Raw genomic sequence first — 71,157 nt, forward strand, 5'->3', positions numbered from 1 at the left:
ACTGGAGTCTTATGGATTACTTTTATGCTGCATATATGTGCTTTTCGGAGCTTAACATTTTTGGTCTTAACATGCTAACATGTACCTCTTCACTTGTATTGTGAGGACCTACAGAGCTAAAATATTCTTCTAAAAATAAAACAGAAGTGCACTCAGTATTTTTTCCTCATTTAAGTTTTTCCCGCTAAACAACTGAATAGGAATTTTTACAAGTATGCTTAAAATTCCATGAAAACATTTTACATTAGCTGAAGAATCCAGTCATGTTCGTAAATATAAAATATATTTTTTATTTTACATTATTTATTTTACATTGGGTGGGTCGCCTCACGAAGGCTGCCATGTTGAGATCCAACATAGTCATGACAGTTTGTAATTATTCATTTAAAATGGCGAAATTGTAAGACACCGTATGACTTATTTTTTCATTGAAATCAACCAGTCAATAAACACATTTCAAATAGATACAATGCCAGCAACAAATTTTAGCTAGCCTCCTATCCAACACTTTATTTAGTCCTAAGAAAGGAACAAATTTAGCTGCTCATTCCTTATTTATTAATGCAATACAAATGGCTGAAGTATTTCACAAATGCCAAAGGTATCTGTGTTCCTTGGTACAAAAGTTATGTTCTTATTAAAATCATGGATAGGTTTAGGTTTGGGTTAGGGGTTACATTTCAGACTGATCACACTTATCGTAACAAAATTGTTCGTTGTGTCATTTGTTTTTCTCTTTGGCAGTAAAAGCCATACGTTATTGAATGAGCCAACTTGTTAGATATCTTATGATTTCATCATCTCATGCTAATTATGACGACTTGTAATGAGACAGGGTTGCTGAGATCACATGTCCTACCGAAAACTATTCACTTTATCTTGGTAGCGTCACTATAATCAGACACTTTCACTCATAGCATACAATAATCATAGTTGACTGCTAAATAACACATTTACACCAGTGAAGACTATTGGTTTTGCATTATACTACAACCATACTGCCCAAGGCGACTGCTGTATCAAACAGCACAACTTAATTGCTGTGTGCACCGCTTACTGCCCTCAACAATAATAACATACAAAAACAAACTATAAAAACATATTTTGGCACTACTATCTTTCTCTGAAAGAACAACAAGACTGACACACCCATGGGATGGAAGTATGTAGTACTCCTATATATATATATAAAGTGAGTAATGCAGGAAGGACAATAGTTCCCACTAAACATTCCTGCACTTCTGTGGTTTCAGCACTTTTCCGTCTATTGACACGGTCCTCAGCACACTCTGGCATCCAGCAAAACGCTGCAAACTTCTAGCCTCATTAACATCAAAGTAAATCTGTGAACGAGCTTGTTTTCTTTTTCTCCTGCAGGCATTAGCCAGTGTAAAATAGGCTCAATGTCCTTCCAGTGGACCATGCCATGTGAACACGAGACAGAAGGAAAATAAAAAAATTAGAAGGCTGTATTTTTCTTTCTACTTTTTTCCTTCAGGTTAATTATACCTGAAGGGAAATCTTTTAAACGCTCTTTGGCAGCATGTTAAATTGGCAGAGGGATCAAATGAGCATTGAGTACGATGCCTATAAATATAACACATTCATTTGTCTCTAATTTTTCTCCTTCCCCCCAGTTCCGCTCGATTTTTCTTTCTCAAAGCATGGCTCCCGAGGCTTTAACCTTCCTCATGTAGACTGCTGAGTTCACATCTGGAACCAGATGGCTGAAGCCACTTCTGAACAAGGCAAGAAGTCGACCTGCAAACAAGTAAAGGCAAGGAGAGCCCTTAGGTTACACACAGCATGTTCCAAACAGACACAACAGACATGTGCATGGATGATTTATAATGCTGAACAGGGGTAGTCATCGCTTTACTGAAGGCCTGCTCATCAGATATGTATTTGATGTTTCAGGTTTTTTGCTTGTTGTATTTAGCTAAAGAGAGGCAGTGCTGGGAATTTCTTATAACAGTTGTCCTTATAAACCCATTCCTCCTCAAATAATATACATTTATGACATTATTTTTACTGTTTGGATGTCTGTTGTTAGTAATTTATATTTTATAGGAAAGGATTGGTTTAAAACGGATTCGAGTATCTGGTCTTGGTTTGAGAAAGTACATATTATTATGTTAAACATCTTCACTATGTCATTTTTTTGCATCACTGTGTGAAAATTTTTACACAAAAGAATAATAATAATTTAATAGTCAAAAACATCTAATGATCAAAGTGCAAACAAATTAAGCCAAAGTTTAATTAAAGTAAATACTGACCTGTCCATGTTTTTTCTTTGCTCAAAGAGAAGCTTGTGCACTGTGGGTGAGAGCTACAGATGAGAGCTGCCTCTTTGGCACTGTGCACAGATAGCACACAGCCTTGCTGGTTGTATGATGGCCAGCATCTGTATTCCATATTTCCAACACTCCTCATTCCTTTTAGGACAGCATAATCTGCACAAAGAGGAAAAATGCATCAAAACCATTTCAAGAGCCACTCAACACTCTTGTAACACCCATCTGCAAAATATTAGCATGTTCAGTGTGTTGAAGGGAATAGAGTAGCCAACTTCTGCCTAAAGCCTCTTACAGTAGAGGTGGCAGAATCTCATGTTACTAAATGTGTGCACGCAAATGTGTGAGCCCGGGGACAACAAATGACACGCATACTGAAGCAATGGCTTTGCCAAATCTTAATAAGGGATGAACAAGCCATCCCACCAATGTTATAATAGTTAATGAAAACTTTCACAAAGACGGCAACAGTGAAAGCAGTGAAAATTAGTTTACAAAAGAACAAAAACTCAACTGAAACTATAAATGTGCACTATACATAACAAAATCTCAAGGAATCACATGACAGTTTTCATATTTCCATTCAGTGTTGGATGGTCTGATTTAATTGTCATTAACCCTGTAAGCTTGACATATGAAAGAATTGTCAGCAAATTATATTTAATTAGACAAACTATAAAAAGAAAACGTAAAAAAAAATTATGTATCATATTTGATACATTAGGCTTTAAAGGTCATTATCCTCCCGAGGCCCAGCAATTCAGCTTTGCATAGGACATTTTTATTTACATATTTCTTAGATGCCCATGCATGCATGCTACAGTGGTAAATCTCCTCAAATCACTCCTTGTGATTTTCAGAGATACCAAATTTTTGAGAGTTTGCTCTACTTGGTCTATAAATATGGACTGAAATATATCACAGTTCAATTCAGCACATCAAATACAATATGAATAAAATATTATTTTTTCAATAAACAATTTTTTCACATGTATTTTATGCACTATCCTATACACTATATTTACATTTAAAAAAGGAAAATTGTACAACTTTCTTCACTGAGTCTTAGGAACTTATGGTAAGATGACATCATAATAGTTGTAATGTAGAATAATGAGATCTTTATAATGGCAGAGCAGGCTGCATATATGAAAATACACATAAATATTAGTTCACACTTCAACTATATCTTAAGTATATGTCAGAATTTTTAAAGCTCTGTGATTTTTCTTTTTTTGTGGTGGTGGGCATGAATGGAATGGAATGGAGATTGAGAGCTATACCTCAAAAGCCTGTTGTATCATTTAATACATGGATTTAAACTGGCTATTTCAATAAAATGATATACAAAATTTTAACCAAGCACAAGTTGCTTATATTCAGCAAAAACTCATTTTAAAATACCAGTTACAATTTAATCATTACTGTCACTTTTACTTGACTCGTCAGCTTGAACAGAGATTGAAACAGGAGCCATCAAATGTTTTGTATCATACTTGATACACATCTTTAGAGTTAAGCCTGACATTAGACTATCAGTGTATATGGTCAAAAAGAACCACACAATTAGACAAGAAGCGGATGTCTGATTGAAATATAAAGCGTACTAATAAAGTGCTATGTGTGTCATCAGATAGAACCATTTTATAAAAGGATAAAAACTGAAACTTTATTGAAACTAAATAAAACTGAAACTAGTTCTAGTACGTTAAGGATATTTTCCAAAGACATAAATGAATAGAAACTATTTTTGAACAATTCAAATGAACTAAAACTAAACTACAATTCTAAATTAAATAGAAATAATTCAAATTTTAAAAACTTTTTGAGGTTGCATTGGACATGAGATTGTAAAGATCTTGACAATGTTTGGCATCTTTGATGCCTCTCTGCTGCTTTACTCCGGCCATGTGATTGATTTATGGGTGTCAAAGCTCATGGACGGCGAGTGAATGGGAGAGAGGCTCAAAACAGGGTACAAAACTTGTCCTTGAAGATGGATTGAGTTACACACGTTTTATGACAGTACATCTGTTTAAAGGTGCTATTGGAGACACACTTCTCACTCTAAACACCCATCGTGTTGAAAGTACTGGATGTACTGAATCTGGATTTAAATAAAACATATTTGTAGTTATGATTTAATAAGTGCATAACAGGAGCTACAACCTGTTAATAGGTATAACACATTACTAAAATGTATGCATTACCTCTGGTTATAAATGGTGGCAAATTCTGCAGGTGCTGCCCAGACTGGTACAAATGCAAAACCTCTTCGAAGGCAATAAGCGTTTCATTAATGCTTTGTTTCAAACCCCCTGTGACAAGAACACAAAATTAAGCTTCCATAATGCAGCCAATTATACTGTTTTTAGATGTTAGAAATTAAATGTTTTTCTTTTAGGTTTATTTCATTCTGTGGCCTCTTTTCCAAATGGTAACCGGTTACAATGAAATAAAAGAACTCTAAAACTTATTTATTATTATTTTTTAAGAGTACACTGTACTTATAAGCTTTGAAAGGCATAACAAATTAAAATCAATCCAGTCACTGCTGAACATGAAAAGATTCGGGGAACAGGATATTGTGTATTTCTGAAAGTTTACAGTGAAAAATTAGTTAAAAAAGTTATTAACCAGTTACCAGCATTCAACATTTTCACTCTAGAATAATTATAAGGGATTTCCTGGCTATTTTCTATAATGTTTCACAAAAAAAGTTTCTATTCCCTTACATGATTCGTGAGTTCATCAGTGGCAATCAGAAAGAGCAAGATAAATAAAAAAAAGTAAAATTCCTCACCTGTGGAGTTCATTATTTGGTGAATAAGTGGTTTTAACAGTGGGGGGGCCTGATGAGGCAGTAGGTAGGTAAAAAAATACCTGTAGAAGAAAATAATGAATTCATATTATGCCAAGAACAGTACAGAGGCAAGTCAAGCTGTGAGATCAATACAGTACAACACAGCAGGGTGGATAATTAATCATAACTAGCACAGCAAGGGCGAACCTGCCAAGAAACTCCATGCTAGACTCTTGTAAAAACAACATTTTTATTATCTGACTTAAACAATAAAGATGGAATGTGGAAAGTGCTCACCTGTAGGCATTGTAGAGGTTCCTCATCTCATTTAAACCTTTGCAGATTCTAGAGGGCGAGCATCGGTGGGTAAAATTGTGGAGGGGAAACTGCAGCACACAGTCAGAGTCCTCTTTACAGGCTGGTTCTTTAATACTTGCATCATCCAAGTCAGTTAGCTTGAGTTCTCCTGACACCATAACAAACTGTCGAGGCTGGAAATCCAGCAGGGCCACAGAACCCAGTGGTGATTGAGACAGATACTGAAGAAGTCTAACTAAGCCAAGACAGACCTGTGCCACAAAAACAATAAAACTGTTAAAAACAGTCAAAAACAAAGGTTACCTAATTTTTTTTTAAAACAAATAAACTTGCAATATTTGTAAATATCGGTCAATGCTTATGAAAGGCTATTAATTGGGTGCACCAATAATACAAAATACATTTTGCATTAAGCATGGGCATTTAGAGTAATTATGTAGTTGAGTTCTCTAACACATAAAAAGAGCAATTGATTACTTGAAATTTAGAATTTAGGTTCAACCTTCAACCTTTTAACCCATTTTCTAATGACATAAACAACAACATTTAAGAAAAAAAACTACATTTGTACTCGCACATAGAAATGTACATTCCAAGTCTTCAGAAGATATACAATCCCTTTAAATAATGACAGAATTTGTATATTTGGGTCAACTATTTATTTCTTTAACAACATCATGCAAGATTGTTATGGCAAGATTTAAGTGAGAGAAGCAGTTTCATTGTTGCCCATGGAAGGCAAAGACATAAAGGAAAGTCAAATAGCTATATACGAGTAGTGTTTTTACTAGTTGAATATTTAAAGCTGAACGAGTACTCGATTAATCGATTACTCATGAACATCCCTATTTAGATGTTTATGTATAGTGGTGATTTTTTTTTGTACTTTACAATTAATATCCTGCTGTTTTGCACATGAATTCGACCTCAGGGATCAATAAAGTAAATTCATGTCTCTATTTGCACTACCAGGCCGATTAGTCTGACAATTTTCTCCAGTTTGAGATTATCGGCATTGGCTGATTACCAGAAGTGGTAGTTCCTCTATGTATTAATTCCAAAATGTGCAGCCTTGTCAACTCATAACAAATATTTTCTATTTTCAATATTTTTATAAAATGTTATGTAAAAGAAGTGTTTTGTTTTATTTAATTTGCCCTCAGTAGATTGTATAATCAGCATTCGACCATCAACCACCCTACTCTCTTTATATCTGTATCGGCATTGGGCATAGAAAAACCCATATCAGTCAACTAGTAGTCAAGACTCAGTACTCTACAGGCATTCAGAAATCTTATACATTTACAAATATAAAGCATAGTTTTACTAACATCTTGTCCATGTCCCTGGGCTTTTTCATACAGCATTATATAATGTGTTCTACCACTGAAGTGCCCAGCCAAGGTATTAAGTCTCCCTTGAATATACCCTTGAAATACAGCGTAGCCACAGTTCTGCAAAAACAGAGATGGATGAAACTAAACACCTTTTGAATAACTCCCAACCATGTCCTTAGATGTTTCAAAGAGGATAAGAAAGTGAACAGAGGGGTCACTCGATTTACACCCCTTTAGATTATAAGCATTTGTCATATCAAAAATGAAAAGGCATAGAATATCAGCACCTGCTTCTTGTATACCAAAATGAACATGAAAGAAAATACTCTATCGACTCCTGAAACTCAGTATCACTCGCTCCCTCACATGGCGATGAGAAATTATTGGGATGAAGAAGAGTTAGAATGGACATCTGAGACAGACATCTGCCCCCTCTGACTACTTGATCAGGCTCAGTTGGTATGGAGATGGGGCTCCAGTTAATCCACCCAAGCCAAAATATGTCATCCACCCCCACCTTAGGTATGCCCTGTGGGGGTCTGTGAATGGGGAATTTCTGATTAACACTCCATGGGAGGGTTGGGGGGGCTGCTGCTCTTACCCGAAAGCGCTCCTCCCAGGGGCTCTGCAGGAGCTGTATCATCTGAAGTGGCATCCCTTGCTCCAGAATTGCTGTGATGCCACCAACCAGAACACTGTCCTGACATTGACCTTTCAGCTGGAATGGTCAAATACAATTATTTGTTACAATTAGCCAAGATCATACATTCTTTGTGGATTACCTAGCTGGAAAAAACAGCTAAAACAAGCCTAAACTGGTAGGCTGATCTGGTTTAAGCTGGTCACCTAGCCTGGCCAAATAAAATGTGCCCCGAAAGCAGCCAACCAGCTTATGCTCGTTTAAGCTGTGCACGTGTGTATGTGTTCTCCGGTAGCATTAAGGTAAAAACCAAAAGTTATGCAGAATGCCTTGAAAAGCATTGTGTATGGCAAATATCTTTTAAACTTTTTAAGTGTAAATCAGTGTAATCTGATTTACTGTATTACATAACAATAGCAGGGCCTACCTGATGTAGAGTACAGGTTATTGCATTATAATTTGCATCAAGTAGCAATAGAGCCCCAAATAACAACTTCAGGCAAAGGCACTATACAAGAAGACAGTGTTTACAGTGTTTTTACCTGTACAATATTGGGGTGCTGCAATCTCTGCAACAGTATAATCTCTTTCCTCAGTTTGAAAGACACGAGTTTATGACAGTTCTGGGAATCTTTAAAATATTGCATGCACATCCTCATGTCAGTGCCTTGATGATTCACAGATTTCAGGGCGACGAACAATCCTTGAGGCAACGCTACTTTTAACACTGTTTTAGTGTAACCAGAACCAAGGAAGTCCACAGCTTTCATGCCAGCAAGTTCTTCGCAACCAATTTCCGTTTCATTAGTTACCGTGTTGCCAGCACTCATTTCCCCATTAATATAATATACACTGTCATTTACAGATAAATGTGAATTCATAAATTCAGATGCTGTGACGTAAAGTTGCTTAAGTTCTTGGTGCCTTTCCTGGAGTTGTTGGAGCAGTCTGTTGCGCTCTGGAGCATCATCACCAAAAGCCTCCTCACGCAGACCAAAGTGCCATTTTTTCAAAACGACGGTTACAGACAAAACGGCCATAGCAAGAAAGAAAAAAAGGCCAAAGGGAGTCTTTGAGAAAGTCATCGCAAGTTCGTGTCCTTTCTGAATCAGCACTGTCAGACTCCGACACAGTTCCTTCAGTCATACTTCACTGTAGCACGCACAGTAATTTAATGCGCACTGTAATTTGGTGTAGTAGAGTTGAGTTGTGGGAACGCCCCATGGGCGTGTCTTACTGTTGATGGACAAATAATCCCCTCCCACATAAAATAACCCAGACATCACTGCATAGAGAGTGACACACAAAATATGCTTTCAGTTTAACAATATCATTGATCCCCTTGAATAATATTGCTGCCTTATACGTAGATTTATGTTTGTACAGATATTTAACTTATCTTGAGTGGAAATTGAAAAGTGAGCTTACCTCTTTTGGACAGTAGATGGTAGCAAAGAAGTAAAAGAAGCGAGAGAAAAAAAATAAACAAAAAGCTTAAACTTGTAAATACCAAATATTGAAAAATAAAGGCCTAAAAATTGCCAATTTTCAGTCAAGGTTATATATATATAATAAAACATTTCTTTACTGTCTCTGGATGGTTACACCAATTTCTTTTGTGACATTTTTTACTTAAACTCTAAAATTCAGAAAGTTAAATCATTAATCATAGAAGATGTGTATTCAGTTAATTGTTTTATGTGAATTGGATATTTTTTTATTTATTATTTTATTCATTAGATGTGGACCAAAACATTGCATCACATCATTAGCTCATATATATATGCGTCCTGGCCCAGAGAGGCAGTCTTAGAATTTGTGGTACACAAACAGTTAACAGATCAAATCCCTAACCCACATCGCAAATAGGATTGGCTTAGACGTTTTTTGCTAATGTGTGAAAGGTTGTAGCTACATCCGGATGTACGAAGTGCCAAAGTTTCGTCAACTAGATGCGCATCATGCAGGCTTCCGGTTAGTGAGGAAGTCGACTCGGTTACTAACGTAACCTCGGTTGCCTGTGAGGAGGGAACGAGTATTGCGTAAGTAGCTTACGCTATGGGAAAACTCCGTTTCTCGAGAAATATTGAAGTCTTTATGTAAAACGTATTGCAGCTGCACAGCAGACAGCAATGAGCGAGGCAGCTCGGTCATTGGCTGTGCTGCGGCAGCTTGCTCGAACCAATGACGGGGCGACTCTGAACACGCGACCAATGAGCGCGCTTCACGCCCGCGCGCTCAGAGCCTGCCAAGATTAGCGTGGCTAAGGCTATATATTAGGCGCCCCGTCATGAGAGTTCTTTAGGTTCAATCGACTGAAGCAACTGACCAAGCACAAGCACGGCAGCTTACGCAATACTCGTTCCCTCCTCTCAGGGAACCGAGGTTACGTTAGTAACCGAGTCATTCCCTCTCGAGAGGTCTCTCCTATTGTGTAAGTAGCTTACGCTATGGGAACACCATGCAAAACGCCGTGCGTGCTGACTTCGCTTTATAAAGCCAGAGGCAGATGCCTGAGCCTTAAAGCAAAGTGATTATTCAACAAGCCGGCCAACGGCGAGCTATATAATGGGATAATACAGAGCGCCTTTGCCCCAAGGTGGCCCATGGTGGGGCGCTCATTGTAAAAACACACGCACATATCTTATGTACTGATTTGTCTTTTTACTGATATGCATAAAAAACTCCCTAAGTCAGTCAGAGACAGACCTTATAAGAGAGGAGATAATGCTCAGCATATATGTACTCCAGTCCATACTACAGTCAGGCTGATAGAATGTTGGAATGCAATGAGGGGACCTGTAGGTTATAAATCCTGATAAATGTCGAAGGCGAGGCCCAGCCTGCCGCTGCACAAATATCCTCAAATGGGTATCCCACTCGACCACGCCCACGAGGAGGCCATGCTCCTCGTAGAGTGAGCTCTGATGCCTAAGGGGCATTGAAAGCCCTTGGCTTCAAAGCCAGCGCTATAGCATCTACTGTCCAGCGTGATATTCTTTGCTTTGAAACTGCGAGACCTTTAGTGCGGCCGCCAAAGCATACGAATAATTGTTCTGTCTGTCTGAACGGGGCAGAACGTTCCAAGTATACTCTGAGCGCCCTGACCGGGCAGAGTAAATTAGCGTCGCTTTCGTCTGCTGAAGACGATAGCTGCCAGAGATATCACCTGTACTCTGAAGGGTGTGGAGAGCACTTTAGGAATATACCTGTGCTTTGGCCTAAGGACAACTCTGCAGTCGTTAGGTCCAAATTCCAGGCAAGCAGCACTTGTTGACAGCGCGTGCAGGTCGCCCACTCTCTTGACTGAGGCGAAGTGCCAGCAAGAGCGCAGTTTTGAGCGAGAGCTGTTTAAGGTGCACGGTTCGGAGAGGTTCGAACGGGGCACTCTTGAGTGCGTCCAGGACCGTGGCCAGGTCCCAGATCGGTACCGAGGGGGGGCGAGGAGGGTTCATCCTCCTAGCGCCTCTTAGGAAACGAATGATTAGGTCGTTTTTCCCTAATGAGCGTCCTATATCAGGATTGTGTGACGCCGCTATGGCAGCCACATAGACTTTGAGCGTGGAGGGTCTCTGGACAGCATGTCCGCTCCCTGGTTCAGGATGCCTGGTACATGCGCTGCTCTCAGCGAGTGCAGGTTGTGCTGTGACCATAAGATGAGCTCCCTGGCCACAGAGTGCAGGGAGCTCGACCTGAGTCCACCCTGGCGATTTATATACGACACTACCGTCATGTTGTCCGTTCGGACCAGGACATGTTCGTTTTTCAAGTACGGAAGCAGGGCTCTGAGAGCCAAGGCGACCGCTTTCATTTCCAGACAGTTTATATGTAGGCGCTTTTCCGGGTTTGACCAAAAACCGGAGACAGGCCTGCCCTCGTAAAGGGCCCCCCATCCTATTTTGGAGGCATCTGTCGTGATCATTTTTGTCCGCGTGTTCACGCCCAGACTCACGTCGGTTTGATACCAGTCGACGGCCTTCCAGGGCGTCAGGACTTTTATACAGCCGTGATTCGCTCTGATTAAAAAGTGGCCCGAGCGCCACGCGTGAGTGGGGACACGGCTCTTGAGCCAGCGTTGGAGAGGACGCATGTGCAACAATCCTAGCTGGAGTACAGCTGATGCCGAGGCCATGAGACCGAGCATCCTTTGAAATCGTTTGACGGGGAGTGCGCGCCCGATCTGAATGATGTTGCAAGGCGCCGAATAGCGGCAGCGCTCTGATGAGAGCGCGCCGTCATCTGCACTGAGACTAGCACTATTCCCAGAAAAGAGATATTCTGGCTGGGGATAGCACGCTCTTTGCAAAATTGATTCTCAGACCCAGACATTCTAGATGACTGATAATCCAAGATCTGTGCGTCGTTAACTGACTCTCTGATTGTGCTAGGATTAGCCAATCGTCGAGGTAATTCAGTATTCGCACTCCCGCTGTCTCAGGGGAAAGTGCTGCATCCATACATTTCGTGAACGTACGGGGGCCAATGATAGGTCGAATGGTAGTACTGTGTACTGGTATGACTGTCCCTCGAAGCTGAATCTCAGAAATGGCCTGTGATGAGGCGCTATCGAATGTGAAAGTAAGCGTCTTTCAAATCCACTGATAGAAACCAATCCCGGGCGAAGTTGCGCGAGGATATGTTTGGTCGTTAACATTCTGAACGAGCGAATCATTAAAGCTTTGTTCAGATGTCTGAGATCTAGGATGGGGCGGAGGCCACCGTCCTTTTCGGACAGAAAGTAGCGGCTGTAAAACCCGCCTCGCTCATAGAGGGAGGAACAGTTTCTATAGCTCTTCTCTATCAGTTTGAGCACCTCGGTGCGTAGAACATGTGAAACATCTTTCCTCACTTTCGTCTCGACCACCGCTGAAAAGCGGGGTGGTCTCGTGAGCGAATTGAAGCGAGTAACCGTGTCTTATTATGTTCAAAACCCATTTCGGCATGTCGAGGATTTTTCCCGGCTTTTGCTCGCACAGATATGGGCTGAATGCTGGCTGGGGGCGTGTCGCAGTGACGTATGGACCCTGCCGGCGAATTGCCTTGTGCTAACACTGAGCTTACAGCTCTCAGAGGCGCGGAGCGCGCTGAGCAGCTTTGTTGAGTGCCGAGTGCAGGGGTGCGTGTGAGATTACAGGCACGCACGCTATCTCCGTAATGCTTGCAGCATGAGCTGGAGAAATGTTTGAAACTGTATAGACAGTGTTTACGGGTGGGGGTGCATACATTGTGATAGGCACGCCGCCACTTTCATAAAGCTTCCCGTTCTTAGCAGGGAGTTTCTTGGCTCGCGGCGCGCATCTGTGATGCTCGCGGCATGGGCCAGAGAACTGTTTGAAACTGTATGGGCAGCGCTTATGGGTGGGGGTGCATATACCGTAGTAGGCACGCGCGCCATTTTCATAAAGCCTCCCGCTCGCGGCGGGGGGTTTTTGGACATGCATACAGTGTTTGTGTGTAGGGGTGCATGCATGACAACAGGCATGCGCGTTACCTTTATAGTATTTCCCGCTGTTACTGGGGAAGTGTTTATAACTGTGGGAACAGTGCTTGTGTGTAGTGGTGCATACATCTACATTTATGGGGCGTCCAGCTTGAGCTGGGGAAGTATTCGGCACTGTTTGGACAGTATTGATATGTGGGAATGCGCACTTTAGTGTGGACACGTGACCCCTTAGTGACACAGCTTGGCCACAGCTTGGCCGGCGGCAGCATATGCGCGACCGGTGAGAGCTGAGGTAGATCTGCAGGGCTTCGAGGGATGAGAAGCTTTGGCTTTCCATCCAGCGGTGGAGGGTGGGCACAGATGGTTGGCCATAGCCTCCTCGAGGGGCGGGGTTCCCTCGTAGCCTCTTTCTCTCGCGCCGTCCACCAAGGAGAGCGAGGAAGAGAAAGAAGGCTTCAGGCGAGCAGAGTGCGGGGCTTTCCACGACTTTGTGAGTTCGTCGTGAACTTCTGGGAAGAAAGGGGAGGGTCTCTGTCGAGGGGCCTGCCGGCGCCCTTGCAGGAACCACTCGTCCAGCCGGCTGCGGGCGGGTTCTTCTGGAAAAGACCAGTCGAGCCCGGTTGAAGACCAGTCGAGCGGACGATTTCTGAGTTCATGCTGGTGCCCCTGCTCGTGTCCGCTAGTGTCGACGGCGCGGGGTCGAAGGCCGAGCCCGGCCAGTCGTCGGATGCAGCGTCAATGGAAAGGCTGTCATCCTTTTCACCGTCGTCCCCTGACGCGCCGAACGAGACGAGACCCAGCGCTCAGGAGGGGTGCTGGTCTGCCTGTGTGAATAGAACTGGCGGCAGGGAGTCCTCGGGTGGTGGTTAAGCACGCAGAGACTGGCCCGGCGTGACATCACTGAAGTCCGCGTGCTCTGGCGGCCTCCGTGAGCGGCGCTTTTTCTTGCGCGGCTCGAACAGAGGGGATGGCAGCACGGTGGTAGCAGGCTCGTTCGCGGCGAAGGCGGCAAAGCAAGCGCGCAGCTCGGTGAGGCCCAGGGAGTCACATTCGGGGCATCCGCCTCGAGTGAGAGCAGCTTCTGCATGGTCAGGTCCCAGGCAGCGGGCGCAGATAATGTGACGGTCCCCGTCAGGAAGAGGGCCTCTGCACGAGGTGCAGGTCGAAGGCATTTTAAACAACACCTCGAATTTGCTCTTTACTAAGGACAAAAAAGCGTCGCAGAGGCGAACACTTGAAAAGTTATTGCTTAGTAAAGGATATAAGGTGATGCGCGCCGGATGGCGTAGCAGAAGGCTTTGAAGGCAGCTGAAGGCGCCGGCGTCCTCGTAGCAGTCCTGCTGTAGGCTTGTTGACGGCGGGCGAAAAGACTCCAATAATCCAGAGGATCCAGCGAAGAGAAGGTCTTTGCTGAAGGAGATTAAATCTAAAGAACTCTCATAATGGGGCGCCTAATACATAGCCTTAGCCACGCTAATCTTGGCGGGCTCTGAGCCGCTGGCGTGAAGCGCTCATTGGTTGCTGCGTTCAGAGTCGCCCGTCATTGGTTCGAGCAAGTTGCCGCAGCACAGCCAATGACCGAGCTGCCTCGCTCATTGCTGTCTGCTGTGCAGCTGCAATGCGTTTTACATAAAGACTTCAATATTTCTCGAGAAACTGAGTTTTCCCATAGCGTAAGCTACTTACGCAATAGGAGAGACCTCTCGAGAGGGAACACCATCTGTCTTATACCAACAGTTCACGAAATTACAATAATGGTCAATAATGGTAATAATAATAATACATAACTAAGCCATAAATGTTTTTCCTCCCAGTTCATATGGCATGCATTAATATGTTATTTTATAGGCCGGGTAACAGAAGCAGTCCTTACAGGTAGTATTTCAGACAGAGCATGAAGAGAGGCAGGTGGAGAGGCAGGGTTACAGGTGAGGCCTAGGCTTGTAACAGCATGATTATAAGAGTAAAGGTAGATATTTGTTTGTTCAGAACAACGATAACACAAGTGAGACTGAATGATAGTGCTGTATGCCATGTCCACCAGGATAAACTGGACAATGTTAATGTGAAACAAATCAACAGATCACTGGTTTCAAAAGGTAGGAGTACTTAAAGTGTGTCCTTCAATGTTACATTTAGCTGACAAATTTGAGTAAATAATTCCTTGTGTTCTGTGATTACGGTATTGGTTAATGGTTACGTGGACTAGGTTATGCCTGTAAGTGCACTCCATACATTATGTATATGTACTCTGATGTTGATGAGAGATGTTGATGAATGCACAATGGACAGAGTAAAGTTAAGTCTGTTAAACTGCCTCCTTGTCATCATTAGTTATCTTTAACTTATAACTTTACAAAATTCATTAATTAACATATCCTTGTAGTCAATATAGCCTAAAAACCTTTACGTCAATCCCTGAATTATGTTTTTTCCAGTTATGAATGTTTGTACAGAAAGCTAAATTGTCATGTTGTTTGTTTACATAATAAAAATGTTGTATTTATTGTCTCAGGAACATACTGACATGAAAACTCCCTTTATGAGTGTGTTGCTACCATATCTATAAATAAAGTCTAAATCTGCAGACAGCTTTTACAATCCCACCAATGTCAAAATTAAACCTACACCCTTGTGCCAATTCTCACTGTAATTGGTTAAATTAGACAATAATCATTTGGCCACTCATAAGTCTGAAGAAGTGGCTTAGTGAAAAAGTACCACAATAACAAGTTTACCCGCCAAACAAAAAGTACTGTGACGCTACCATTGTATAGTGAAGTTATCAGACTGTAATTGGTACTTGAAGAGTTTACCATATGAATATACTATATATTCACAGCAAAGAATGCCACGGAATTACCATGGTACATGTCAAAAAACCATTGTATTGCCATAGTGTTATGTCCAAAAACTAACAAAAAAACTTCAGTGCTTTTTGTTAGGTCCTAAATGTCAAAAAAAAAAAAAAAAAAAATACATTATTGACTTATAGGTTTAAAAGAAAATAAAGTCTGCAATTATTGAAGTTACAAATATAGACATATAGTAGGTAAGTAAGGGATAATCCACAGCTAGGTGTGTGTTGAATAAGTTTCATGCACAACGAGGAGGCGAAGAACCCCTAAACATGAAGCAATAATATGTCTTATACTGTATCCTTCTGTCTAAAGAACTCTATAGACTATCTTGACTACCGGTATAATACCAGAGACCATCCTGTAGTGTATTTAACATTTCATCTACTCTCTGTAATGTCTGATGAAGTATCAATCAATCAATCAATCAGTTTATTTGCAAATGCCAGTCAAAAGTCTAACAGCAGCATTCTGGACCATTTGCAAACAAGCAATGTGGGATTGTCCTATGCCTGTATAAAGAGAGTTACATAAGTAAATATGTAATTGTGACCTATTTGTGGCTTACTGGTGTCACAAAACTAGAGGTACAGACATATTGTATTAATCAAGATGCTTAAACACACACCGAGACTGCAACCTCCTGAAACAAAACATATTTTAGAGAGACTGGAGCATTGACATTTTATTGCAGTTTATTATTTTACACATATCTCTTGTCACCGGAAGCTTTTTCTCACTGCAGTTTTATTAGGAAGATGTGTCTTTGTCTTACTGTGAGGCAATAAAAAACATAATGTAGCTTTACATCACTACTCACCAGGAGAAATGTGCCACTGGAAATTACTGTGTGTCTGTTCAGAAACACTCATGATCTGCAGTGAACCAGAGGCGATCACACTGGGCCTAAATAAATATTCTGGGTTCGATACAAGTTAAGCTCAACCGACAGAATTTTGGCATAATGTTGATTACCAGAAAAATGTATTTTGACTCGTCCCTCTTTTTTTAAAAAACACCCCCCAAAAATCTAGGTGACAGTCGTCACGTTTTGGGATAGATAAGGCGAGAGAGAGCAGGATCTATATGCAGCAATCCTTTAATCCACAATCAAAATTAGGCGAGAATACATAGAAGATGATGACTAAGGTTACAAACCAAGACAGCCATTTGTGGTAACACAAACCATGCAACATCAAACAAGAACTGACCATGATGGACCAAAACTGGGTTTTTATACACAAGGTGCTGATGAGGGAATGGAGAACAGGTGGCTGTAATGAGGGCAGTGAATCCTGGGAAGTGTTGTTTGGGGACAAGACAAAAAATATTTCAAAATAAGAGTCTGTGGAACAATGGCGACTGTGACAACAGTGAGTCACTTACAATGCAAGTAAATGGAGGGTTTAAAAGCAGAAAGTTGAAGCTATTATTTTTATAAAAACAGTTAAATTAATTCCTATGTTAAAGCACATGTATTATTTGAACTATAAAGTTGTTTAAATTGTACTTTTTATAGTCGTTTTAGGGTTTGTTGACATTACAGCATCATGGCTCCAAAGATGTTTTTATCACAATAAAATCATTTTAACACACGTTTTTTATGTTTTGTGGCTATATTTTTGAAACAACAAGTTTTTGACATTTGGCCCCATTCACTTCCATTGCAAGTGCTTAACTGAAAACCAAATTTGTGCTTTTTCCCTTTGAGATGCTGCACTAATTAAATAAGCACATTTATTTATTTTTTTCAGATGATGTGACACAAAGTTGCTTAAGTTCTCGTCTTTCCTGGAGTTGTTGGAGCAACATGTCTTTTTCTAGCATATTGTCTTCAGAAAATACAGTAATGATAAAAAGTATTCATAATTAAAAAGTGTTGTGAAACAAGAGGAAAGGAGTGTGATTTTGCAGAAATGAGGTTAGCATGTTGTTTAATGATTTAAACAACTTAAATGCCATTAGATTTGTGATGAGCATCATTATAACCATTTAACAGCTTAGTTGTATAAATGTGTGTGATGTTACCGCACAACTGGTCTCAACATAAACCCATAACTTGCTGTTTGTCTCTAAAAGGGCAATTCCACTGCAGTTTCTGTTATGAGTGGCTGCATCTGTTATAGTTTATTTGTCAGGATTAGCTGGACCACACACTATTTGCAATCTCTGGTATAGCTCATTTTCTCAAGTGTTTGCTCAAACTTAAATATATAAAAAGCATAGCCTACAATGTTTAGGGGTTTATAATCAGTAAACACAATCCATTTAATTTGACATGAGCATGAATGTCCATACCATGGACATGCATTGCATTTTATGCAGCAAACCATTGTAGCTTCTTGTCATATGACTTTGTTAGGAGTGGGGTGTTGGGAATAAATGCAACATAATTTCTCATTTCGGATATAGCTTTAGCTGCACACCCATGCTGCCTCCAATTTAATACGAGCGCTGCGAATGTTCTCTTCTCCAGCACAACCCTCGAGAGAACAGCGACCGATCAACTCCCTGTCAACACCTTAGATCACACAGTTCGACGTCCAATAAGAAACGCTGGACCAGCCTACATACACTCACTAACGTAGCGCCACGACCAAAAATTGCATCTTAAAACCGACTGCATTGTGCACACAGTAACAGATCTGATAGTGACGGTCAGATTCCAGCTTGTATACAAGGCGTCTGTGTCAGCATGGATACAGTTTCCATTTCTAGACAGCGTGATGATGCTGAATTCATAGATTGGACCACGACAGAGGGACCCTCTCAGAATGCACCTCAAAGGTACGTGTATGATAGCCTACTGTATGTGGATTGCAGTGAGTGATACAGTCGGCTTGTAAGGCTCGTTATTTATGTGTAAACGTGTTTGTGAGCAAAAATAAGTCATTTAAAAGGCTGTTTTTTAAAATACGTGGAATAATATGGGACGTGTCGCTCTGTCAGTCCCAGACTGGCTTTGGTTTACAATGCAAACCCCGTTACAGCTGCGTGTCACAAATACCGAGCAGTGAGTTAAAAGTAGCCTACAAAATAAACACCGTAGCACTAAATAGCCTACTATTACCACGTGACCTATAATCTTGAAGAAGTCGTGTTTTTTACATGACTTTTGATTTATATATAGTTATCTATATATTCTCTAAAAAATACGTTTAAATTTACGTTGTATTAAATTAACAGATAACCAGCCGTACATCTTTAGTAGGATAGGGTTTATTGGCGAAATATGGGCCAATTTTTTTCCGCATATATTAAGTTCTTTAAAAATACATAAACTGAATTCACACAAAATAATTACTTGAATACACCTTTACTATGAAGATCATATTTACAAAAATGTCTAAGTGGTGTAACAGTAAAATAAATAAATACATGAAGTCTGACATAGTCAAAATATGAAATTCTTGAAAAAATAAATATTGGTAAGTAGGCTAGTTGAAAAGAATTTTGATAATTTTTTAAAAATCCTAATATCAAAGGTCTTACTAGATTTATTTTTTTTTATTATGATCCAACATGAATTTTCATGCTTGTAACATGTGCATGTAAAATGGCTAGAAATAACATTTTAGTTTAGTGTAAATCTGCCAATTTACACAAGGTTTATTTCTATTTCTTCTGCTCCAAACTTACTTCAACTTGTATGTATGTATGTATATATATATATATATATATATATATATATATATATATATATATATATATATATATATATATATATATATATATATTAAAAGTGCAAGGAAATTATTTTAATACCTTTAAGTACACCACTTTTTCATTTTATATGTCATGATTATTTGTTTATTTTTTGCAAAATGCTATAAATGTTTTTCAAAAATCTATGAAACTAACATGGACACAAAGATTACACTTCAACAAACTTGATACATGTGTTTTTAATGAGATATTTTCACAATCTCTGACCCATATTCCAGTTCTTACAAAGAAAGAATTAAACATTATTGAACCAATATACTCTTACTGCGCATTATTCTCTTTGTCTAGAGTAATTCCAATAATGAACTTCACAGTGTTCTAGGACTCTGAATAGAGGTGTTATGCGATTGACTCTTCTACATGTTAATCACAGGGCTTATCTGTTACTATGAGTGAGACATTTTGCTTCAGCATAGCTATGTGCAGGTTCTCTGTTCCATTAACATTGGCAAGGATTAACACTGATGATGAAATCTGCCTGTAGATCAAAGTAATGTTGAGCAGATGGCGAGATGCGTTCTCTAGTTTGGTGGAGAAGATCCAGCTGAAGCAGCAATGACTCATGTTTGAGTATGACACTGTCAGGAGGAGCCTCGTCTTTATTTTCCAATGCTAGCCACACACGTGGGCCTATCTAAGCAGCCTTTGATTTGTTAATCAAGGGTTTTGTTCTATGTTATTATCTGTTATTTATGTTGCTTAAAATGGCTGCAAGTGCCTCATCTCCCATAGTAAAATTGCAACAAACAAGCCTGGGAGAAGTTATAGTCTGGTGGCAAAGGCATTGATATGATTCTTTTGGTAAGAATTTAATTACCGAGCTGTAAAATCAATCATGCAATTTTTTTCATTTTAGTATAGAGAAAATGTATGAATATATAACAATGGGATGCATGAATGGGGACTCAATGTAGATAAATCCATAAAGATGCAAAACAGTTTTTACGTGGAGCAGAAAAGCCACTGTCACTGAACAGCTTTACTAATATATTGCAATTGAAACTACAATGATTGAGCTCTAGGTGAATCAGACCAATTATTTTTTGATATCTATTGAATCACCATGGGTATCAGTGGCCTGATTAGTGTAAGTCTTGTGCAGTGTAATTGTCCATTATACTACATGATATTAGTCAAAGTTGTCTAGCCAACATGGCCGATGTCCACTGAATTGCTGTGAGGACAACTGTCCAATCAAATTAGTTTCAGATATATTTCAGTGATTTATTCCACATCATGGCTCTTAGCACCCAAGATCCACAGAGTTAAAAAGCTTGGAACAATTGAACTTTCATTCAACGAATGTTGTTTATAGAATATTTATTTATATAATGAATATGGCAGTGGCTCAGTTGTTAGATCGGGTCGGCCACTAATCGCAGGGGTTGGTGATTTTAATCCCGGCCCACACGACTCCACATGCTGAAGTGTCCTTGGGCAAGACACTGAACCCCAAGTTGCTCCCAATGCCAGGCTAGCACCTTGCATGGCAGCTCTGCCGCCATTGGTGTATGAATGTGTGTGTGAATGGGTCACAGTGTAAAGCGCTTTGAATACCGTTAAAAAGGTGCTATATAAGTGCAGACCATTTACCATAAACAGCATAAGTTCATAAACGATGGTGTATAGGGAGCGAGTGAATTAAATATTTAGTAAACAGCTCTAGTAAATATTTTAGCTGACTGTAGTTAAATGTTGGATTGAATGAGCAAATTCACTCTGGAAATTATTATGATAACCGTTAAGTGACCTTAATGTTCCATATGCTTAAAATGTTCTGAACATTTTACAAAGTGATTAAGTATACAGCCTTGTGATAAAAAGGGCAAACTTACATTTTTCATTCCTTGTCTTATTCTGAGCTGATTTCACCACTAGAGTCTGACTGGCCACACAGCCATCACTTCTGAGTCCTAGCACTGCAGGCTGCCTGACACAACAAAGCAGCTGCCGAGCTGTCATATCAAATTATGCCTGTGCTCTTTCTGACCATTGAAACATTTGCAATTGCACATAAAAAATCCATATTCTATATTTCACCTTTGTAATGAGAACTGTTTTATTCCTTATCATCATTGGGGTAATATACAGTATGATATCTTGATTTCTGATTCTGTCAGGACCCTGGACAGGGCATACTCTTTTAAAATGGATAGTTCACCAAATATGGTTTTCTTTCTTCTGATAAACAAAAAAGGAGAATTGCTGAGTATTCAGTTTACGTATCCATTCTTTTTCTTTGTATGGAATAAAGATGCAAAAAGAAAATGAATGGTGATTGAGGCTATCAGTCCCTAACATTCTGCCTAACATCTCCTTCAGTGTTCTACAAAAGAAAGTCATGCTGGTTTAGAACAACATGTGGGTGAGAAATGAACTATGTCTTTTATGCAGCTGTAGTTCAATGTATCTGACATAGAATAACGATTGCATTGCACATGACATTGGACTTTCCAATTTAATTGGCAATGTCTAAACTTTCTCTAAGTTCATTTTCACTTTAGTTGTTTTATTTGTAAATGATTAAATGTCCAGCTACTATTTTTAAATTTAACAGTATAAATCAAGGACATTTTTATATGTTCAATTCTTAAATCTACACTGCATTATATTACCCTAGGGCTATTTACCACAGCTGTCTCTCTTTTGACTGTCGTAATCCACCACTCAAATTTTTTTCAATTGGTGGAAACTTGTGAAAATGAAACAGTATATATTTTTTTTGTTGTTGCTGTTAAAGCAAATGGGTTAGCCAAACTAATATTTGCTGTGGTCTCCCATTCACCACTCTAGAAGTTTAGCCTGTAATTTTTTACTTCCGCTTTCCAAAACCCAGAAATGTGAAAAAGGTCTATACCTCGCACAATGCAACAGAGACGTGCGCAGAGGAAACCTGTTTGGAATTTCTGAATCAGAACTAGTTTGTTGATAGAATAAATACATATATAAAGCCAGATCACTTCCAGATTAGCAATGTGTTAATGTAGAAATATTTTTGTGCATTGAGGCCAACCAAGAGGCTCAGTAATTGGAGTTGTCCACCAAAGATTTAGGGGTTAAAGGGATGTTCTGGGTTCAATACAAGTTAAGCTAACAGCTAATTTGTTGCTTGTATGCATTTACGCACTTGAGCAGCAGGCATGTCTTCCATTGTTTGCATAGCTTGTCACTTCAGTAATAATATGAGTCAGCTAAAATACATCTGTGGAAAAACAAGCATGTTATACACAAAGAACCTAAAACTCTATTGGATTAAAATGTGTGAAGGTGGCGAGGCTTGTGTCTCTAACAATATGGCAATGCTATTAGTAGGAATGTGTGAGAGAATGGTTAAAATCTCAAACCAAACCTGCAACCTTATTTTAAGTGCACGTATGGTAAGCACAAAACAGACATCAATAGACCTGCTAATTAAAATGAAGCTGTGTAGGAATCAAGTACAGTTTGTTCAATGTATTGTGCTATTTAATAATAAACTCAGGAAGACATGTGCTATGATAATTAGGTGTGATCTACAAAATAAATTAGATAGTACAACCCATTGAACAGACTGGGTGTCTATCCCTCACAGCCGTGTTTTCAATTGCAAAAAATTAAACATGGTGTCTACCCTGACTAAGGAGTATAAAACTGTTGACATCTACTGTATTTTCAGATTTTAGCCTAGTAACTTCTGATTATACTGATGATTAAGACTTTATTAAGATGAAGGACCTTAGGTTGCCTTCCACTTATACTGTATGAAATCAGAGGCATATAAATTCATTAGTGAATACAATGACTGAATGATGAATAAAGGAATATGAACTCTTAAAGGGATAGTCCACCCAAAAAAAGTCTTTCATCATTTACTCACCCTCATGTCATCCTAGATGTGTGACTTTCATTATTTTGCAGAACACAAAGAAGAATATCTCAGCTCTGAAGGACACAATGCAAGTGAATGGTTGGCAGAACTTTGAAGCTCTAGAAAGGACATGAAGTCATCATAAAAGTAATCAACAAAACTCCAGTAGTTAAATCCATGTCTTCAGAATTAATATGTAGGTGAGAAACAGATCAATATTTAAGTCCTTTTTACTATAAATTCTCCTTCCTGTCCAGTAGGTGGTGATATGCACAAAGAATGCAAATCGCCAATAAAAAAAAAGAAATGGATGTGGAAGAAAGTAAGTCTTCCACATCTGAGATGGCATGAGGGTGAGTAAACGATGAGAGAATTTTAATTTTTGGGTTAACTATCCCTTTATGGTCTGGCTCTTCAAGGTGGTCTGCAGTATTCAGCAGCACAATAGACTGTTGTGTAATAACTCATATTTACTCCCTGTGAAGTTCAATTGGAAGTAATAGTGAGTTTTCTTTCCACTTTAACAGGCTTTTTATGAGATTTGGCAGGGTAAGCTGATGGAGTACCTCGCTCTTTGCCTAACTGAGCCTTTGAGCATTTCACTGATGCATATTTAAGGCATCATTGCTAATCTAATATATGTTGCCAGCAACTCAGCATTGCACTCAAATATCCTCTGGGCCAATATTCCCTAGCAGCATGCAGAAAGAAACTGTACATGATGGAGGCTTATTGACTTATAGACAGAAGAACTGTGCATATGTAATGGGATAGTTCACCCAAAAATGAAAATTACGTCATTTACCCACCCTCCAAAACATTCTATGTCACTCCAAACCAATTTTCTCTTCCATGGAGCAGCAAAGGCAAAGTTTAGCAATATATCTGAGCTCTTCCATACAATAAAATGGGGACAAGGAGCCGTTAAGCACCATAAAACCATCATAAAAATAGTCCATGTACAACTACATATACAAAGACTAAATTCCAATTCTTCTGAGACCAAATGATAGCTTTGTGTGAAAAAGAAGACTAGAATTGAAGTAATTATTCACTGAAACTCTTGCCTAGCCCTGGTCACCATTTACTTTTATTGTATGAAATAGAGCAGCTTCTGCTATTACTAACTCCTTTTGTGTTTCACAGAAGAAAGAAAGTCAGTAAATGATGACAGAATGTTTATTTTTGGTTAGCGATTTCTTTGTTTTTTGTTTTTTCAAAAGTGAGACATCTAATAATTTCACATTATAGATATAATCATCAAAATCTGTTCTTAGGTCAGTAATGTGTTTAAAGCATCGTTGTAATGCAACATCATTTGGTAAATGATTGTGGAGACATTCCATGATATGACCCTTTCTCTTGCAGTGAGATCCCTGAAGTTTCTCTGTGTCCTCCGGATAATGACAGCATGGATGTTCAGATGTGTCCAGTCAAGATAGAGGAGAACCACCAAGTATCACAGGGCTCAGCCTATCATTTGCCACAGCCCAAAAAGTGCCCCTGCTGTGGCCACCAACAGTCACTCCAAAGCAATGTCTATCCTAGTCAAATAAATGCTTTCCATCCAGCAGACTGTTCAGTGAACCCTGTTAAAACTGCCCATAGCTGCAGTCCATCCCGCCTGCCTTCGTGTCACACCAAAATGCAATGCCATTGGCTTCATGGATCTCATGATGGCAATAACCACAGGCCTGCACAACGTCACATTGTGACAGTGAGGTCCAGACTTTTAATCGAATTATATATTCTACTGGACATTCATTTAGATGTTTTAAGCATTTTAAAATCTTAATAATTATGTCTTTCTATTCATTAGGAATGAAGGTCTGCATAGGATTCCTAGAAGGTGAGATGCTTTGATAACAATTGATGACAATGTTTTGTTTGAATTATGCATTTTGATATTATTTGGTTACATATTAGTTCACATTAACACAAACTTACAATGGATTAAATCTGATCGATTTATTTTTAGAAGTATTACGAACCATTCAAACAGTTAGCCAAAGCTATTTTTCTAGTGAGTTGTATGTAAATGTGAATCTGAGAGGAGACTGCCAACCGTATTATTAAGGTTAATGCTCCATATGGCAATTAGATTCAGTTTGAGTTTTAACACCACTGATTTTTCCATTATTCCAGCTATTCCCAGGTTATAGTAGAATACCCGATGGCCATACTCATTTCATGTACAGTAGTTCTGTTTGCCTGTTCTCTTGCTGGGATTTTGACTGGCCCCCTTCCAGACTTCTCTAACCCTTTATTGGTTAGTATCTCTATCATGTCTGTAATATATGAGAAATGTGTCTTTTCTCACATCCTCTTAATGTTGTTACTTCATCTGCTTGTATTTTCTGCATAGGGTAAAAAAGAAATTTCATTGCATACTAAAAGTGATGCAACTGTGAATGTGTAAGAAGTGAATTGTCAAACACTTAATTGTTAGCGAGAGTGTTGTGCTTAGAAGCCCACTAGACCAGACAAGAGTTTAAATTCACCTTGAATACATTTCTAAAACTTAACTGACCAATGGTGGCCATCTCATGATAAGAATGATAAATGTGCCCTTCAAATGATTTCAGTTAATTTATGTAATGACTTCAAAGTGTTTCCATTTACCACTGTGTCTTTGACTGGACCTCACAGGGATTTGAACCTCGTGGAACAGAAATTAGTATCCGTCTCATTACTTGGATGAGGTTACAGCAAAACACTGGGCCTGGAAAATCACTGTCCTTAGTTCCATGGCAACTCAGAGAGAGAACTACAGCAGGGTATGTTTTGGTGATCGCATGATGCAAAATATACTTTATATTAAAAGGTTGAAAAAAGTTGACTAATAACATGGGTCAACTTTTTTTAACATCAAGATTTCAGCTTAAAATATATATAAATGAATAAAGGAAAATTTATAGGTGCTGTTTTTACAGTTCACATAGAATGTCATGCTATATGATATACTATATGTGTCAATGTATACGTCATATAAATTGCACACATAATAATTATATATATATATATAAAAATCTATTTGCCTCACAGAGAGGACACAAGTAGATCTCAACCTCCATTAAGACAACGATCAAGAAGAATGTTGCACCGAGATTACACTGAGCACAACTTTTTTTGTAATGCCCCAGGTAAGATAATAATTAATGATATGAAGCATTTCCAAACCCAATAAATCAGTTAATGGAGCAAAGCATGTTTTGTGGGATGCTTTTCTCTATCATCCAATCTGTGGTTCTGTAGGAGAGCGCTATGCTCAGCTGGTCTTCCGCTCTGGTAACTCTGCCAGTCTCTGGAGTCTGAAGGCAATTTACTCCATGTGCCAAATGGAACAGACACAGGTAAACCAAGGACTACATTTTCCAAAAAGGTATAATATTCATAAGTCTTGAAGGAAGAAGTTAAATGCAGTTTTTTTGTTGACACTTATGAGTATCATAAGTTGGGACCTTTTCTAAGCTTTAAAATTGCAATATTCAATGTCATTGTATTGAAACGAAGGCATGGGATATTTATTAAAACATCTCATTTTGTGTTTAGGATAAAAAAAGAATGTCGTAGGGGTTTGTATTTGATGATTTGTTTAATCTTATTTCTGAATTTTTTTTGTAATATTATTTTTATTATTTTTTTTAGATCCGTTCTGGGACCCAATTTGAAAACCTTTGCCAGGTCAGATCAGAGTTAGTCAGCTCCATGGCGAAAAATGAGTGCTGTCCAAGTTGGTCTCTTGGAAACTATTTGGCTCTTCTCAACAATGTTTCCTCTTGCTTCAGTCTGACTGCACAGCAGGTGTCTGAAAGTCTAGGTCTGCTTAGATTCTGTGCTCCTTACTACCATGATAGAAGCCTGGTTGCATTATGTACTGAGAGGAGTAAATTTGGCCACTGTGCATCAGTCCCACCCGGTTGTAAGCAGCCAATTATCTTCCAGATTCTTCACTACCTTGTGGACAAGGATTTCCTGGGGCCACAGACTGTTGAATATAAGGTCCCGTCCTTAAAATATAGTGTTCTATTTTTACCAGTGGCGAAAGGAGATCCATTGATGAAGATTTATTTGGACCATTTAGAAGGTCATGAGCTCACGTACAACAACACCACCATAACAGGAATGGATTTGGGCATTAAACAAAAACTTTTCAAGTACTACTTGTCACGAGACTCTGCCTATCCTGTTCTTGCAGCTCTTGTTCTTTTGTTCACAATAGGCCTGTATCTCAAATCACTACTTATAGCAGTGATGTCACTGGTTGCTGTCATATTATCACTTCTCACCTCATATTTTTTCTACAAAGTTGCATTTCGGTTGACATTTTTTCCACTCCTCAATCTCGCATCTGTCCTTGTTCTTTTAGGAAATTGTCTGAATCAAGCGCTCATTTTTGTTGACTTCTGGAAACTACAGCTAAGCCACAACCCGCCAGCTGTTCCTGAGAAGAGAATGAATCGGGTTTTACAGGAAATGGGATACTTGATATTAGTATCAGGACTGACATCTAGCATCACGTTTTACTCAGGCTACATAAGCAGCATCACAGCTGTGAGATGCTATGCTGTATACCTTGGCAGTGCCTCATTAATCAACACGTTATTTGCCCTTGTTTGGCTTCCGTGCACACTTATTTTGCAAGAACGTTATGCTGTGCTGTCTTCAAATCCTGTCACAAAGTCTGCATGGAAACCCTGCTGTTCAAAAAACGCTGGTGAATTCTGGGAGACGAGTTCAAGAAAGCGCTGTCTTTTTATTTTGAGACAGAAGCTTCGGATGCTAGGGCGAGGGTTTTCTGACACATCAAACCTGCTGTTTTTAAAGATCCTGCCTTGTGCAGTAGTGAAATTCCGCTATATATGGATCTGCTGGTTTGCAGTGTTGGCAGCTGGAGGAACATACATATCGTGTGTGGATCCTGGCATGAAACTTCCATCTTCGGATGGCAGGACAACACAACTGTTCCGATCTAGTCATCCTTTCGAGAGATATGATGCTGAATATCGCCACCAGTTCATGTTTGAGCGAATGAAGCAGGGAGAAGATGAGCCCATGACGCTGACTCTAATTTGGGGTGTCATTCCATCAGACGATGGCGATCACTTTAATCCAAATAGCAATGGCTCTTTATCTATTGATATGGAGTTCAATATGAGTAGTCCCCAAGCCCAAGTGTGGTTGCGAGACTTATGTGGACAAATTCAAAACCAGAGCTTCTATTCTGCAATATCAGCTGACCAAGATGCAGCAGAAGACAATGTGTGTTTCATTGACAACTTGATTCACTGGGTTTCCATACGCCGTTGTTCCGAAAATGAGGATGCATTTAGTTTCTGCTGCAACAATATTCCCTTTCCTTACTCCCCAAGTGTTTTCGAGCAGTGCCTTAGCATGATGGTGGAAGAGCAGCAAGTAGAGGGCCACTTACCCAATGCTGGAGGCCTACGGTTTGACTCAGAGGGTCGAATCACTGCCCTTGTGGTAGTGTTCAAAACTGTACAACTTTACAGTTTCAACTTCAGCAGAATGTCAGAATTCTACCAAGAGGTCTTATCGTGGTTTAATAAAGAAATATCTAAGGCTCCGATGGGACTGCAGAAAGGATGGTTTGTAAGTCAGCTAGGTTTATATGATCTTCAGCAAAGTCTAAGTTCAGAGACATTAGAGGTGGCAGGCTTTTCTGTATTCCTTACATTTGCATTGCTTCTGCTCATGACATGGAATATTCCACTAAGCATATATGTGTCCATTGCTGTGGGAGGAAGTGTTTTTGCTACCATTGGCCTCCTCGTGCTTTTAGAATGGCAGTTAAATGGTGTGGAAGCACTCTTCATTTCGGCAGCTGCGGGTCTCTCTGTTGACTTTGTGGCCAATTACTGCATTTCATACAGTCTGGCCCCACACAATGACAGACTGGGCAGGGTTGCACATTCCCTGAAAAGAATGGGTTGTCCAGTAGCCACAGGTGCTGGAGCGTATTTTTGTGTGGGCATCATTATGCTACCCGCAACCGCACTGCTTTTCAGGAAGCTAGGAATTTTTCTCATGCTCATTAAGTGTGTGGCGTGCGGCTTCGCAACTTTTTTCTTCCAGTCATTGTGCTGCTTCTTTGGCCCTCAAAAGAACTGCGGGAACGTAACCTTACCATGTGTCATGAAGAAGGAATCTTCCTGTTCAGCTGCAGAACCCGGGACTACCAATCCCTCAGCTAATGGGTCATTTGGCTGTGGCACAGGTTCTCGGGTTCAAAGGAATTTTAATAAAGAAAGTGATGGTTTCCTCTGCCCAAATCAGAGGTACCATAGAAGGCGGCAACCCGGAGGGAGGGAGCCAGAACAGTACGAGCTGAAGCCTCTTGCTTGCCAGTTAAGTGACAGCTTTGAGAATAGCACTTGCACCAGCAAGCTGTCCAACAGACCTTCTGTCCTTTCTGATGACATTCAGTTCTGTGGCCTTAGTCCAAGGCAAGACTATGATCGAGTTAGCATTGAAGCTGACAGCGAAGATATGTCTAGCAGGCATCTTAAAGGCTGCAACCCACCTCCAGCATTACAGACCTCATCCCCATACAAAGACAACATATTACGTCCTATAGTTGCTTCTCCACAAGTATTGTCCAAGGAGAAGATTTTGTGCAAGAATTGTCAAACCCAGTCTAGCTGTGGACTCAAACTTTGGAACGTGTCTTTGTCATCTTCCTCTAGTATGGAAGAAATCATGATTACTCAGACTACAAACACAGTCAATGAAATGTCGCTCTCAATAAATGAGACTACTAGCCATAATCTACACAAACGTCTTCTGTCATGTCAGTCTCAGAGCTCCATGGAGGGTCTTGAAGATTCCAATGAGACCTGCCTAAGTGACATTGAGCCTGCTATCTCTGTCCCTCAAGCTGATAAGACAGAGGGAGAGTTACAACCTGGCCACCTAAACGGCAAGAGGGACACTTTACGTCTGTCTTTAAAGGATACTGTATATGACCTTGCATCTCCAGGGTCTGGCAGGGTAAGGACCACCCAAAGTGAAGTGCCAGTGATCCTGCCTAACAGTAAACCTGATATGCCAGATGTTTGGATCAAAAGGAAAGGAAATGGGGAAGGTGGCAGCTAATCAATATTGTCAACACACTGAATAAATCGAAACAACAACAGCATGGCCATTACTTTATATAGTAGGCTGAAATTTTGTACTCAGCAACTTATTTAATATCTGAAACTGTCTGAAAATGCATACCAGACAATATTCTGCAAACACCACCAGGTAATTCTACTATTTGCTAAATGATTTTAAGAATTCACAGTGCTCACCTAAATTATTAGGATGTACAGGGAACTGATTTTTAAGCATGATTTCTTGCATGTCCTATAAATATACACAGAATGTGCACCCAAAAATACTTTCTTCAGGGGCCTTAAACTGCAAACAGAAGAAACATTTCAGATACTTAGAGAAAAATTGTGCCTGATCTTTAACAACCAAGCCATGAGCTTTTTAATGAAACCTCGTACTCCTGAAAAAGTCACAATAATTATGTTATCAATTTCTTTGCTTTATGTTCTATAGCCCTTAACAATCAATATGCCAATTAATTAATCTAAATAAGTTCAATTTCTAAACACTTGAAATGGAATGGAAGCTCTACAGTTATTTCAAATTTTCTGCATTTATGTAAGGCTAAAACTGTTTTCACACAAATACACATTTATTGTATAGTAACATAAAAGTTGTGAGAAAGCATCCTTTTGTTAGTACCAGCAGGGGTGTAAATTACTTGAGTTGTTATACTTCATTACTATATTTAAGTATTATTTTGGGGGATTTGTACTTTACTCAAGTGCAATTTAAACTGAACACTTGTACTTCTACTTCATTACATTTTCAAAGAAAATATTTGTACTTTTTACTCTTTACAATTTTAATTAGACCTGAAAAGTACTTGTTACATTTTTGCAGATCCTTTTCTTCTGTCTAATCTTAATACTAACAAACCAATCGAATTGCACTGATGCCCAGTTTAAGTGAAATGTTAGTCAATGAATAAATGTTAGCCAATTAGATCCGTTTTAACATAAAATGTAACTGGCCACAACATGGATATTGGTCACTGAGAAGCGACATCACGTCTCATCAATTACCACATGCACAGCACCTTGATCTGTGCCTGAGACAAATTATAACAATTACTGGCAGAAGATGGATGAACATGACTCAGCTTCCAGCATTGTCCAAGCTCAGTCACCAGAGTGAGAGCACCCTAGGGCTGGGGAAAAATATATATATAGATTTTCAAAAGCCACAGATTGATCTATTACTCTATGTGCAACCCTCCATTACAATGAGAGGAAATCACTTGCATTTGCATCCGAATTTCGCACTATATGACAAAAAATGTATATGCATGGCAACTGGCTGGTAAATGTTTCGATTTCATTCACCAGTGAATTGATTGAGTAGTATAGTGGTGGAGTATTCAGCAACGAGATCCTTTCACTGTGTCTTCTTGAGACTAAAAGTTGTTCATTGTAATGTGTGTCCAAAGACAAGATCCTTGCAACTGTTTTGTCTTTGAATAATGTCTCTTTTAATACTCTTTCTGTTCTTTGCAGTAGAGATCGACCGATATTGATTTTATTTAACCAATACGATACCGATTATTTTTATATTTTCATATCCGATACCCAATATGCAGAACCAGTATTTTTATAAATGTAATAATTATTTATTTCATCTTTATTTTACAGAGAATATATTTAAAGGTGCAGTATGTAAGATTCAGAAATCCTTGTTATTAATGACACCTGTAGCCGTTAAGTGAACTGCAGCCAGCTACCTGTTGCTAGTGATCATGCACACACTCCATAAGGACACGAGCACTGGCCAAAACAATGACGTAACATACAAAGAGACTGAACGTGATTCACCGGCATCATGCTGAAATTTATGAATGAAGTAGCATAAATAAAATTACAGTTATGATTGTTTTACCACAAACTTTGAGACTGTATATTATATTTGAATCTCCAGTGCTGGAATAGGGCTAAAACAAAGTGTGGATAAAGGTGTGACTATGCGAGACTGTAAATCACTTTTCTTTGCATGATACATTGACTGCATTTATGTGATAGCCTATGTCGGCTAGTTAGCTAGCCAGCTTTATCAAAAACTTGTTCGCTGGTCCCCGGACACGCTCTCACCCGGCCCTCAGCCGCTCCTCCATCCTCTGATGGACCACAACTTGCTCCTCCCCTTATCGGTGGAAAGCAGCGGTTCCTCTGGCTCTCGGCGTCCGGCAGCGACCCATCCATCCCCAGGCAGACAACTTTGTAGAAATTAATGGAGACGCATTGATTAGACTGTCTGACTGAAGGCCTATTATGAGGTTGTTTCGGCTCACGAAACTCACCTGTGATTGGCCGGATGGACGCTCAATCAGCCCAAAGTAACAAAACGCAAAGAATACTGTATACAATCCACCATTTGGACTCGGTATGGTTTAGCTTGGAAAAGAGTGGGGGACAAAGGTCACCTTTTTAAAGAGTGCATTCCCCCACTTCCGCCGTGGGTGCTACGCCCTTGGTCTTTTGGACTTTGCAGGATTTGTCTTCGTGTGAGTTCATCTGTTTCTTAGCACTTAAACTGCACATCAAGTATTTATGTTACACATCTCACTAAAGCATGAATTGCTGTAATGTTTAATAAAATGTATTAATTTAGGCAATACATTGCAAAAGCATGTTACTTTACTGTGGACAACCCCCAGCATTGTTTCCTCTCACACACACTGCTGCAATGGCCGTATTGCTTGCAATTTCAGAAACAGTTATCGGTGGATCCGATATGACAAAAATGATCTCTGATTAAAGAAAAATGCATGAATATTGAAAAAAAAAAAAATGGAACATCTGATTATTGGTCAATCTCTACTTTGCAGTCAGTTGTTAACCAAAAACAATAAAAAATAAACATTTAATTCTAATCACGCATTGCACAGATGAGATAAAGCCATTTGTGTCTCTTGTTAACTTTTGCTCATTTACAGATGCACTTAACAGAAATGCGGGGTTTCCTTAAAGAGACAGTACCAGTTTTTATAGCACGATTTCAACAACTCAATGTATATACCGTGAATAGTACAAATTATGCAATTAAACAATAAACGTAGCAAAATATAGTATCATATTTATTGATTAAAAACATCGATTTTTTCAGTTTTAAAAGGCTAAAAATTGACAAATGATGAAAAACTAATAAGTAGAATTTTTTTTTTATATATTTTTGTAATGTACCTAGATATGGTCCCCTGTATAATTCACAGCATTAGCTGAGAGAGAATTTATTTCATATGTAAGCAAAAGGGACATTATAACTGAAATATACCCATATGAATCAATATAGCCAAATAAAAAGCTTGTGAATCAGAATCGAATCAGGAAATCTGTATCAATACCAGGCCCATTTCCAGATCATAATCAATGAGGGTGCTTCTGAAAATAGTGGGGGTTTCACATTTTTTATAGATTAAATTGTTTAAATGATACTAAATCAACAAAGAAAATATTTTTAAATGTACAAACATTTATTGCTTTTTCTGTGCATGATCTGTCACTGGAAATGACAGCATAAAGCTGCGCCTGCATATTAGTACATACTGATTTGCAAAATCATACACGTTTGTTAGTTTTGATGCAGATATTTTGTGTGTTTGCTCGGATTCAAGGAAATCTGCTTTGCCAATATACAGGCTTACAGGGGTGTGCATTTATTTTGGTAAAGGGTCCACATCAGCCTTTAAGTAGAAGATAAAAAGTCCAACGTAAATAAATTTGCCCTGGTCTGCAATTAAGTGTGCTCTAACGTTTCTTAGCACCCTCAAGCACCCCCGTAGAACTGGGCCTGATACTTAAGTCTTTTGAGTAAAATTTTCACTCAGTATTCATACTTTCACTTAAGTATAATTTTCAAATACTTTTTACACCCCTGAGTGCCAGACCCATAAAAGTACCTCTTAAAAATAAAAAAAGGCAAAGAAAGATACCAGCCAATTAAAACAAATTGTTCTCAAGCCTGTATGCTTCTGTCTAGGGATATTTTTCACAAATACCCCAAACAGATTTCTAATTCACTACAATTGAGCCCTATACAAGGCTGTGAGTGATATATCTATGTTTAATGTGTATTTGAAAGATAAGCAATGTATCAAGTGGTGTTTTGTGATGTGCACAAACATGTTAATCCTTTATAAATTTGAATGTTAGCAGAGATTATTTTTACCTGGTGATTTTAAAAGATAGTTACAGAGTTTGTTCGGTTTTGCTGCAGAGCAAACCCTCCATAACTACAGCAGTTTATCTTTTAGATATTCAGTTTGATTTAATTTCAACGGATGCTTTCTTGACATTGTCAAAACATCTTAATACAAAGTGCCAACATTTTCAAAAGAAAGATTTGTGCCCATTTTTTTGTAATGAAATGCAGTTGTAATATAAAACCTGCTGTGTGGAAATCCTGTTGTTAAAAACCTGTGCGTAGTCATATTTTCGTGTCTGAAATGTCTGAAGATAAACTATTATGAAGAAGTGTAATAAACATTTATTTTAATGGTGGTTTGACTACACTCTGTGACTATTGTGGGTGGTTTAGCTTACAATAGTTACACCCAGCTTAATTTTTATGCATAACTGCCACTTCCATTCAAATTACTCTCACCTACTGTTGCTTTTGGATGAAAATAATAAAGAAAACCATTAGACTTTGCTTTTATTCCCACAACAAATAAGTCAAATTGTATTGACATATGTTCATGTCGGATGAGATTGTCATTTTCAAAAGAAAGGAGGTCAAATAAATGACACTGCACCACAGTACTGAATAATTCAAACTATATCAGCAAAATCTAAGAAAATTAAATAAAATTAAGAATCTTTCAATTCACACTGAATACATTCAGTATAGAAGAGTACTTTTTTAAAACCACATTCTTGTACTGTGATATCAGGTATGAAATGTTTAATGGATCTATGCAATTCTTTTTCTAATCCTGAACCCAGTCTTCTTTGGCCCAGCCAGGCAGTTTGGATGAATATTCAAAGTCAGGTCCTTTGTAGCGCAACGCATGTAGATACATAATCAAATCCTTCCCTGTTGGGTCAGGCCTCACAATTTTACACTCGCCACATAAATGATCTCTAAAAAAAGTAGTTGATTCATCTGAGTTAGAGACCTTCTCTTTCTGTGCGTCATTCATCTCCACCTCAGTTTCACTTGTAGATCTAGTGTTATATTGTTCTTGGCTGTCTTCGGTCTTTCCTTCAAGCAGTGGCATTTTACAAGTAGCGTCAGCACAAGCAACACTACTCGACTCATTATGTTCTTGAGCACCATCACTGCACTCTGTCTTTGTTCTTTGCTTTCCCGAGATCTCTTCATCAGGTAAATCCAACAAGTGTAGACTCTCCTTTGAGCGATGCTCTTCAATAAGGGCTTCTAGAATCTCCTCATTGCTCATAACCACCAACCCTCCTTTGGCCCTGTTCGGGCCCCATGCAGAAGACCCATAGATGGGATCATTGAGGATCGGGAAGCCAAGGAACTGAAGATGAACTCTGATCTGGTGAGTACGGCCTGTAAGCGGCATGCAGCGCACTACACTGGAGCTTCCATTATAGCTCAGCCTCTGGAAGACCGTGCGGCATTCTTTGCCTTTGGGATCAACCCTGCAAATGCCCACCTTGAAGGATACTACCAGTATGGGTTCCTCACACACCACCTCACCCTCAGGAAACTCCCCGTCCACTCGACAGACATACTCTTTCTCTAACTGTAAAAATACATAGTTCTGGTTAAACATAGTTCTGGTTAAAGTTCTGGTTAAACGGTGTGTATCTGGACAGAAGATGAAGCAAATATTTTGTTTTGATATAAATACGATTCAAGTAGAGTAATAAGAAAATGCTTGGTGTTGTTAAACAAAATATATTTGCAAGGGATTTTAAAGCATATTCTAGCCCCTTTAAAGGCATGTTCCGGGCTAAATACAAACTTTAGGGGGTATTTCACCCAAAAATGAAAATTCTGTCATTTTACTCAGCCTTGTGTTGTTCCAAACCCATTGGACTCTTCTTCCATGGAACACAAAAGTAGTTGTTAGACAGTTTTTTAATATCAATCACCAATACATTTTGCCTAACATCTCCTTTTATGTTCCACAAAAGAACTACATGAGGGTAAGTAAATATTGAAATCTTTCATTTTGGGATGTACTATAACTTTAAGCTCTATGGCCAACATCTGCAGCATAATGTTGATTAACACAGAAAATAATTTAGACTTGTCCCTCATTATAAAAAACAGGACAGTTGCATACTTACAATGAAAGTCTAAATTATCAATTTTAAGTGGATTTAAGAAACATGTTTTTGGGGCAATCAATCTGGGATTCAAGAAATACAGTTTTGGAGACTGAGTATGTTGCCATAAAGAAAGTGGGGTTTCACCTGTCGCTCACGAACCATTGCGTCCAGTTTTTTTGAGACCTCCTGTGTACGTGCAAACAGCAGCACACCTGAAGTGAGGCGATCCAGTCGATGTACTGTGTGGAGACCACTAAGGCCTTTCTCTTTGCCCAAAATGAAGATGACCGTATTGTGGCGGTAGCGTCCACATGGATGTACCGGTAGTGAAGCAGGTTTATCTACCACCACCACTTTACCATCATCTACCAAAATCTCCACGGGCTGTCCACTGACGGGGGGCTCATGACGATGCACTGTGTTCCTCAAATAATCATTGTTCTAGAGCAGCAAAAGAGATACTATGTATGCATAAAGTATACAAACAGACATTCTCAAACATAGTTACTTTGTCAGTAGTGTAATGTGATGATCTACCTTAAGTGTGAAGTTTAGGTCATCCACTGGTATTTCATTTAATCTTATGCGCCCCTCCTTGACAGCTTTATTGTAATAGTCCATAGACTCAGATCGAAATTCACTCTTGAAAACCTCAAATAGAGTTTTACCGATCCAGCGTCCTTTACAGTAAGTCTTAAAATCAAAATAATAAGGATGCACTTTGCGAAGTCCGCCTTCAAAATAATACGAGGTTTCTGCAAAATGTTCTTGACTGAAACTCACACCTGGATTACGTTTCTGTGGAGGGGGTACATACCGTTCTCCGGCACGAAGCTGTTTGCCGCCCTTCTTTCGCTTCTTGCCGCTATCTTGTCTTCTTGCTGCCTCGTCTGTCTCGTCGTTTTTACGTTTACCGCTGTTTGCTCTTACTGTGACGTCTGTATCACAGCTCTCTGTGGCCTCTTTAATCTCCATAGCGTGTGATTTAGCACAGGTCTGCTGTATTAATAGCTGCAAATGTTTGGAGAAGTTTAAGCGTGAGAAAATGAATTTAGCTTGCGCAGTATTTCTCCTGACATTCAGTACTCGCAGGATTTTAATGCTCGCGTATTCTTTTCTAAGCAAGTTTTTCAGTGAAAGACTAATTTCTCGTTTAGCAAAGTAGTGCAAGACATTTAAAACAGCTACTTTCCGATTAAAACATGTGAACCATGCCATACAGTGGATCAATGGCAAACGCTGCGAAGATCCGTCACATCTTGATGACGCCACGTGACGTAATTTGTTTATCCGTCAGTAACAGAGGATGTGAGTGGAGCAAGTGTATACCTAATTAACTTATTGATCATTTTGGGGAAATATCATATTCATAAAGCCAAATTTAGTCATTCTAAACCTTCCTTTGTTGCTTTTGGTAAGGAGACACAACAGTACCTTAAATCCATCTATGACTCTAAAAATAAGAAGGCTGCTAAAACCATTACGTTCTATCTTTAATGTATTTATTTAGTTAAACTTCAATAAAAAAAAAAAAAAAGGATGTGAGTGGAGCGGCGACAAAGCATTTTTTCCGTTCCTCGCTCACTCTGCCCTCCTGATTTAAAGAAACCCCGCTTCGTATTCGCTCCATGGCAAAAATAGCTCCTCACTACCTCACCACAGTAAAGTTATATCAGCATGCTTTTTAATATCACAACCTTACCTGCAGAAGGTGTATTAAAAAAATAAAAATAAATACACAATATTAGAAGAATGTAAATGTAAGAATGTGCTTTATTAGAACACTAACATTAGCCCAAGGCTAAATTAAATAATTTTTATAGCTTAATTTTTAAAAATATCGGTGCATTTTCTGGGTTTGAACAATTAATAAATAAATAAATAAATAAATAAATAAATAAATAAACAAACAATCAATAAATTGCTAGATGAAAAAATAAATAAAAAATTACATAAATTACCAGAACAAAAACAAAACATTAAATCTAATTAATAAATTTCCCAAAAAAAATTACATTAAATAAAAAAATATATAAATTACCAAACAAAAACAAAACATGATATTTAATTAATAAATTACCCCCAAAAAATAAATAAATCAGAAATTCCATCTTTCCTTCATTCCAATAGTGTTTAACACTGCTTAACATGTGATGAATTATTGCATTAAGGTCTGTTAACAGGTGTTTTGCACTTTTGGAGCAAGAGAAAACAACGATGCTCCGATTATTTTTAAAAACCTGCTCCAGGCCAAATCATGCCACTCTGCTCCGCTCACATACTCTGGTCAGCAGGGAACAACGGGACTAAAGGCCCCTATTAAACGCATTGTTTTTCTTAAGTGGGGGGAGTGCACATTGACTCATCCAATCATAAGAGATTAGTTTGTTTATAGAATATTTGAGATGCAATAAAATGCTAAATGTCTTTGAAATGAACAGGAAATTGTTTACTTTTCTGTAGTTATCTAAATTAAATGAATCTTAAACCATTAAGATCTTGCTGTCTCAAAATGATTTGCATTAGTGATCGACATTGTGCCCTATAACTATTGCACTGGTATCTACACAATACAATATCACTTTAAACCCCCTAGTGGCCTTTTACCTCAATTGAGGGAGTCTTTTACTTGTGGGGTGAAAGATTCCCTCACCACCTTTTTTTTATGTTGTTCCATCAATATTCAATCAAAATAAATACTGATTTTTTTTTTGTTCTTGACACATTTTGTAACCAGAAAAAAGCAAAGTGGCCTTAAGGGGTGCCTTTAGCCCCTTTGTACCCTAATTATTTTTGTCTAGCATTTTTCATATCTCCCCCACTGTTTATATAATTTAAGAATGAATTAAAACAATACACAGAAGCCCTGCCAATAATTAAAAATATTTAAATGATTGTATTTATTTGTTGTAAAAGCTCTGTAGATGCCCCTTATCATTTCACTTTTTTATGGTATTATTTTGCTTGTTAATTTTTTTCAGTTTTCCCTCTCTCTTTTTTTTTTTTTTTTTTTTTTGCAGAGGCTTCCATTGTAGATTGGTTATAGCCTTTGTAAAATAAGTGCCTTTTGGTTGTATTGATTTTGTCTTTCATATCAAATATATATATATATATATATATATATATATATATATATAGTGTCTATTTTTATGACATATTGGCCTTTTAATGTATAATTATTATAAAAATATTTAAGAACAAGAACATTTACATTATTGATTTGTTCCAGTTACTAGAGTAATAATAAATTCAGACAAAATTTAGTGGTTTTTTTTTTATTTTTTATAATTAATTAATAATAATATTATTAATAATAAAAAGGCTGCCAGGATAACCATTTCTTTGCTTAATGAATTTGACAATCCAATTTGTTTTCTTTAGTTTTGTTTCCTAGTATTTTTACTATTTTCATGAATATGTTTGCTTGTAATGTTAGTACTTCTCGAAGAAAAGTTACTAAAATGTAATATTTTATCTGTTACAGTATTTTGATATCTTTATTGGTTCATAAAAAATTCAAGGCATTACAGTTTTTATACATTTAATTGCATGTAGATTAATACAGTATTTAAAGATCAGATTAGACAACAGCAACACCTTAACTGAAAATCTAATTACACTTTCAAAAAATGCAAGAATGCATGTAAAAAGAGGAAACAGTTTTTAGAGAATAAGTTTTAAACTCATTCTTGATTTTAATTATTTAAAGTATAGGCTATGTTTCCTATATATTAAAGCCTTGGCATATAACTTCATGGTAATTACACATACAATTATTTATTTGACAAAAGTAGCATGGGAGCGGTTAAACTTCAAGGTCTTTTCTATTTGCATTACTCCTCTTGCTGTATTGTATGTTAAAGCTGAACATATGACAATTTATGAAGCATACCAAGATCACACAAGTCTTAGATAAGAAGCCTTCCTATCCAAATCCTTCAGTCCTTGAGTTTAGGTAGGAGAATGGTCATCACCTCAGAAACCTTCAGATGAGTGCATTAATTTCTTTCCTCTGGCAAATGCTGCATTTGCACTTTAGTTGTAAGAATCAGAATGATCCAGACAAGCATGTTGCTAAGCAGCAGGGTGAGTTGGGATGAGAGGCCTTTTCTCAGTCTTAAGGGCTTGCTGAACCACAGCACCAGCGCCATCTCCTGCAGGGGCAACGATACTGCAATCAGAGCTCATCACTGGGAAGAGAAAAACTAAAATCAACTGCCATACATGTGATGAGCTGCAGTACACAATAAAATCACACAGTTCTGATTAATATCTTGATGGCTTATACATACTGTGGCCACTGGTGGTGTTTGTCTGTCAGTGGCACATAAACCACACCCATCAGTGCTTTCCTGAGGAAAGTGCCATCACTCTGTCGGTCATACTGCTCGAGAACTTGGCTTCCACCCTCTGGGCCCACAGGCAAAACTAGTCTACCACCTGGTTTCAACTGCTCCAGGAGCTGTTGATGCACAGGTTTAAATAAGACTACAATAGAATATGTAAACAATAATTTAATTTAAATTCTGCATAAATAAAATAAAAAAAGGCATGTATGAATGCAAAACACAACTTAAGTGCATACAGCTTTAGGGAGTGTAGGAGCAGCTGCTCCAACGTGAATGGCATCATAGGGGCCTTCGTCAGGAAAACCAAACCGTCCGTCTCCCACTGCAAAAACAAAAAACATTTATTTTAATTACCACTGAAATTGCAATAAAACCAGTATGTGGAAAGAAATATTTTATTAAATATTTGTAATAATATTTTATTTCCACTACTTTATTGTGTTTAAAAAATTATTCATTAAAAAAAAATCCCTCACCCACTAGTTTAATTTGTCCAGAGGCAAGCAACTCTGGATCATCTGCCTGGACATTTTTCACAGAGGCTTGCACCAGCTCTTCTATGTGGTCAATTCCCACCACTTTTCCAGAGGGCCCTACCTGCAAAATGAACATAATAAATCACAATGAAAATGTTTCAGAGAACATGCTACTTTTTATGCTGTATCCTGTCACATTCTGTAATAACAGGTGGAATCATCACACCTTATCACATAAACTGTAAATACACAGCATTTTTTAAATCTCGACTGACACCATTTTTAAAAAACGTACAGTACATAGCGAAAGACTGCATTCACCATTCTGCCGAAGCACGCAGTAAGATATCCACTTCCTGAGCCCACATCTAAGGCTGAGGCTCCTTCTGTTAACTTGTCACTGAGTACCTCAAGGGCATGAGCGTGCTACACAAGTAGAAATATCAGGAAAATAATATATTGTATATGACAATTACAGCATACTTTTGATCTGACGTATGATACTAATTTCTGTATAACTTGTCTACTTTTAAGCATCTGTTCGTCTCACCTACCATATGAGGGGCACTGATGGTAGCCTTGTATCCTTTGAAGAAAAAGACAAACATGCTGTGATATTATGTAATCATTGCCTGTATTCAAAACAATTTGGCTTTAGATGGAATTCACCTATGGACTGGGGAGAGTCAGCATAAGGGTGGTCTCTGGAATAAATCCCTCTATCAGTGGCAAGCATGGCATTAAACACTCGATCACTTCGGATAACCCCATGATCTGTGTAGTATAAGAAAATGAATACTCATTTGTACATATCAGAATGTAAAATGTCTGATATGAATACGTGTCAGTAAAGAATATATATCATACCTCTTAAACGTGTGATGAGTTCTACATGAGTTTTGCCACTAGATATCCACGCCATGGTTCTGGAGAGCAGTAAACCCATAGGGACTGCTACTGCTGCCAGTCTGAGCAGTGTCTGCATTTCCTAATGAGCACCGCCTGCAACAAATGTCATTTAATATCTCGATTAGTCCACTAGAACAACTGCAAAGACTGTATCAGTGCGAGTCTGGCATACACTGATCCTGAGTCTAAACAAAAGCTTTTACAACAAATGCAGAGGTTGTAAAAGTAATATAACATGCATTTAAATTATTGTTAAAAAAAAAACCTGGGAGTGAAAAGAGTCCCAAATGAGACCCAATCCAGGCTTGTTATACTGTGTTGGTTTAGTCTGACAGCTTTTATAAGCCTACTAGATTTACCTGTGTAGATGATGCACCTCCACTGATGCGTCCTTGATTCAGGTCAACAGACATAAGAAAATGAGCTGACCTAAATCTAAAATACAAGACATCAAATTAGCAATGAAATAACATAACAGTATTCCATGATCGACATGTACTGTACGTCACAAACTTTTCTTTATATTTGTTTTCCTCGTTCATGACCAAAGAGACCACTGATAACTTGAACATTACAGAGCAATTAGAAGAACAATTTGCGATAGCTCAAGAAGAATTTTGCGTAACATTGTTTTAAATGCTTGTACCGATTAGACAAGTTTGCATTATTCTCTACAGTATAACTTTAAAGACAAACACATAAATCTTACTCGTAAAAATTCGACCCGATATCAACGTGCTAAAGAAGTAAACGGAAGTAATGATTCCAAGAACATCTCCTCCACCAATCAAATGCACGGAAATGTTGATGGACGGGTGTAATTGCCAATCAAATTTGGTGGGTAATACTACCGGTGACGTATACCCAAGCAGCAGGGAAAGAAGAGCGAGACTGAAGGATGGATTTTTCATGCTAATGCTTGGATTTATTTCTCCTTTTAATATATCTTCTTAGGTCTGAAGTGCATCAAGAGTGTTGTAGTTTAAGGTAAGTATGTCAACTGTACCTTTATGTCCATCGTCATTTTCTACACGTCCACTAAATGGTTTTGCTTGAGAGCAAACGTCAACAATCATTAAGACTTTTGTTACATGGCTGTTACAGCAACACCATCAACAAATGACCGATTTTAAATCCGTCCACTTTATTTGACACCGGGCATGCTGTCTTTTAACCCTCATATTGTCTTTAAGAATCTGCAACCTCCTTTTGTCTTTTTGGTCATTTTTGACCCGTACTGAAAAACATTAAAATGCATAAACGCATATGTTAATACACCAATCAGGCACAACTGCCTGCCTAATATTGTGTAGGACCCCCTTGTGCCGCAAAAACAGCACAACCCGCATCTCAGAATAGCATTGAGATGATATTCTTCTCACCACAATTGTACAGAGTGTTTATCTGAGTTACTGTACACTTTGTCAGATTGAACCAGTCTGACCATTCTCTGTTGACCTCTCATCAACAAGGTGTTTTCATCCACAGAACTGCGGCTCACTGAATGTTTTTTCTTTTTATTTTAGATATCATTCTGAGTAAATTATAGAGACTGTTTTGTGTGAAAATCCCAGGATATCAGCAGTTACAGAAATACTCAAATTATATGTTTAATTTTCACTTTAAACCACTGGCAAAGGAGGTCTCAATTTACCTTTTTATAGGCCTATTATCTGAATTATATTTAAACAATTTCTGATTCAACCTGCTTGCAGAAAATGAACAGTGCACCTTATAGTTACACTTTTTAGTACATGCTTATTTTCACAAAGGAATCTCTGTTGCCTTTTCCAGCAGTCAAAATGGGCAAACTTAGCACATCCATTGCAATAAATCCATTCCTTTCCACTAATGTCAAACAATTTTTTTAGGGAGCTGATGTATCAGTTAGGTTTTCAGAGAACATAATATCAAATAAATGGTCTTTTACCACTGGGTGGTCCTTGCCCCATTGTACCCTTTCTTATAAAAACCTGTTAGTAAACGTATTTACTAACATATTATCTGTTCAAAACTGTGAAGAATATCTCTTTGGGAATGTGTTAGTGTAAAACACTCTTTGGGTGTTTTAGAGGAAAGATATACATTTGTTCGAAAGATTCAGTACTCAGTGAAGCAGGTGGGGAGGCTAGAGAACAATATGGGGCTAGGAGCTGAATTTGAGAATATTAGATTTTTCTTTTAGATCAGATTTGATTAATATATGCACAAAACAATTTAAATCAGCTTAACATCCAGAAAGTCCCCCAAAAGTCCCCAGGTGAAAGGTCACAACCTGTTATTCCCATACTGGTGAAAATTATACCGTTTTGACAATGGAAGGAACAGTTTGTTTTAAATTATAAATAATAATAAAAATAAAAAAAACTGTATCATTTTTATTTTATAAAATTTTTTTTATGGTCTTGACAGTCAGAACATTTGGTTCTGGTAGCAAAAACAATCTTTCAAGTTTTATTTGTCACATAAAAATACACAGTACGACATGTAGTGAAATTCTTGATACGACTTTTCTCCCCATAGTTTATGATAAAGATATGATGAATATATATATATACTGTATATAGATAAGGATAGAAATAGAAGTAAAACCACAATTTAAAAAATCTACTTTAAAATGCCCATTTAAAATACACAATAATATACACAATAAAATAGGGGAAAGAGAATATACTATTTGTACAAAGTATGCATATGAAATTAAATGGTGCATTGTGACAGATGTAGAGTAGCAGCAACAGTTTGACTGGCAATATATATATATTGTGCAGGGTAAAATGCAATTGTGCATTAATGTTCAGTATGTAAGTATGTGGTATTTATTACGTATTCTTTACCTGTGCCATGTCAAAAATGACCCTAAGACAATAGGAGGGTTACTGATACTTAAATGCTCTGAAAATATTCTTGCCACTTTAAAGTGTTTTCACATGAATTGCATTAAATATATGCTTCAATTATTGGAGGACGTGATGATTGACGACTTCGAAACCCATGTGGTCCGAACTAGTGGAGATCTTTGGTCTGAGGTCTGCTCCAGTCTGCCAGATCCACTGGGACATGATGATGGACAATTTACAGACTCATTTCAGCCTTCCTCTCATGGAATCCCTCAGTCAAACTCTCCCAGAGCTTCTTTCAGCCCATGGGAACCAATGGCTGATTCTGAAGTTTACATTGCTAGTTTAGGTACTGGAATTGGCATTTCAGATACATTTTCTTAATGTGGCCTGTTGACTTGTTCTCAAGAACATGTTATCGACATTTTTTAGAAAGTCGGTTGAAGAGAATCAAGGGACAACCAAATGAAGTAACATCCAGGCAGATGCTCCGTTCCTTGTCCCAGGCAAAAAAGGAATGCTGGGATAGGTTTCTACATGATGCTCAAACCTCAGAATTGTTCCAGGAAGGAGACTTTGATCAGAGGTAAGGACAAACCCCACTGCTCTCAAGCATCATGTACTTTAGCCCCTCTAAGATCTGCAGATGGTATAACTGTCTACCAGAATAATAAAAAATTCAGCTTTTCACACTTTTTCTTATTCATAATTTCCTGAAATGTGGTTTGACCTTTATGTAGGCTAAAATAAATAAAAGTAGTCATATTAAACACTTTACAGTATTGAAAAACTGACTTAAATAATCATAAGAATGAATTGAGGAACTACTCACCAAGCAGGAACACTATTAGGAACACTATGGTCTTAAAAAATGTCTGTGGTTGTACTCTTATATTGTGCATTCTGAGATGCTATTCTGTTTTCTACAGTTGTACAGAGGGATTATCTTAGTTCATGTAGCCTTTCTGTCAGCTCGAACCAGTCTGGCCATTCTGGCCTCCGTCAACAACAAGGCGTTTCCATAAGCAGATGTTTTTTTTAGTTTTGTGTGAAAATCTCAGGAGATCAGCAGTTACAGAAATACTCAAACCCAACAGCACAGATTGAAAAAGTACAAAATGTGTTTGCAGATCCAATGTAATTTGTGTAGTGCAATACATATTGTAACTAAAGCAGCTTCAAAGGAACAAAGTTGAAGAATTCTGCCTTACAAACTCCCTATTAAGCAAGACAAAGGCAAGTGTTTTCCACATTTTAAGAAAATTGGGGGAAAATTATAATGAAAAAAAATTATTTATAGGAGGGAGATGATTTGATATATGGTTAGGCAATCAAAACCCACAATAATTTGATTAGATGTTTTTAATTGGAACATTATTATCTTAAAGTATTGCTTTTTCCATCAATGGTCTTGATAGTCTAATCTCTGTTTTTTTTATAATGGCAGTGTTAAGTGTTATACAGTATGTACAGTACTGTTTGTTAAATGATAAATTAGTTGTTAATAATAATGCCATAAATGAGGAATTTTAGTGCCATTCATTCATCTTTACGATTATGTTGAAAAATGATGAATAAATGGCATTAATTTCTATATTCAATTACTTTAATGTGCTGTTCAAAATGCATGTGGTTATTTAGTATGATCGTTTTTTGCAGTGCTTTGGAACAGTTCAAGAGGTGGCTGTCCCCTGAAAGTGTGGCCATCAATGCAGAAGAGCTGGAGTGCTTGCTTTTACCCACACAGAACAACGAGATTCCTCCCAGCTCGGCACAAACCGATAAGCCATGTGAAGAGGAAGAGTGCCCAAGTCCTGAGAAATAAGCATATCACAGCAATAACCAGTATTGCTCTAGTGATCAGCAGCAGTGTTAGGGAGATTAACATTAGATAAGTGTTTATGGGGTTTTGTTGTGGAAAGCAACTATATTGTGACCCATTTGAGTGGATAATTTGTTTCTCAAAGATAAAGGGTTAGTTCACCCAAAAATGAAATTTCTGTCATCATTTACTCACATGTTGTTTCAAAACATCATAACTTTTTTTGGGTGAGTCACTAGTCATTTAATTTAATCTTTTATATGAGATGAAATTGAAAAGTGACTAAAGCCAGTCAATTTGCCTGAAATCATCTTTTGTGTTCAATAGAAAAAATATGGGTTTGGAACAACATGAGATGTGTGAGTAAATCATAATTTCATGACTGTATTTTTATTTTTTTGGTAAACTAACTATCCTTGTTAGGCTAGTCCACCCAAACATTAAAATGTTCTCATAATTTTCTCACCATCATGCCATCCCAGATGTGTATGACTTACTGTCTTCTGATGACCACAAATTAAGATTTTTAGAAGAATATCTCAGCTCTGTACGATCATACAATGCAAGTGAGTAGTGATCAAAATTTTGAAGCTCCAAAATGCACATAAAGGTAGCATAAAATTAATCCATAAGACTCCAAAATGGTTAAATCTATGTCTTCAGCAGCAATATGATAATTGTGGGTTAATGCTAATTTATACTTCTGTGTCAAACCTACGGCGTTGGCTCCGCTTAATGGCCAATGCGTTGGTTTGCTTTTATTGTTCTGCGTTGATATGTTCTGTGAGTACACAAACAAATACTAACTATATGTTTCCTAGATAAACAAAAGCAATGCAAGCAATATAATTTCAGGATTCAGAAGTATTAAATTTATTGTAGCATATGTCATATGAACATGTCGAAATATATGGGTACAGATGTGGCCAAAAATATTGGCACCCTTTTTTGATCTTTCATTAAAACATAATCACAAAAAATCTAACCTTTAATTGAAGTAAAACAATTGAAACATTGGAAATATCTAAATATTAAATACATTTTTATACATAATTATTATTTTTATTCAATCCTTTTTGCCACCTCCCTTTGCCAAGATAGCAGTTCTGAGTCTTCTCTTATAATGCCTAGTGAGTTTGGATAACACCTGGCAAGGGATCTGAGACTGTTCCTCCAAACATAATCTCTCCAGATCCTTCAAATACAGAGGTCCATGTTGGTGGACTCTCCTCTTCAATTCAACCAATAAATGTTCTATGGTGTTCAGGACAGGAGACTGGGATGCCATTGCAGAATCTTGATTTAGTGGTCAGTGAACCATTTTTGTGTTGATTTTGATGTTTGTTTTGGATCAATGTCCTGCTGGAAGATCCAACTAGAATTCATTGTAAGCTTTCTGGCAGAGGCAGGTTTTGATTTTTTATCTGTTGGTATTTGATAGAGTCTGTGATGCCATGTATCTGAACAAGATGTCCAGGACTTGTGGCAGAAAAACAGCCCCACAACATTAAAGATTTTTTCTTTTTCTTTCATCTGACCATAGAACCCGGTCGCATTTGAAGTTTCAGTTGTGTCTGGCAAACTGAGGATGCTTGAGTTTGTTGATGGATGAGAGCAGAGGCTTTTTTCTTAAAACCCTCCCAAACAATGTGATGTAGGTGATGGCTGCTTTTATTTTTTTTTAACTTTCTGACACCAAGACACAACTAATTACTACAATTTTCCAGCTGTGATCCTTGGAGTTTCTTTGGCCACTTGAACCTTCCTCCTCACTGTGCGTGGAGACAATATAGACACACGTCCTCTTTCAGGCCGATTCTTAAGATCTCTTGTTGACTGGAACATGTTAATTATTGCCCTGATGATGGAAATGGGCATTTTCAATGCTTTTGCTATTTACTTATAGCCACTTCCCATTTTGTGAAGTACAACAACCTTTTGCCACACATCAGAACTATATTTCTTGGTCTAAACCACTGTGATTGATGATTAAGGGAAATGGCCTGTGTGTTACCACATATTTATACTGAACAATTTCATGTTCCTAGTCACCCAGGTGCACAAAAAAAAAAGGAAAATATGAATGGAATACTTCAGATATATTTTACTCATAAGAGTTTCTAGGGGTGACAGAAACTGTGGCCAACGTGTTTTGGAGAAAAATATGTATTTAAATATGAGATATTCCCACTCTTTCAAATGTTTTACTTCAATTAAAGGTTAGATTATTGTGATATATTATTTTTTTTTTGTGAAAGATCAAAAGGATAAACAAATCAGATTCTTTTTTCACATTTGTCTTTGCTCATATTTACCAAGGGTGCCAATATTTTTGGCCACAACTGTACATAATATTTATTATACATGTTGCCTGCATTGCAGGCAGAAAATAAATTAGCAAATTACTGTACACTTGCTCTTGAGTTGCTTACATAATAATACATATATATTTTGGTGTACTTTTGACGTTCCGTGATGAAAAATTTATTCTCGCCTGAATAACATAAATTGGTGTGGTTTTAAAGACTTTATAATGCATATAGTAAATATAACCAACACTTACCAGGTGCTTTTTAATTTGCTGACAAATTAGAAGTTGTTCTGTGTCCATAACTTATGAGATATTATTATTTACTCTACACAGAGGCTATATTTTAGAGTTCATAAGCTCTGAACAGATATCTTTTGTCACATTTTGCGGTCTGTGGTTAAATTGGACAATCACAGCTGTTGTGGTCTGCGTCGATGCAATGCACTGTTACATTTTTAAAGAGGTGCACGCTAGCAAAGTAGGTTCGACACTGAAGTATAAATCGGCCTTTAGAAACAGATCAATATTTAAGTCCTTTTAACTATACATTCTCCTCCCTGCCCAGTAGGTGGCAATATGCATGAAGAGCATGAATCACCAAAAACAAAGAAGTGAAATTTGGAGATTCGTAGTAAAAGAGTTCTTAAACATTGATCTGTTTCTCACCCACACTTATCATTTAGATTCTGAAGATGTGGATTAAAACACTAAGTCGTATTGATAACTTTTATGCTGCCTTTTATACGATTTAAGAGCTTAAACATTTTGGGACCATTCACTTGCATTGTGAGGACCTGCAGAGCTGAAATATTATTCTAAAATATTTCTCCGTGTTCAGAAGAAAGGAAGTCATACACATCTGGTAAGGCATGATAGTGAGTAAATGATGAGGGAATTAACATTTTTGGGTGAACAATTCCTTTAAGGTTTCTTTGGCTCTGCATGTTTCTCTCTCTTTCAATGTGCATGGTTATTTTATAGAATTGAATACAAAGATCAGAAGGAAACACATCATGTTAGATGAGTAAATAAAACATTTCTTGCAAAAGGCAGTAAAATATTAATTGCAAAGGATTGCACTTCATTCTCTGCTACTGCAAATAGTAATTTGGTCTGTGAAGTACATAAATAGTCTGAAAATATTTTTACCATTCAGAACAAAATTTTTTTTTACCAGCCTGAACCTTCACTATGTTATCATATAACATTCCAGAAATATTTTTTATTAAATGATTATTTGCTATTGCTGTTAAATGTAAATGGATATTCTTGCTACTTGCTAATTTTCCTGCAAAATTGGAAGTGCTGCTGATATACACTGACTAATAAAGCACATGTTCTATGTATGTGTGTTCAATGAATATATTACAATTATGAACACTTGATGGTAATTTAGTTTTTGTTATAAATGAATAAATTCAAATGCATAGGCCATTGGATTAGATAACCGCTAAATGTAACATGGTTAAAGAATATTTTGGTATAATAATTCCATTATGTATGGCCACTTCAACTACACTTGTATTTAGAACAATAATGAAAGGATAATAAAGACTAGAAATGAGCACTAATGAGATTCTTGTGTGACCTTTGTAACGGTGCAATATTTTTGCCCAGCAGTAACCAATATGTCACTATGTTGAATATGGATGAGGTACCACTCCAGAGCATTCCTGCCATTAAATTGTTGAAGCATAATTGCTTCGTTCCACGTTTGCATTTTGGCTCCTTTAACTTAAATGCAAAGTGTTAGGACAGTTCATATAATGTAAAATTGTTTATCTTTTTATAGTTTATGTGCTTTATTGTTTTATATTATTTATATTTTATTAATACATTTGCATTATTAATTTGTCCTGCAAAAGAATGGCTCTGTTATGATGATATGCATACTGTAATGTGTGTGTTTGTATATTTATATATATATATATACACTCACCTAAAGGATTATTTGGAACACCGGTTAAATTTCTCATTAATGCAATTATCTAATCAACCAATCACATGGCAGTTGCTTCAATGCATTTAGGGGTGTGGTCCTGGTCAAGACAATCTCCTGAACTCCAAACTGAATGTCAGAATGGGAAAGAAAGGTGATTTAAGCAATTTTGAGCGTGGCATGGTTGATGTTGCCAGACGGGCCGGTCTGAGTATTTCACAATCTGCTCAGTTACTGGGATTTTCACGCACAACCATTTCTAGGGTTTACAAAGAATGGTGTGAAAAGGGAAAAACATCCAGTATGCGGCAGTCCTGTGGGCGAAAATGCCTTGTTGATGCTAGAGGTCATAGGAGAATGGGCCGACTGATTCAAGCTGATAGAAGAGCAACTTTGCCTGAAATAACTACTTGTTACAACCGAGGTATGCAGCAAAGCATTTGTGAAACCACAACACGCACAACCTTGAGGCGGATGGGCTACAACAGCAGAAGACCCCACCGGGTACCACTCATCTCCACTACAAATAGGAAAAGACATTCAGATGGTAGAGTCAGAATTTGGTGTAAACAGAATGAGAACATGGATCCATCATGCCTTGTTACCACTGTGCAGGCTGGTGGTGGTGGTGTAATGGTGTGGGGGATGTTTTCTTGGCACACTTTAGGCCCCTTAGTGCCAATTGGGCATCGTTTAAATGCCACGGCCTACCTGAGCAGTGTTTCTGACCATGTCCATCCCTTTATGGCCACCATGTACCCATCCTCTGATGGCTACTTCCAGCAGGATAATGCACAATGTCACAAAGCTCGAATCATTTCAAATTGGTTTCTTGAACATGACAATGAGTTCACTGTACTAAAATGGCCCCCACAGTCACCAGATCTCAACCCAATAGAGCATCTTTGGGATGTGGTGGAACGGGAGCTTCGTGCCCTGGATGTGCATCCCACAAATCTCCATCAACTGCAAGATGCTATCCTATCAATATGGGCTAACATTTCTAAAGAATGCTTTCAGCACCTTGTTGAATCAATGCCACGTAGAATTAAGGCAGTTCTGAAGGTGAAAGGGGGTCAAACACAGTATTAGTATGATGTTCCTAATAATCCTTTAGGTGAGTGTATATACAGTTGAAGTCAGAAGTTTACATACTGTACACTTAGGTTGAAGTCATTAAAACTCATTTTTTATCCACATTTCATATCAGCAAACTATAGTTTTGGCAAGTTGTTTAGGAACTCTACTTTGTGCATGTCATGAGTAATTTTCCCAATATTTTTTTACAGACAGATTGTTTCACTTTTAATTGACTATATCAGTCAATTATATAATATATAATTCCAGTGGGTCAGAAGTTTACATACATTAAGTTAACTGTGACTTTAAGCAGCTTGGAAAATTCCAAATTCCTTCTGATGGTGTACTAAATTGAAGGTGTACCAAAGAAATCAGCCAAAGAAAAAATTATGGACCTCCACAATTCTGGTTCATCCTTGGGAGCAATTTCCAAATGCCTGAAGGTACCACGTTCATCTATACAAACAATAGTAAGCAAGTATAAACACCATGGGACCACACAGCCATCATAACACTCAAATCAATCCCAGAACAACAGCAAAGGACCTTGTAAAGATGCTGGGGGAAACAGGTAGACAAGTATCTATATCCACAGTAAAACGAGTCCTATATCAACATATATCGACATATATTGCTCAGCAAGGAAGAAGCTTCCATAAAAACCAAACTACAGTTTGCAAGTGCACATGGGGACAAAGATCTTACTTTTTGGAGAAATGTCCTCTGGTCTGATGAAACAAAAACGTAACTGTTTGGCCATAATGACCATCGTTATGTTTGGAGGAAAAAGGGTGAGGCTTGCAAGCCGAAGAACATCATTCCAACCGTGAAGCATGGGGGTGGCAGCATCATGTTGTGGGGGTGCTTTGCTGCAGGAGGCACTGGTGCACTTCACAAAATAGATGGCATCATGAGGAAGGAAATGTATGTGGATAAATTAAAGCAACATCTCAAGACATCAGCAGGAAGTTAAAGCTCAGTTGCAAATGGGTCTTCCAAAGGGACAATGACCCCAAGCATACCTCCAAAGTTTTAGCAAAATGGCTTAAGGGCAAAAAAAAGTCAAGGTATTGGAGTGGTCATCACAAAGCCCTGACCTCAATCCGGAAGAAAAATTGTGGGCATAACTGAAAAGCTTGTGCAAGCAAGGAGGCCTACAATCCTGACTCTGTTACACCAGTTCTGTCTGGAGGAATGGGCCAAAATTCCAGCAACTTATTGTGAGAATCTTGTGGAAGGCTCCCCAAAGTGTTTGACCCAAGTTGAACAATTTAATGGCAATGCAACCAAATACTAACAAAGTGTATGTAAACTTCTGACCTACTGGGAATGTGATGAAAGAAATAAAGGCTGAAATAAATCATTCTCTACTATTATTCTGACATTTCACATTCTGTATGTATATCCTGATCCTAACTGATCTAAGACAGGGATTTTTTTCTACAATTAAAAACTGAGTTTAAATGTATTTGGTTAAGGTGTATGTAAACTTCTGACTTCAACTGTATACAGTATATATACACACACACACACTGATCAGCCACAAAATTAAAACCATCTGCCTAATATTGTGTAGGTCCCCCTCGTACCGCAAAAACAGCACCAACCTGCATCTCAGAATAGCATTGAAATTATGTTCTTCTTACCACGATTGTACAGAGTGGTTATCAGAGTTACCGTAGACTTTGTCAGTTTGAACCAGTCTGGCCATTCTCTGTTGACCTCTCATCAACAAGACATTTCCATCCATAGAACTGCCGCTCACTGGATGTTTTTTTTTTTGTTTTAGATATCATTCGGAGAAAATTGTAGAGACTGTTGTGTGAGAAAATCCCAGGAGATTAAAAATGATAAAAATATTCAAACCAGCCCGTCTAGCACCAACAATCATGCCATGGTCAATCTAAAAATGTTCCCCATTCTGATGGTTGATGTGAACATTAACTGAAGCTCCTGACCCGTATCTGCATGATTTTATGCACAGCACTGCTGCCACATGATTGGCTGATTATACAATTGCATGGATGATTGTTGTTGCCAGATGGGCTGGTTTGAGTATTTCTGTAACTGCTGATCTCCTGGGATTTTCACACAACAGTCTCTACAATTTAGTCAGAATGGTGCCAAAACAAAAACCATCAAGTGAGTGGCAGTTCTGCGCAAGGAAACACCTTGTTGATGAGAGAGGTGAGCAGAGAATGTCCAGACTGTTTCAAACTGACAAAGTCTACGGTAACTCGGATAATCCCTCTGTATATTGGTGAGAAGAATAGCACCTCAGAATGAGGGTTGGTAGCAGGAGAAGGACAAGGACAACATAATATTAGGCAGGTGGTTTTAATGTTGTATTATATATATAAAGTCTAAATAGGTCTAAGTCTCATTTACATATTGGATAGGGTAATTAAAATAAAACGTCAAATTGTTTTGGTGTGTTGTCAGCTATCTAGACAGCATTTTGGACGCAAGCGATTCGAGCGCGCATGTGATTCCCAAAAAAATATTTCCAGGTTGGCAGCTTCTTTTTTTCACTTGCTCATTGTGCATTTAAAATTAGGTTTAATTGTAGTGGGAATATCTGTGAAGTTATGCCTAGATGTCATTACATATGGACAGTAGGGTGGTCGTTATTGAAGGGTCCCCACACTTGCTGCGCTTTGACGTGTTGGGTGAAATCTCCAGTCATCAGTGCATGTATGTGGCGGCGGTCAGCGCACTGCTGTTCACGTGTTGAGAAGTCTGATTAGATTACTGGCTGAAATTGTCCGAAACGTCCTGATTTACTCAGTCTATGAAGAAGTGCACCTCACGTTCCCTTGTATGAAGTAAGTGGACCATGCATTATCCACTGAAGAGGTGATCAAGAAGACAAAGGTGGGCAAATTTATTTTCTTTAATACAATTATTTTGCTTGATATGAGCTTAAATATAAATAATGCTGTGTATTGGTTCTATGGGGTTTCCTTCTGTTGTGTAGACTGTGAAAACTCAGACATTTTAGCAAGAAGGTATGTTTTTCGTATCAAGCATGGAAAATGAATCGAAAAATCTCATTCATAGATGTCAATAACATGTATGTACATGCAGAGGTTGTGTCGTTTTTGTTGTTAGATTTGGAGCTTTAAACATTGCATGTAGTATTACATCTTCATGATCTATTAAAGCCAGACGTTAAACTTGTTACACAATAGTCATTATTTCAGATATCCAAAAGAAATATCTTAACTCCTCTTTTACCATAGAGGGAAATAAATAAAGTTACACTGTCATGGCTAATAATTACGAATGTCAGAAATTGAGAATGCCGAGTTACTGTATTGAATTGAATCTCTTTCGTGTTTTGGGGGCTGACATCACAGATTACGCATGAGACATGAGGGCAATGTAACATTTGCCTTCTCTTTTTAGAGATGGTTTTCCACTTACAGAGTCTAGTGGTGTGACTTGAACATGTTATCTTTCATGGTGGAACAGATCACATATGAGTCATTCTTCTATTTAACAGAAAGCAAAACAATTTGATATCACAACTTTGCCAGTCTATTTACATACAATCATAAGAGAGAACTACTAGTACTAGTAATATCAATGCATTAGGTGAACTGATCAACGTTTTAAAAAGTCATCTTTTTCCATTAAGTATTTTAGTTTTTAGTGAAAGGTCAGCTTTTTTCAGTTGTTCATTTGAACTTTCAAATATTCTTCCTCTTTTTATTTCAAAGTGATTTTTATAGTGGAATATTATGGTCAATGATAACAAAATTTATTTATTCAAAAATACAATTTCTGTGTTCAAAGTTTGATTTTCTTTTTCTGGTGCTTTAAGTAAACAATATAATTGGTGTAACCATCCAGAGACTGTAAAAATATAAATTTCTCATCCAAAGATTTATTTAAAAATTATTAATATAAATTATATAATCATTTTTATATAAAAGACATATTGGCATTTTAGATATTGACATTAGAATAATGATTTATTATTATTTCTTATAAAATAAGCCATGGAACAATTTTGTTTTAAAATATGATTAATATTTGAAAAACGTTTGTCCACCAAATTAAAGTCATGTGATGTAGCCAAGATGCTTGTAGCCAAGATGCTTGTAGCATCCTTTTGTCATGGGACAGAAAAAAAAATTGTGTCAATTTTTTTTAATTTTTTTTTAAATATCAGATATTTTAGACATTTTATTAAAAGGCTCTTTGCATTTAGGTCAGTTGGAGTAACCTTTAACCCACACATATACTGTATATATATATATTCTTGAGACAAGTGTTTAAATTAGATTTTATAAATTATTCTAATTTGTATCTTTTAATCTTTATTTGTAAATGATCCATTTACATCTGATTTACATTTACATGTGAGGATGAATTGGCTAGAACATAAGTATTTGGATTTGACATGACTGAATTGTAAATTAATGTATGACGCGGCTTCACAAGGCAACATGATCATACAGAAAGTAGGCATGTTGTTTCCGAATGTTCTAGTACCCTGGCAACGACCCATCATGCAGAGTTGCTAACAAGTGCCATTTCCACATCTGATATTTTTGCATCTATTTAAACATGTTTGCCTTCTCGTGTGGCGTGACCAGAAGTGCTTCAGCTGGGGTCTTGTGCTGTGTTGAAACCATGAAGTAATCGCATTCACAAAATGAGAGATGAGTGCAGTTTGGAGGTTCCATTTTCCCTCTGAAATTATATTTTTATTCCACCAAATATTAGGTTTGGGGTTAGGGTCTGGGGGTAGAGTTTTATAAAATATGCATTCCTCTTCACGGTAGTACATCATTTTCAGCTAAATACAATTTGCTTTTGGCAGCCATCTGTGGGCATTTTACTAGGAAACTGGAGCTCTCACATGCAATCAGTTCTAGAAGATCTGAAAATCTTGCAAGAGCCACGTGTGATGTTCACGCATTTATTGTGCTAATTAGAGTCTCAGAGAAACCTACACCTATCCCTAAACCTTACACTAACCTACTTCGAAATTTCGGTAAGCACGGAGTTAGATAGAGTATAACTCAAGAAAAGTGAACTGTTTTCGAAGTACTGTTTCCGAATTCACTGTGATATCAGTCTCTCATATGTCCACTTAATATAAAGGTCAAAGACAAACAGAGTGCATCTTGGGTTCAATCTTTGCAATCTTCTTATATATTTCTCCCTATTCCTTTCATCATTTAGAGCAAGCACCTTAACTCAGAGAGTAATAAACTGACTTCCCAGATTTTCACATTATGCAAGTGTTCTCTAACAGCAGCCTAGACAGAAGGCAAAATGTCTGCCAAAGCAGTCTGGCCAATTTCAAGGAGACTACCAGTACACAAGTATGTGCAAGTTGCTGTTCATGGAATTTAATCTCAATGTTTTTCCTTGGAACACCTAATGCACAGTAGCTTTCAAAAATGAAGATATTTACAGGTCTTCTCTCTTGCTTAAAATCCAGAAAAAATCATTGCAACGCATGGAATTATTTCAAGATATGTTTTTACATAATTTCACAGAAGTGAGGATGAGGATAAATTATATGAAACATGGATTCATATACAGGTTTATTTATCCATTTATAGAAAGTGCAGATTATATTGAAATTCAAGTCTCTCCTTTTGAAGATTAGAAGAGCCATTTATTTTAAGCAGACACTGAGCATATGACTTCTCCACTTTTCATCACATACAAATAATCCAAGTGGACATCCAATATGGGCCAGGGAAGTTTGGTGAAAAAGGATTTGTGTTGGTATCACAAAGGACACAATTTAAAGATACTGAAGTTGCTACAGGGGGACTGCTCTCACAAAATAAAATCTAGAATTCTGGTAAACTTTCTGCAAACTTGCCGCAAATTCATCACTCATTATTTTCACATGCAAATGAGCTTTCAATACGCTGCAAATGTTAGCCAGAAGTTTGCAGTTCTTTACCGGTAGCGGTGAACCTGAAGCAAATCTTTGGAAACAAAGAAGAGTTTGACGCAAAGCTCATTTGCATTTGAAAATATTGAGTGGTGAATTTGTGGCAAGTTTGTCTAGATTGTTTGTAAGGGTGTTCCTACAAAACATATACTGTAATTTTCATATTTTCTGAACTTATCATGTCTATTTGTTTCAAACAGGTGCCAGTTTAGTCATCATACCATAACAACCATGGACTATCTCCATAATGAATCCTGGAGAAACGCATCCCTAGATGCATCAGCCTCCTCCTTCAGTGGCCTCCAACTCCTGATGGAACTGAAACCACTTTTCATCCCTCTTTATGCCGTAGTAGTCCTGGTGGCATGCTCTGGAAATCTCCTCCTCCTCATTCTCATTGGACTGAACAAGAAACTTCACAGCACCACAAACTTCCTTATTGGAAACCTGGCCCTGGTCGATCTGGTGATGTGCCTGTTCTGCGTTCCTCTGACTGTGTTTTATGCCTTTGATGAGCGTGGTTGGGTTTTCGGCCAGTTCACGTGTCATTTTGTTACCCTAATGCAAACTGCTACCGTGTTCGCGGCAGTTCTCTCTCTAACTGCCATTGCAGTGGACCGGTATGTAGTGGTCGCCTACCCGATTCGGCACCGTGGGGGTCGTTCTTTCTGTGCATGGTTGGTGGTGAGCATATGGCTTTGTTCTTTGGCAATGTCCATTCCCACTGCTCTGCACACAGTGTACCTGGATCTGAGTGCGACGGGTCATCAAATGGTTGTTTGTGAGGAGTTCTGGCATGGACAGGAGCTCAATCGTCTAATATATTCTTGTTTCTTCCTCCTACTTTCTTATTTTGTTCCTCTAGCTGCTGTTTCCATATCCTACTGTGCCATCTCCTGCCACCTGCAGCACAGAGCAACACCTCGGCTAATGGCCGCCACGCCTTCCAACCAGGAAAAGTGGGGGCGCAAAAGACGCAAGACGTTCCGTCTACTGCTGGTGTCGGTTCTCTCTTTTGCTTTCTCTTGGCTCCCTTTGCAGGTGGTCAACCTGATCCGCGATCTCGACACTGACTTTGCTATCTTGAGCAAAAATCACGTCAATGTGATCCAGGTGTCATGCCATTTGTTAGCCATGAGCTCAGCTTGCTGCAACCCCTTCATTTATGCCTCCCTTCACAACAAGTTCCTGTCCTATCTGTGCCGTGACTTGTTTCAGAGAAGACCTCATCGTGCTCAGAGCAGCCTCACAACCTCCAGTCGAATGCTCCGCATGCACACTTCAAGTACATTGGTTGACATTCCCATGGCCAGCTGCAAGATTTCACAAGACTGATTCTTCTCTCTTCTGTGAAATACAGATGTTTCCTCTATATGTTCTAGAATTGAACAGTCTGAGGGCAGATTATGTACCATCGCTAATTCCTTTAACTATTGAATCAAAGCTCTATATATATACTGTATCAACATGTGTTATTGAGCCCTAAAGGAAAATTCACATATCTGCTTCAAATGTAAACATTTTTAAAAATGTTACAATTTTTATTTTTGTCTAAAATTATCCATACAATCATACAAGAATTACACACTGGTGGTATAAATGAAAAGAAGTGCTATTCACTCTGATAATGGTTGTTTATTCATGTAGTGGCATTGTATGGTAATGAAGAATGTATTGTATTATTTATGCATGTCCAGCATGTTGTTAACCAAAGTACTCCTTTCATGTGTCCATAACAGTTGTATTAAAAGATCTGTATTGCTACTTTTTAACAGGTTGTACACCAAACATACTATGTTTTTCACAATAAAGTTCTAGCATGCACAATATGTATTTTGAGTATGTTCTTTGAGAATATAAACTAAAATTATTTCTAAAATACTAAGAATTCTAATTATACATAAGGGAAACCATGAAGTTGGCAATATCTCAGTAGCTGCTGTATAATGTTTTGAGTTAAAAGTCCAAATACACAAATGCTTCTTATCTGCTGAAGTGGTGTATCGAGTTTAAACACCTAGTTTAAAACCCTCTTAATTATAAAGAAATGTTCCCCAAAATAAAATGTAAATATCATCATATCATGTAATTGCAGTTGGATAACCAAGTAGGTGGAAAATAAAACACTGGCAAACATTCAGGCAAGGGTCAACTATAGGGGTTAACTTTATGTGGGGCAGGTTGTCTTATGGAATTGAAATGCCATAAATGTATTTATCAATTGCAATTTATCAAGTACAATATTTGTTGGCCAATACAGTGGCTTGATTTTTTTGGTAAGTTACCTTGTCCATTCTGTGTTGTTTCATGACCCGTTTTGTGCTTCATAATTGTTTTCATTTTAACATTTTGTTGAAAAGCCTCTAATAGCATAAATGCATGATACAGTTACAGTATTTCAGTAATTTTACTTTTTTTGTAATGGTGGTGGTGGTGGTGGTGCCAGTGGAATGTGTCCTCCCAAATGTTTACATGACACTTACTGGTTTACTGGTTGGTGACAGCTTAACCCATATAGCAAGGGTATTCAATTATAGTTCCTAGAGGTCCAGTCTCTACATTTCCTAACCTAGAAAAGGTACAGACAATAACTTACATGGTGTCAGTAGTCAGTATACTGTATACCTATGAAATGGCATAAGGAATGCTTAATCAGTTTTTTTAAATAGTTATTATAAATGTACAAGTTGGCAGCAATAGTACTTCGTAAAAGAAAAAAATCATAAAGTCAAAACAGTTTCTTCAAAATCAGGCAAGATTATGACATTTGGGCCCCAGAGACAAAACCAAAGTAATGGGGTTTGGGGGATCTCCTACCAAAAGATTCAAATATTTCAATTAGTTCATCAGCTGAGTACACTTTGATATGAATATTAAAAGACAAGATTTTAAATTAAAAGATCAAATCAACTGTTTGTTTTGATGCTGAATGACAGCAGTATTTTTGTTTGAGGATTTTTAGATACATATGGGGCATAGCAGGCCTTGTGATTTAAGAAAGATACTTTATGGGGGTTCAGGTGTACCCCTTGAGAGAAAATGTGGAAAATGTAAAAGTTTGAATAAACAATTTACGTTTTTTTTTTCTTCGTCAAAAATTGCCTTTATTATGATCAGCATGTTGAAAGTCTTTCACAAACACATTATTTTTGTGAAAGACTTTCAACATGCTGATCATAATAAAGGCAATTTTTGACGAAGAAAAAAAACGTAAATTGTTTAATGTGTCCTGGAATCATGTGGCCCGGTCTCAAAATAGTTTTTTCTGAACGGACGGACTCGGATTCATTTCAGACACATGAAGTTCACTTTGCTTCATTCTTGTTTTCTGCAGTGTGCCAGTATCTATATTGCTGCTCACTGTATTTTTCTGTTACGGCGGCCTTATGCACGTGATTGGATAGGACGCAGATTCGTCACAAGACTAATTTGCATAAACGCACGCGATTGGATAGGACGCGGCCCCGGTCTGGTGTTTCTTCATCACCGTTAGAGACAGAGAGCGGCTGCGCTGCACTTGGTAACGGCAACCAGTCGATCATGTTTGAAAACTATCCGAAACATTTATTGACATAGATAACGTTAAGTTTGGTGCTGTTTCGCTTCATCTGGACCCTTGGTTTTGAATCGCGGTCCGCCATTTGATTATGACTGCCATATAGTGTTGGGTCTAAAAAAATAATTAATTAACCTGCTAAATACTAATTACATCAACTACGTTGTAATTAGATTACTTTACTAATTACTCTGTCTGAAAAGTAATTGTATTACTTATTAATAATTACTTTCTAAAACTCTTCTCCACCTCGATCAGATGAAAAATACAAGGATAGACTTGACACTGTTCTTTTAATAATTTCAAATATATCATAAAAAAATCAAATTCATTATTTATGAACTGGCCAAAGAATTTAAGGGGCGGCGTTAAATGAGAAAACCGATATTTTAACATTAGACGTTCAATTTGTATTTCAAATTCACTATTGATTTAAATAGAATTGTTCTATAGTCTATACAATATTTAACACAATTACATCAGGAGTATCTGTAATCCATTAATTTACTTTTTCAATGAAAAAAGTAATTTAATGACAGTAATGCATTACTTAGTTATGCATTACACAAAACAATGTATGACAACAACAACAACATAAAAAATAAATGTATGTTCAATGAACTGTATCTTTTTCTCTGGAAAATAATGGTGGAAATGTTCAAAATGTTCAATGAATCTTCAAATATTCACTGGAGTAAAAAGTATGATAAACAGCCCCAGTATTCCAAATATATTTATAAGTAATTACTATATAATAATAACTATACAGTATATTTACATCTTAATGAAAAACTATTTAAGCACATTAATAAACAAATTAATTCCATGTTAATTATTCCATGAAAGCTGTTGTATATTCATCATTGTTAGAATTTGGCTTTGGATCAGCGGTCAGTATATGAGCGTAATGCTAATTATCAAATAAACATCCTGCATTTAAAATGATCATGATGCACATTACTGTAACAAAATTACATACTGTTTGTTTAAAACCACAAATCATACTCCAGAATTCATGACCTCATGTTAAATGCCAGCTGATTACATTAGAGTAATTTCCAATTAGTGCAACTGAGATTGCAATAAAGACAATGAATACAGATAATAGTGTAATAAGGCACAGATTTATTGTGTTTGTGCATGGAGCAGCATGAAGAGTATAGTGCACACCCAAAGATCCTCAGTGTGAGAGTGGATTATGCCTGTACTCTGCTGCACAGTATTGTTGGCCACTGTCTTCAAAGGAACAGCACAATTCACTATCAGGCTGCATAAAAGGCCATGGACTCACTATTACTGTATTAGAAGAGTACTTTCATCTGCTGCACCTCCTGTTCATTTTGTCCCTTTATGTTTATTCACTTAGCTGCTTTCATATAGTTCCAGATCAGAAAACAGATGAAGCATGAGTGTTAGACCCATATGGATTCTTATGTTCGAGAACCTCTCATTGTTATTTTTATTTTTCCAAAGCCTCCAGCCGCTGAAGTGGGAACCCCTGGCGTCAAAATGCCCAGATATAAATATAATAAAGATTTCATAAAAGACTTTTCAGATTTGTTGACCATTTTTATGCCAAAATATGATGATTATTGTGGGAGACTTTAATATTTATGTATGTTGCTCCTCCAAGCCGCTGGACTCTTTTAACAAGGTACAGTCTGTAACAGGTCCCACGCATAAAGGTGGGCACACATTGGATCTTATTTTTTCTTGTGGACTACCTTTATTTAAAATGAAACCCTCGTGCTGCCCAAAAGATGTTATTCCTCCTCACTTTTTTAAAAAGACTTTTGAAAGAATTGGAGCAATGATCCAATTCATATAGTAGTCTTGTTGTGCCATCAGAGTCAAAGTGCAACCATTGATTAAAAAACCCAATTTGGACATTTCCGACCTTTTCTAATTTTAGACCTATTTCCAAACTTCCTTTTCTATCTAAAATATTGGAGAAAGTGGTGCTTCATCAGTTACAATCTTTTCTGGATAGATATACTCTTTTGGTGCCTCTTCAGTCTGGTTTTAAAACTTGTCATAGCACTGAAACTGCCCTTTTAAAAGTTTTTAACAATCTCCTACGAATCACTGATTTGGATGACTCTGTTATACTCATGTTTGTAGACCTTACAGCAGCCTTTGATATGGTGGACCATAATATTCTAATCTCTCACTTAGAGTGTTGTGTTGGTGTTAAAGGCATTGCTCTGGAATGGTTTTCATCGTATCTGTCCGATAGAAGCTTTTCAGTCTGCTCTGGAAGCTATGTAACCTTGTCAGCACCCCATTCCTTGTGGGGTCCCACAGGGTTCTATTCTTGGACCGATTCTGTTCAACCTTTATTTGCTCCCTTTAGGATATATTATCAGGAAATATGGAATCTTGTTCCACTGCTATGCTGATGACACCCAACTTTATTTACCTCTGGAGTGTAATGATGCAAATTTCTTAGAACCACTGGTAAGTTGTCTTGATGACATCAAAGCTTGGATGTCCTTAAACATTTAAAATGTTAATGAAGACAAGACTGAAGTGATGGTCTTGGGCTCAAATGGCTCCTCTGTTGCCTCAGTTACTGACCAGTGTTTCCTGAGCAAGTATGTGAAACCAACTGTAAGGAATTTGGGTGTCATTATAAATAGTGGTTTTAAATTAGATAAATTAATTCAGGAGTAAAATACTACTTCACTTCACTGGCTCCTGGTTCGTTTTAGGATTGATTTTAAAATTGTGATGCTTGCCTACAAATCTTTAAATGGATTAGCTCCTACCTATCTGTCTAAACTCAACCAACCTCACGTTCCAGCAAGGCCACTCAGGTCCGCTGACCTTATGTTGTTGATTGGTCCCATGGCTTGAAACATGGGGGAACCGTGCTTTTGCTGTTGCAGCCCCAAGGATCTGTAATAGCCTTCCTCAGCATGTTAGACAGGCTCCTACTTTGACTCTTTTTAAATCGAGGCTGAAGACTCATTATTATTCACTGGCTTTTAATTCTGCACAGTATTATAGATAGTCTTTTTGAGTTTTATGTTCAATTTGTTTGATTCCTTGTGTGTGTTTTTGTTTCTATATATATTACTGTACAGCACTCTGGTCAACGACCGTTGCTTTAAATGTGCTTTATAAATAAAATAAAATTGAAACTTGAAACTTCATTGCAGTAGTCTATTAAACACTGTGCCCTCAAACTTGCATTTATTCATTTGGTACTAAAATCAGTGGTATCCAGACAGCACATAGCTTGTCTCCTGTTGATTTCAGTGCTCAAATGGGGGATCTGGGGCGATTAATTTTTTTACACAAATGCTTTTACTTTTCTGAGTAATTCTTCAGAATCCTTAAAAACTACACATTAACAATATGAGCAATCATTTCAGAACTCTTCTGCCAACATTGATTTGATGTTTTCCAAATCAGAGAGTAATTAAGAGGAAATTAAATTGCATTCAGCCAGGTGTCCCATAACATATTCATGGCATTCATTCTTTCATAACATTAAGATGTACATTACTGATGTACACTTAACATCTCAGAATCCTACAAATGTATCATTTAGCACCAACCAAATGTAAGTACATTTGAATATTTGATCCCTGTAAAATACATCTACATATGGTGATAGACCTGAATAGATCAGTCTCTCAGCTTCAGTGAGCCAAAAAACACAATCTAAAAGAGCAATAACAAAAGGAAATTTAAACATTTATTTTAAAATGTGACATGAAACACTAGTTTTGCCATGGTGTGTAGAAACAGAGGCACAGTCTGGGATATTACTCATGGTCACTACCAAGCTATCAAATATTTACCATTTTGAAATATACAGTGAGACTTGACAAAAAGGCACAATGTCTCTCTTGTTGTTATGTGAGGTGTGAGACTTTTTGGAGATGTTTCAGGCTCCTTGTTCGTCTTTGTTGCATTTCAGTGGTTTTGTAATTTATCCAGAGTTTCTAGTCATGCTTTTTATGTAGTAAGTAGCAGGGACTAAAAACCGTTCAAGGAACGAAACCAAAAATGAACACAGTTTTTTTTTTTTTTTTTGCAGAATGTATCTGAAAATGGGAAGTCATTTTCAATGGTTTCGGAGTAAAACTGTTATTTTTAAATGCTGGTAACTGGTTATAACATTCAATAATAACAACTTAATTTCATTCCAATAATTAAACCAAAGGCCAAAGGGTTTATACCAGTAGTTTTTTGGGAATTACACCACATGTGCTTTGATTCTAAAGGAAACCACTGCATTACGCATTTCTTTGCCTAATTGCCCATTGTGGCTGAAGCATTCTGTGAATGTAGACCTTTTTAACAACTAGGTATAATTACTATACAGTACATGGTATGGCTAATCCAGATATTAGGAAAACATTATCAGAGGTAAAAAGTATACTTCTCAGTTGTTTCCAAGTCTTCGCTGAATTATTGTTAGATCTGATGCATTAATACAGGTGCATTTGATTTGATGCAGCCGGGATTTGACTGAGAAGCAGATCTCTCATTTAAGTTCTACTTAAATGTAAATTAATTCTCGACACTAGACTCGGCAACATCTGAATGACGGACAGCACGGTTCAAATAACGTTCAGTGAAAATTCAAAAAAAGCATTGTATTTATTTGTGATGATATCAAATTATATTAATAAAACAACATTAACTCATTGTGGGGGCATTTTTGGCCCATATTTTGAATTTCGAGGGCATTTTTGTCAATTTAAGTGCCATTTTCACCCCGATCCCCTGTTAATTTCTGACCCTGTTGAATAATGACTTTTTTGTCAATATATTCCTCAGACAAAGCTATCGGATGACTTCAGAAGACTTGGAATACAGTGAAGGGGTTGTATGGACAAATTCTTGGTGCTTTTGTAGTGTTTTTAATTTTTTATCATCACTTTGAACTGTCGATGTATAAAAAATTTATATAAAAGGGGTCATCATCTTCTTTAAAATATTTTGTGTGTTTGTGTGTGTGTGTGTGTGTGTGTGTGTGTGTGTGTGTGTGTGTGTGTGTGTGTGTGTGTGTGTGTGCGTGTATTTATCACTTTGTGGGGACCAAATGTCCCCATAAGGATAGTAAAACCGAAATTTTTTACCTTGTGGGGACATTTTGTCGGTCCCCATGAGGAAAACAGCTTATAAATCATACTAAATTATGTTTTTGAAAATGTAAAAATGCAGAAAGTTTTCTGTGAGGGTTAGGTTTAGGGGTAGGGTTAGGTTTAGGGGATAGAATATAAAGTTTGTACAGTATAAAAACCATTATGTCTATGGAAAGTCCCCATAAAACATGGAAACACAACATGTGTGTGTGTGTGTGTGTGTGTGTGTGTGTGTGTGTGTGTGTGTGTGTGTGTGTGTGTGTGTGTGTGTGTGTGTGTTTGTGTGTGTGTTTGTGTGTGTGTCTGTTCCATAGAAGAAAAAACTGCAAATGGGTTTGATATGAGTGAATTTTCATTTTTGGGTGAACTATTCTTTTAAATGCACCTGTGTTTATCAAGTAAGCTTTGTAAGAGGTCTTCTTATTTGAATGACACATATATGGATGAATATTTACTTTCAATAATTTTTCACAAAGAGTGCGGGCAGAATATTGAGTCCAGGAGAAAACTGATTAAAAGCTAATTAAAAAACAGAAGAGGCCCTTGTGTGCTTTTTACAGATTCTGGCTGATTTCAAAAATGAAAAGTAAATTGGCATCTGACAGAATAAGGAACAAGGCTCTCAACAAAGATGCTCACCTGCAAAAGGGCATCAATTATGGTCCATCTGAAAAGCTCTCTCTCTCTTCACCCCAAGTTTTCTTTCTGCTTATCCTCAGCATCATGCATCTACACATACAATTAACAGCTCTTTTGCACCATAAAATATGGTAGATTGCTAGTGCCAACATTGGGATTATATGGCTGTTTGAATAGGTTTTATTTTAACAATGATTCAAATTGCATAAGAAGTTTTTCTCCGTATATTTTAACATTCCTTTTCTTTATCAAAGAAATACAGACGTGAGGTATATTATATGTTCATATGTACTGCATGTTAGGCATGTTTTCATAAAATGCATAAAATTACTTACTATATGAGGAGACAAGATTAACCATATTACTTTGTGAGAGTGAACATAAAACACAGTCATTGACATGAATTCACCAAGAATGAATTGTGCCTGCTCAGGGCCGTGTGAGGGCGCCAAAGAGGAGGCCTCTGCCAACATAAAAAATGTGGCGATCCTGTTAAGTCATTGAAGAAAATAAAAGAGATGCCGTGCAATGGTCAAAGACGTCTGTCCAGTGTGTTTACATAGCAAACTATTGAAAAACAGCACAGATACATACCAAAAGATGTGTTAAAGTTAAAGTTCACACAAAAATGTAAATTCTCTCATCATTTACTCACCCTCATGCCATCCCAGATGTGTGTGACTTTCTTGTGTGAGGCTACTCCCAAAAACAATACAGAGAAGGTGGTGCAGCTGTAAATACCTGTAGAATTGAGATCTGGTAATCCCAAAATGTTGAACCAAATTTTCAAAAGATCTCAACACTCCACTCTCATATAGGTCACCGAGTGTAGTAACCCCCCCTCACAATCCACTCTGACCAGCAAAAGGAGACCTATTAATACATAACTTAGGGTTCAGCCATATGCTTGAGGCAATATTTAAATAAATGTCAGAATTAAACACTCTGGACACATTTGTCCAAACCGAGTGCAAATGCAAGATAACAGGGTGTAACTTAACTTCTCTGATTAGTTTAATAGAAAGGCTTTGCAATGTCAAAATAGGGGGAAGAACTTCCTGTTCAATACAACACCAGGGAGTGTCTCTCTCAGGTGGAAATGTCCAATGAGCCAAATGTCTGAGACTGAACGCATAATAATAAAACAAAATCTTGGGTAGGCCTAGCCCACCTTTGTTAATCGGCCTATGTTACTGATTAAAATGTAATCTAGGACGCTAACCATTCCAAATGACGGTCTTCGCTATATCAAATTACTTGAATTACGAGAGTTGGACATCTACAGGGAGCGATTGTAGCAGGTAGTTACATTTGGATTACAATTCATTTTAATAACATTAACTTTCCCAATCATAGATCAGTGTATGAAGCCCACCTGCCCACATCGCTCAAAAAAAATTTTTATTAAGGGATCAAAATGATTTCTAACTAAATAAGACAAATTTGCTGTGATTAAAATGGTTTACTAATAAAATAAAATATTTAATGCCCTGTAAGGCACCCAGGCTGGAAAGCCGTTACTGGGCAGTATGCTGTAAGAGCCAAAGCTTCGGATTTAGATCAATTATCTCTGTATCCTGAGAACATAGAAAAGGAATTAATAGACAAGTCACAGATCTAGTGAGGTCAGAGACGACTAATAAAATATCATCTGGGTAAAGCAAAAGCTTATGCGCCACACTTCCCGCCACTACCCCTGGAAAATCATCTTCCTTTCTTATCGCAGCAGCTAATGGTTCCAGGACAAGACAGAACAATAATGGGGAAAGAGTGCAACCCTGCCAGGTGCCCCTATCCAAAGTAAAATAATCTGAGATTAATCTATTCTTTTGTACCGCTGCTACCGGGTGTCTATAATGTAACTTAATCCATCCAATAAAAGTATTCACGTACCCGTACATTTCCAAAATCTTAAAAAGATAATCCCATTTTGCCATATCAAACACCTTTTCAGTATCAAGTGAGATGGCCGCAACCAGAGTCTGATAATTCACCACTGACCCATAATATTGATGAGATGCCTAATGCTATCAGAAGAGCTGCGGCCCAGAATAAACCCCACCTGATCTATATGTATAAGAGATGTCATAACTCTACTTAATCAGTTAGCCTGGATCTTTGTCTTTTTTAAGAATCAGACTGATCCGTGCTTGTGTCATGGTTGGCAGAAGCTTTCCATTCTTTAACTGTATAAACTTCTAACAAGAGTGGAGCCAGTTCTGTAGCATAAGATCTAAAAAACTCAGCGGCAAAGCCATCTGGCGCCGGAGACTTGTCTGTAGGCAAGGCCTTGATTACCTCACCAAACGCCTCCAAGGTTATCTCAGAATCAAGAAAATATTTTTGCTAAGTCGTCAGTTTAGGGAGTTTTACGAAGACATGGAACTATAGAGATCAAGATAGAATTCTTTAAAAGCATTATTAATATCAATGTCCGAGGTAAAGAATGTCACCACCAGCAAATTTCACTGAGGGAATGGTTGGCTCTCTCTGTTAATATATCTAGCCAAAAGCTTCCCTGCTTTGTCCCCCGACTCAAAATATGACTGTCTTGTCCTGAATAATCAAAACTCTACCTTCCGCACAAATAGTATTATATCTGTATTTCAATTGGGTCAATTTTCTGAGGCCATCAGAAAACATTTGGCATTTCAACTCTGCCTCGGCACTATTAATATTCCCTTCCAACTCCACGAGTTCTCGTGGTTTGGATGTTTTGATGAATGAGGCATACTGTATGATCTGGCTCCTACGAAACACCATAAGTGCCTCCCAAGCCACGCCCACAGAGGATACTGAGGAAGGTCTCCATATAGACATTGCTTTCAGCCTTTAGCATTTGTTGGAATTCAGGATTTTGCAAAAGGGATACATTAAAGTGGCAACTATATGATTTATTTGTCTCCATAGGTAGCAACACCTCTAAAGTCACACTTTTGCTTCACTTTGATCAAGGAATGTGTCCAGCAAAAGATTACAGTCTCCTCCCAATATTATATCATGAGGGGTGCCAGCGGCTTGCAACTTTGCCCCTGAATTTCTGCTAAAACAATTATGACTCTTCCTAATTTATCTTTAATCTATTTGAGACATTTGAATTGTAGATGTTTACTTATCAGTGTAATGACTCCCCTGCTCTTACTTGACCCAGAACTAAAGAAAACATGTCCACCCCATATCTTCCCAACATTTTCAGCTTTTTTTTTCAGGAAAGATGTGTTCCTTGAAGAAACACTATATCATATTTCTTACGCTATATCATATTTTCTTAACAGCTGCAACCGGTGTCCATCCCTCTAAACTCAAACAGTCCATGTACGCCTATGAGTCACAGCCTGAAGAGCAGCGCTGTTTACAACTGAATAGGAGGAATGCTCTGCAGAAGCTTTTTTGGTTTTGGATTAGATCTGTTTCTTTAATTACAATGCTGCATTTGTGTGCTTAACCTGGATTTCTCAACCGAGAGAAGAATGTGAGATTAAGTCTGTAACATGGCAATGCGGATACCTCACACGAGAGACCACGTGAACTTGCTGCACTCGTGAAGCTTGCCGGAAGAGATGGTTTATAGTTCAAAAGTATTT

At 37.8% G+C, this 71,157-nt stretch overlaps 6 protein-coding genes across 7 annotated transcripts; 3 read left to right on the top strand and 3 right to left on the bottom strand.

Annotated features, from left to right (window-relative positions):
- Positions 1-321: 321 nt before the first annotated feature.
- On the bottom strand, positions 322-8,544 carry LOC127662761 (extracellular tyrosine-protein kinase PKDCC-like). Its single transcript, XM_052154066.1, has 7 exons — positions 7,938-8,544; positions 7,357-7,473; positions 5,398-5,669; positions 5,101-5,180; positions 4,508-4,615; positions 2,280-2,456; positions 322-1,761 (listed from the first exon to the last, which is right to left on the bottom strand). Exons 1-7 carry the CDS (start codon positions 8,478-8,480, stop codon positions 1,658-1,660), a joined length of 1,401 nt encoding a protein of 466 aa, XP_052010026.1. The 5' UTR covers positions 8,481-8,544; the 3' UTR covers positions 322-1,657.
- Positions 8,545-18,391: 9,847 nt separating this feature from the next.
- LOC127662105 (protein dispatched homolog 2-like) lies at positions 18,392-30,417 on the top strand. The gene is made up of 8 exons (XM_052153088.1): positions 18,392-18,483; positions 24,638-24,991; positions 25,089-25,118; positions 25,415-25,538; positions 25,919-26,046; positions 26,315-26,412; positions 26,525-26,622; positions 26,918-30,417. Exons 1-8 carry the CDS (start codon positions 18,392-18,394, stop codon positions 30,383-30,385), a joined length of 4,392 nt encoding a protein of 1,463 aa, XP_052009048.1. The 3' UTR covers positions 30,386-30,417.
- A 4,592-nt stretch (positions 30,418-35,009) lies between these two features.
- rpusd2 (RNA pseudouridine synthase domain containing 2) lies at positions 35,010-37,868 on the bottom strand. The gene is made up of 3 exons (XM_052153089.1): positions 37,162-37,868; positions 36,769-37,065; positions 35,010-36,092 (listed from the first exon to the last, which is right to left on the bottom strand). Exons 1-3 carry the CDS (start codon positions 37,840-37,842, stop codon positions 35,307-35,309), a joined length of 1,764 nt encoding a protein of 587 aa, XP_052009049.1. The 5' UTR covers positions 37,843-37,868; the 3' UTR covers positions 35,010-35,306.
- A 2,238-nt stretch (positions 37,869-40,106) lies between these two features.
- LOC127662616 (protein-L-isoaspartate(D-aspartate) O-methyltransferase-like) lies at positions 40,107-43,108 on the bottom strand. Of its 2 annotated transcripts, none has more exons than XM_052153886.1 (10): positions 43,068-43,108; positions 42,718-42,793; positions 42,317-42,451; positions 42,119-42,223; positions 42,004-42,035; positions 41,771-41,875; positions 41,450-41,570; positions 41,210-41,295; positions 40,917-41,086; positions 40,107-40,778 (listed from the first exon to the last, which is right to left on the bottom strand). In XM_052153886.1, the coding sequence occupies exons 3-10, from the start codon at positions 42,432-42,434 to the stop codon at positions 40,742-40,744; spliced, it is 774 nt and encodes a 257-aa protein (XP_052009846.1). In that variant the 5' UTR covers positions 42,435-42,451; positions 42,718-42,793; positions 43,068-43,108; the 3' UTR covers positions 40,107-40,741. The 2 variants fall into 2 exon arrangements, with proteins under 2 accessions (XP_052009846.1, XP_052009847.1); XM_052153887.1 differs by having other exon boundaries at positions 40,107-40,814.
- Positions 43,109-43,215: 107 nt separating this feature from the next.
- On the top strand, positions 43,216-50,893 carry LOC127662850 (coiled-coil domain-containing protein 32-like). Its single transcript, XM_052154225.1, has 4 exons — positions 43,216-43,345; positions 45,325-45,547; positions 45,631-45,784; positions 46,858-50,893. Exons 2-4 carry the CDS (start codon positions 45,331-45,333, stop codon positions 47,021-47,023), a joined length of 537 nt encoding a protein of 178 aa, XP_052010185.1. The 5' UTR covers positions 43,216-43,345; positions 45,325-45,330; the 3' UTR covers positions 47,024-50,893.
- A 4,053-nt stretch (positions 50,894-54,946) lies between these two features.
- On the top strand, positions 54,947-59,611 carry LOC127662678 (prolactin-releasing peptide receptor-like). Its single transcript, XM_052153975.1, has 2 exons — positions 54,947-55,044; positions 58,477-59,611. Exons 1-2 carry the CDS (start codon positions 54,947-54,949, stop codon positions 59,609-59,611), a joined length of 1,233 nt encoding a protein of 410 aa, XP_052009935.1.
- Positions 59,612-71,157: the final 11,546 nt, after the last annotated feature.

This window comes from Xyrauchen texanus, chromosome 22 (genome assembly GCF_025860055.1).
Source record: "Xyrauchen texanus isolate HMW12.3.18 chromosome 22, RBS_HiC_50CHRs, whole genome shotgun sequence".
NCBI lineage: Eukaryota > Metazoa > Chordata > Actinopteri > Cypriniformes > Catostomidae > Xyrauchen > Xyrauchen texanus.

What these genes read in the sequence shown, in the direction of transcription:
- LOC127662761 (XM_052154066.1), bottom strand. Translation starts at nt 8,480, where the DNA reads ATGACTTTCTCAAAGACTCCCTTTGGCCTTTTTTTCTTTCTTGCTATG. An exon ending in GCCACCATTTATAACCAGAG is followed by an intron (nt 2,457 to 4,507) that starts GTAATGCATACA and finishes CTCTTTGTGCAG; the next exon opens with ATTATGCTGTCCTAAAAGGA. An exon ending in CAAAGAAAAAACATGGACAG is followed by an intron (nt 1,762 to 2,279) that starts GTCAGTATTTAC and finishes ACTTGTTTGCAG; the next exon opens with GTCGACTTCTTGCCTTGTTC.
- LOC127662105 (XM_052153088.1), top strand. Translation starts at nt 18,392, where the DNA reads ATGGATACAGTTTCCATTTCTAGACAGCGTGATGATGCTGAATTCATA. An exon ending in TCTCAGAATGCACCTCAAAG is followed by an intron (nt 18,484 to 24,637) that starts GTACGTGTATGA and finishes TTTCTCTTGCAG; the next exon opens with TGAGATCCCTGAAGTTTCTC. An exon ending in CGTCACATTGTGACAGTGAG is followed by an intron (nt 24,992 to 25,088) that starts GTCCAGACTTTT and finishes TCTATTCATTAG; the next exon opens with GAATGAAGGTCTGCATAGGA.
- rpusd2 (XM_052153089.1), bottom strand. Translation starts at nt 37,842, where the DNA reads ATGGCATGGTTCACATGTTTTAATCGGAAAGTAGCTGTTTTAAATGTC. An exon ending in ACCTAAACTTCACACTTAAG is followed by an intron (nt 37,066 to 37,161) that starts GTAGATCATCAC and finishes TTGCTGCTCTAG; the next exon opens with AACAATGATTATTTGAGGAA. An exon ending in CAATGGTTCGTGAGCGACAG is followed by an intron (nt 36,093 to 36,768) that starts GTGAAACCCCAC and finishes GTATTTTTACAG; the next exon opens with TTAGAGAAAGAGTATGTCTG.
- LOC127662616 (XM_052153886.1), bottom strand. Translation starts at nt 42,434, where the DNA reads ATGCAGACACTGCTCAGACTGGCAGCAGTAGCAGTCCCTATGGGTTTA. An exon ending in TGGACAAATTAAACTAGTGG is followed by an intron (nt 41,296 to 41,449) that starts GTGAGGGATTTT and finishes TTGTTTTTGCAG; the next exon opens with TGGGAGACGGACGGTTTGGT. An exon ending in AAACACCACCAGTGGCCACA is followed by an intron (nt 40,779 to 40,916) that starts GTATGTATAAGC and finishes TTGCCCCTGCAG; the next exon opens with GAGATGGCGCTGGTGCTGTG.
- LOC127662850 (XM_052154225.1), top strand. Translation starts at nt 45,331, where the DNA reads ATGATTGACGACTTCGAAACCCATGTGGTCCGAACTAGTGGAGATCTT. An exon ending in AGTTTACATTGCTAGTTTAG is followed by an intron (nt 45,548 to 45,630) that starts GTACTGGAATTG and finishes GACATTTTTTAG; the next exon opens with AAAGTCGGTTGAAGAGAATC. An exon ending in GAAGGAGACTTTGATCAGAG is followed by an intron (nt 45,785 to 46,857) that starts GTAAGGACAAAC and finishes CGTTTTTTGCAG; the next exon opens with TGCTTTGGAACAGTTCAAGA.
- LOC127662678 (XM_052153975.1), top strand. Translation starts at nt 54,947, where the DNA reads ATGTCATTACATATGGACAGTAGGGTGGTCGTTATTGAAGGGTCCCCA. An exon ending in ATCTCCAGTCATCAGTGCAT is followed by an intron (nt 55,045 to 58,476) that starts GTATGTGGCGGC and finishes TGTTTCAAACAG; the next exon opens with GTGCCAGTTTAGTCATCATA.